This window comes from Prionailurus bengalensis, chromosome D4 (assembly GCF_016509475.1).
Source record: "Prionailurus bengalensis isolate Pbe53 chromosome D4, Fcat_Pben_1.1_paternal_pri, whole genome shotgun sequence".
Lineage (NCBI taxonomy): Eukaryota > Metazoa > Chordata > Mammalia > Carnivora > Felidae > Prionailurus > Prionailurus bengalensis.
Genome location: NC_057359.1, coordinates 8,650,819 through 8,722,534, shown reverse-complemented (window position 1 = coordinate 8,722,534; position 71,716 = coordinate 8,650,819). Strand labels below are relative to the sequence as shown.

General features: G+C 46.2%; 1 protein-coding gene across 6 annotated transcripts; it reads left to right on the top strand.

Moving 5' to 3' along the window:
- Positions 1–36,322: 36,322 nt before the first annotated feature.
- VLDLR (very low density lipoprotein receptor) lies at positions 36,323–70,251 on the top strand. 6 transcript variants are annotated; one of them, XM_043566203.1, is made up of 20 exons: positions 36,323–39,569; positions 39,731–39,864; positions 51,631–51,750; positions 55,961–56,083; positions 57,691–57,813; positions 59,515–59,886; positions 60,000–60,122; positions 60,210–60,332; positions 60,794–60,913; positions 61,045–61,170; positions 62,163–62,334; positions 62,928–63,146; positions 64,078–64,196; positions 64,730–64,869; positions 65,171–65,312; positions 66,145–66,291; positions 67,160–67,243; positions 67,619–67,699; positions 68,553–68,722; positions 69,600–70,251. In XM_043566203.1, the coding sequence occupies exons 1-20, from the start codon at positions 38,863–38,865 to the stop codon at positions 69,633–69,635; spliced, it is 3,381 nt and encodes a 1,126-aa protein (XP_043422138.1). In that variant the 5' UTR covers positions 36,323–38,862; the 3' UTR covers positions 69,636–70,251. The 6 variants fall into 6 exon arrangements, with proteins under 6 accessions (XP_043422138.1, XP_043422140.1, XP_043422139.1 ...); XM_043566205.1 differs by lacking the exon at positions 57,691–57,813; XM_043566204.1 differs by lacking the exon at positions 67,160–67,243.
- Positions 70,252–71,716: the final 1,465 nt, after the last annotated feature.

Sequence of the window (71,716 nt, the reverse complement as noted above, 5' to 3'; positions counted from 1 at the left end):
CAATAAAGAGGCCAGGAATAAACCCATGCTCATTTGGTCAATTAATCTACAACAAAGGAGGCAAGAATATATAATGAGGAAAAGACAGTCTCTTCAACAAATGATGTTGGGACAACTGGACAGCAACATATGCAAAAAAATGAAACTGGACCACTTTCTTAGACCATGTACAAAAGCAATCTCAAAGTCAATTTTTGATTCTGTCTCCTCAGGCAAGGGCAACAAAAGCAAATATAAACAAATGGGACTGCATCAAACTAAAAAGCTTTCCCACAGCAAAGGAAACCATCAATGGAATCAAAGGCAGCCTACTGAATGGGAGAAGACGTTTATATATAACATATCCGATACAGGGTTACCATCCAAAATAATAAAGAACTCGTACAACTCAATAAAAAACAATCCAGTTAAAAACTAGGCAGAGGTCCTCAATAGACAATTTTTTCCCCAAAGAGAACATACAGATGGTCAACAGGCACATAAAAAGATACTCAACATTATTCATCATTAGGGAAATGAAAATCAAAACCTCAGTGGGATACCACCTCACATGGGTCGGAATGACTATTACCAAAAAAGACAAGCAATTGCCAGGTCGGTGAGGATGTGGAGAAAAGGGAACCCTTGTGCACTGTTGGTGGGAATGTCAACTGGTGCAGCCACCGTGGAAACCAGTATGGAGGTTCCTTAAAAAGTCAAAAATAAAACTATCATGTGATGCAGCAATTCCACTTCTGGGTATTTATGAAAAGCAAACAAAGAGACTGATTCGTAAAGATACATGCACCCTTATGTTCACTGCAGTATCACTTACAGGAGCCAAGATGTGTAAGTAACCTAAATGCCCATAGATTGATGAATGGATAAATAAGTTGTGTGTATGTGTGCGTGTGTATGTATATACATATATATGTGTATACGTGTATACACACACACACACACACACACACACACACACACACCGTGGAATACTACTAAGCCATAAAAAAAGAATGAAATCTTATCATTTGTAACAACATGGACAGACCTGGAGAGTATTATATTAAGTGACGTGTCAGACAGAGGAAGACACGTACCATAGGATTTCAGTCATATGTGGAATCTAAAAAACAAAACAAATGAACCAACGAAACAAAACAGAGACTCCTAGATACAGAGAACAAATTGATGGTTGCCAGAGGGGAGGTGGCTAGACAAAATAGGTAAAGAGGATTAAGAGGTAGAATCTTCCAGTTAGAAAATACAGAATACATGGGGATGTAATGTACAATACAGAGCATACAGTCAATAATAAATAATGTAAAGACTTGGTATGGTGACAGATGAAAACTAGACGGATAATCATTTCATAATATATAAATATTGAATCACTATGTTATGTATCTGAAGCTAATATAATATGTCAATTATACATCAATAAAAAGCCATTTCACATTAATGGGTATTTCACATGATTGATTGCCACCTGTAGACAAGCCAGTATTTAAAGTATACTGACAAAAATCATTCTAAAATAGAGTACTGTACCTTCTTTCTTCTTAAATAGAACTCTCTGAAGACCCTTCATACTTTTCTTAATGAATCAGACTCACTACTATGAACATTAGCAATCATGATGCCCTCAGGAGCCACTGACCTCCACAAAGTGACATGCTCCATAAATAGTCTCTCTTAAAAATAAAATGTTGTATTAGTTTTTTCTTTGATCACTCCCCATTGAAGGCCTTATTTATACTTTCTTTGGCTGTTGCTTCTCTATGTGACTTTAGAGGGTGCTGTGGAATGAATACTGTCCCCCTACAATACATATGCTGAAATCCTAACCAACAATGTAACGCTATGAGGAAGTGGGGCCCTTGGGAGATAATTAGGTTTAGATAAGGTCATGAGGATGGGGCTCCCATGATGGAATTAGTACTCTTATAAGATACCACAAAGCTTGTGTGCTCTCGCTTGCTCACTCTCTCTTTCTCTCTCCCCTCTCTCCCCTCACACGCACATAGAGAACAAGCCATGTGAGAAGACAGGAGGCTACAAGCCAGGAAGCAGGCTCTTACCAGGAACCAAGTCAACCAACCTTGATCTTGGACTTCCAAGCCTCCAGAACTCTGAGAAATAAATGTCTGCTGTTGAAGCTCCCCAGCCTGTGGCATTTTGTTATGGCGGCTGAGCTGACTGAGCCACGGGGGGACCACATTTCCATTTTGGGTTCATTGCTTCCAATCTGCCGTGAACTGCTTGATCAATTTTTGCTTAAAATAAAAGTTTGAATGTGATCCACGGGTGCTATTTCATTTATTTTGACTGCTCTGGTATCTTCACTATTTACTTTCAAATTCCCAGTTAAATTTGGCATGCAGACGTTCAGTATTTACATTTGTTTCCAAGGCTGCTAATCGCTCAAAGTTGGTTTACCAAATTAAAAGCACAGACCGTGATTTGGTGGGTTTTGTTTCTTCATTTCAGGAAAGAAGAAAGTGCTTAATTGTCCTTCTAACTGTCTGAGCTAAGAGAAGACTTTTAAAGCTCTTGAATTCAAAGAGACAAGAGTTCCTGTGAGAGGCCATGCGATCTTCTGACTTTCAGCAGTGGTGGGGGTGGGGCGGAGAGCCAAGGGAAAATGTGTATGCTAGCATTTGTTTCATCTTCAAGGATACAGTGAAGACGTTATTTTTATATGGTTGGGAGTTGGGGAATCTTGGGGGGGTGGCCAGGGAGAGCTGTTGTCATAAAGCCTCTGAAATAATAAAAATGATTAGTATGCAGTTCATGTCAAACGTATTACTACTATGGTTAGATGACAAGAGAAGCAGAAATTGTAAAAGGCTATTATTATTTTCAGAGGACATAATCTGACCTCGGACCAGTTTTCTGAGTAGTGGGAGCTAGTAGTTTGCAAGGGTCCCTTGAGATGTTTTTTCCTAAGGTTTTTAGCAGACAGCTTACCAATGAGAGGCTAGGGCGCTCAAGAGAATGGGGTCAAGGAATACCCGACGAGGAGCCTGCTGAGGAGATGACATTTTAAGATTATCAGTTGCTAATAAGGCCTTGAAGAGGAAAAAAATGTGCTTTGCAAGTAATGACTTGTTATTTCATGTACATTTTCTGCCATGTGTCTAGGATGAGGGCTCCAGGATGTAAGAGAGAGGAAAGGAAATGGAGCTTAGTTAGAAAGCAAATAAAGAGACCATTTACTTATTTCAACTTCCACCTTTGGAGCAGAGCCAAGTGCGTCATGTGGGCCATATGTAGGATGAATACAAATATTCTGTGGGCCAAGTGCCGGAATTTTAGGAGTGGCAATTGAAAAATGAAAATTAAGACAAGCAAGAAAGAAAATGATGGGATTCTCTCGTCTCTGTCATAAGCACAAGATCACATGTGGAAGCGTCTACTGTGTCCCTCAGCAAATTGTATAACCTGGTCGAGCACAGTAGCTCACACAGTAGGGCAGCTGACAGATACTCGGGCGTGAAATAGCTACATTTGTGAAACGGTTTGCTGTGCACTTTCCCCTAATTTATTCCAGCAGCCTCTTAACACGTGGCATTCTTCTTCCTAATTTACAGATGTGGAAGGCAAAACTCACCAAGTTGAATTTTTTTTTTTACCTAAGATCAAATAGCCAAAGAGGATCAAAGAGAGGCTTCTAACTCAGACTTGACTCCAAATTAAACACTCCTCCCTACTCCTATGTTTTGACAATAGACACCAGAGAGGCACGGGGATCCCCAGCACTGGCTTCCAGCATGGTGTGGCAGCACAGGAAAATCAGCCACAGAGTTAACAACCCACATCCAGGTCACTGGTTTCCCAGAATACCTTCAATTTCCTACCTTATTCCAGATACCTCAGTCTAGCCAAAAGGACAGTGACATCCTCCCTTGGGAAGAGCATCTAATCACGCATCCATCATGAACCATCACTGTAAGACATGCATGTAATTGCTCAAAAGCTTTCTGGCTATCATTTATTGCTCAGTTTTCAACTGTTTGTCTGGTGGTAGCATCTGAAATAACACAGCTTGTTTGCAGGGAATGACGGGGTCATTTCTAGGGAAGCTCAAGTTTATGGACCAGCAAGACCAAATATGTAAAGTGAGGTTGAAAATGCCATCACATCATACAGTTCTGAAGGCGTTCCAATATTTAAAGATTTTTCAAAGGATGCCTAAGAATCACCCAATCACTCATACGTGACTTTAGCGTGAGTGGAAAATAATTTCAAAAGCTACTTTTCCATGACGACTTTGAACAGGATTTTTTCCCCCAGAATTTCTTATTTAAGTTCTTTGATCTGATCCGCCACCTGCAGCATTTTCTATCCTATTCCATCACACATCCTGTAGAGCCCAGCTCACCCTCCATGGAAAGGTCATGAGGGTTCCAGGGGTTTCTCCTTTCCCTGAGCTCCCGTGGCCTTCTCATGTAAGTCATTAAGGCCGACACATAACTCAAGGTCATCTGTTGTTTCTTCCTATAGAGATGTCTTTTGTTCCTTGTCAAGATTATACCTTCCCTGAGGGCAAGGACTGCATTGTATATACATCATACTATAGCAACATCCACAGACAGATAAAGTAACTGAACTGGGTCTTTAAAATAGTGGGGGTCAAGACATGGTAGGAGCTTAGAGGGTTATAGAAGGGTTGAGAAGCCAAGTAGAAGAAGGCACAAGTTAGCAACCCCACTCTCTTTGGGGTCAGGGAGACCATGGGACAGTGGTGTTACCACAGCCCAGAAGCCAGGGCCTTCCGGTAAGAGCTGGAACCACACAGGAGGCACAGCTACTGTCACAGACACCAAAGGAACAAAAAGACAGGTGAGGAGACCCTGATTCCTCTGTGATCCCTAGTCTTGCCCTCCTGTTTTTCACCAGTGGCTCCTTTGGGTCCCACCTCCTTGGAAGCCAAAGAGTGAGAGAGCCTCTGCCTGTGATATAAACCAAAGAGGCAAAGGAGCAAGGAGTGAATCTGATGGTAAACAAGCATTTTGCAGAAACAGTGATCCATAAATTCCTCCTGGTAGACACAGACATCAATTAAATCCTATGTAATCATCATACATTACAATTCAATTTCCTTCAATTCTTCCTCTCTCCCTTTTCTTTCTTCCTTCCCTTCTTCCTTCCTCCCTTCCCTTCTTTTTCCTTCTCTTTCTTTGAGAGAGCATGCATGCAAGTGGGGAAAGGGCAGATGTGGGGGGAGGGGGGGAGGGAAAGGGAGGAGAGAGAAAGCTGAGAAATATTTTTTTTAATGTTTGTTTATTTTTTTGAAGGAGACAGAGACAGAGTGTGGGGGAGGGGCGGGCAGAAAGAGAGGGAGACACAGAATCCGAAGCAGACTCAAGGGTCCGAGCTGTCAGCACAGAGCCCGACGTGAGGCTCGAACCCACAAACCATGAGATCATGACCTGAGCCGAAGTCAGACGCTCAACTGACTGAGCCACTCAGGTGCCCCAAGAAATATTTTTTTAAGATGGTAAGATGGTAGAAAACATAGAAGTTTTAACATTCTTCTGGAATCCTGGAAGGAAAGGAGAGAAAAAAAAATGAGGCCAAAGGAACTTTGAAGAAACAGTATCTTGAGAATTTTCCAAATTGATGAGAACCAACAAATTGTGTATTCCAGAAGCCCTCTGAATTCCAAATAGGATAAAATAAAGAAATTCCCATGTACAGGCAAATCATAGTAAAACTGCTAAAAGGCAAACAAAAAGAATATTTTTTAAGGCAGCTGTTGGAAAGCAAGCAAGCAAGAAAAAGAAAACAAATGCTTTCAAAGAAGCGATGAAACCAACATAAAACATAAAAATGAGAGCCAAGTGTCAAAGGAATGATTTCTTCAAAGCCATTGCCTTTTGGGGGAGAAACAGTTCCATGCGTCTCAGGTATGTAACTAAACCTCACCTAACTTCATCTTTCTCATTTCTGATCCCAAAGGAAGCCTGGCTGCAATGAGCAAATAAATCTACTCATCGCAAACGTTCCTATCAATAGTATATGAAAGATGCTTCCAGAGCTTATTCTTAAAAGCCATTGTTGTTCTCAGGGCCCACTGCTTTTAATTATTTGTCAAATTTTAAGTAACAAATTCAATAAACAAAGGGGAAAAGCTAGGTCTTGTAAAATTAAGCCATCGTTAGTTGTACGATCTCAGATCCCTGACGTTTCTAATGTCTGCCTGCTATCAGGATGACCGGAATGGAAACGAACTTCATTCTAGTGGTGGCTGGACCGCATCCCTACCGCTGTCACACGTGCCCCCACCTCCCACCCAGGGGCTGTCACCAAAGCATGAAGAAAGCTAATTGCACAGAGTAAGAGTTTTAATTGGGGAGTACCTGACCATTATAGCAAGTTCTACTTCCAGAAGCATCCCAGCTGACATGGTTATAGAGTAGCATCACTGAAAAGAGAGGGGCTAATTGGAACAATTAATTAAAAACCCATAATTAGCTTCCATAGTAACTTTTTTTGTTGTTGTTGTTCTTATCCTCCTAGCTTGAGGCCTGTGTGGATTTTATTGAGTCTTCCCACACTGGAGGTTGTCAGGGCTGAGAATTAACAAGGAGAAACTCAGAAAAAGAGGGTAGAGCTCTAAGTCCAACCAAGTGATGGAGTTCGGCCGGTTTTCCTCCGTGGCAAGCCAGAAACAAAGACCAAGAGCCTGAATGAGAACTCCAAGTGGGGTCTGAATGAGAGCCACCACAAAGGAGAGATTTCATTCTCTTGGCCCTCTGTCTGTAAAGGCGTAAGATTCCCTCTACTTCCTAAGAATATGGAGAAGCCTCATTAGTGGCTACAGTGTTAGCAGCAAGAACACCACCCCTTTGCAGTTGAACACTGTCACCCCCCAGCCTGACCTTTGGGGATTTCAAGGTTTGACAGCTGATTTCTAGAATAAAGTCCACCTTGGAATGATAAGGAGTCGGAACATCTCTCCAAGGACATGAAGAGTCAAAAAGGGATATATTCTCCTCCACCCACTTCCTGATTGTACAGACAACTGAGCCCGCTATCACCTGGAAATAGGTAGACATTATACCAGTAACCCCAGCATGCAGGGTAGACCAGAGAAATCCCTTCTATAAATTTAAAATCAAGATGTCAGGTGGCTGAAGCTTACACCCAGGTGTCTGGCCACAAAGGAAGCTGAAAGTGAATGACTGAACTCAAAGGAAAGATTCTCATTAATCAGAGCCTTCTCTCTGGAAAAGGTCGCTACACGATCTCATACATCAGTGTGCAAAGGACCTGCCTGGGTTTTCCTCCACAACCTTTTCCCGGGCACTCTGCTAGTAAATAACATTCCACAGAGGCTTCCTTCTGCCCATGAGCAATCTCTTCCAATCAGATGGAGCTGGATCGCGATGACCAGGCTCTGTGAAGGAGATGCTCCAGTGAGTAAGTAATATGAATTAGGCTCTTTTTCATAGCTGCTTTCAGGGTCTAGTCATGTTATATTTGAACAAGAAGATCAATTTGATAATTCCTGGTTACAAATAAGCCAGTGCCTTTGTTTCTTAATTTCAGTTCAAGCCCAGAACTTGAAATACCTAATTTCTTTTAATGTTTACTTATTTTTCAGAGAGAGAGAGAGAGAGAGAGAGAGAGAGAGAGAGAGAGAGAACGAACACAAGTGGGGGAGGGGCAGAGAGAGAGGGAGACAGAGTCTGAAGCAGGCTCCAGGCTCCGAGCTGTCAGCACACAGCCCGACACAAGGCTCGGACTCAGGAACTGTGAGATCATGACCAGAGCCAAAGTCAGGTGCTCAACAGACTCAGCCACCTAGGTGCCCCAGTACCTAACTTTTTAATTATACTTTTATAGCCTTCTGACAATCTAGGTGCAGAGGCAAAATACTGACCAGTTCTATAAATGCCTACACATTTAATAGGAACAAATAGTGAACAGATAGAAAACAGTGCAAAACCTATCCAAAAATCACCTGGCCAGAAATTTGAAATCAGTAAAGCTTGTAACAATGACTCAGAGGCAAGAGGTTCAATGTACCTTTATTCAGCTCTCCCACTTAATTCAGCTCTTAGCTCTTGTAGCAACGACTGAACATCTGATAGATTTCTCTTTAACCTCACACATCCTTGCATTTTCTTGGCCAACCCCCAGCTGAATACACATAAATCCTATCTACTTACGTTCGGTAAATATGTACCTCACATAGCCAATCAAGAATTTATGATGCTTCAGTGATTAATGCAAAATGCCGAAAGATTTTAATTGCTTTATAGACCCCAGGCTTCCAGCTCACTCTAACAAAACCAATTAAGGCACCGGCATAACATTTGGCAGAATAGAATGAATAGACGTAACCTCAAATTGCATTCATTACCAAAACTGTTTCAATCAATCAGGGTGAGAGAAACTGTGTCAAAATGAGAGTATTACAGAGGATATTTAGAACCGTAGGTACTGATATTCTGCCTTAGATATCAGCCTCCTCACTCTACCAGGATTGCAGAAGATGAGAATCCACAAGAAACAATAGCATATAGGGGGCAAGGCACTATCACGTGTGTTTATGGGCCTGATATCAAAGGGGAAAGCTTGGAGAAGTTAGTACACATAATAACTCCCCATGTTGTTCTCTTTGAATTAGCCTAAATAGCTTTAGCCTGAAGCAAGCTGACCTACCAGCACAGGCAAAAACACAATCAGAAACAGACGACAAAGCAGAGACTTTCCTTGGATCTTAGTCCAAGAACTGGCCCAAATTTCACCATTACCCAAGGGAGAAGAGAATAAAAAGGAGGTAATGAGATCGCTCATCCTTCCCTAGTTTAGGAATGGTCTTGACCTTTATAATTCAGCTGTTATGTGGACAAAATGGAAACAGCAAGCTATGGTCTGTGGCTAAATGTGATCTTGACTAACATTCGAGAAGCAATAGTCATCAGGAACGCTTTCCGCAGACAGTAAGAGAAAGCCCATCTAACACTGACTCAACTAGAGTATGTTTTCTTCCCAAAGGAAGGCTGGAGGCAGGCCATGATTAGTACGAGTTCACCAGCTCAAATACAGCACAACCTGTGTTCTGCTCTTCTCTTGGTCTTTCTCTTAGGTCTGGTACCTCACGGTTGCAAGATGGCCGCCCAAACCCAGGCATCACATCAGAATTCAAGGCTGGCAGTAAGGGAAAGGGTTCCACTATCACTGTGCCCTCATTCAGAAAATGAGACTCTTGCCCCAAACCGTCAGCAAAGTTTTTTTCGTATGCAATTGGACAAAGTTGTGTCACATGGCCACTTTTTGCTGCAAGTATATGGGGAAGTAGAAAAGGAAACTGTCCTGGAGAAGAGTGAAGGGTGACACCAGGAGCAAGACAGAAACAAGAAATCAGAGCCCTGACAGAGATTATCAGACTTTGAGGTAAGATCACTAGAGGTGGCAAAGAAACACTGCCTTCCCGGATTTCGGTCACACAGGAGAATATTTCACATCAGCTGACCCTAACAGGGAGAGCATAAAGGGTTTCCCTGCACGAATACAATCAAAAGCAGGATCCAGAAATGCCAGAAGCTTCATCAAACTTGGCAGGCCAAACTCTTTATAGGGCTTTTTTTTAGTATTTTTATTGGGCTATTTATAGTCTTTAGTATTTTTATCTTCCAAACAACAAACAAGATGGGAAAATAAATGTGGCAGTAAGACACAGTAAAAGCCCTCGCACTGACAATGCATGGCCTGGTATCGAAAATGTGAAAATAAATAGAACATGTGAATACGGATGAGAAAGGCAAGATAACTGAAACTTACTACTTCTAAAAGCACCTGAGAGATAGAAAGTTTAGAAGTGAAATGGGAAAAAGGGGAAAAACAACCTAGAAAACTTTTCTAAAAATTAATTGGTGAGATGGTCAGGTCAGATCAAGCAGAAGTGGCTTATTTTTTTCCAAGTATATAGAAATCCACTTGGAGCAAAATACTTTGGCCAGGACCGTAATTTCACAGTATGTTTTTCAAGGCAAACATACACTACTTAGAGTTTAATGTGCTTTGATGTAAAAGGGCTTGGAAGTAGTTTTCATTTACACAATTAGCCAAGTTTGGGGGTTTTTTTTTGTTGTTGTTTTTTTTTGAGAGAGAGAGATGGAAAGAGACAGAGACAGAGAGAGATAGCATGAGCCAGGAGAGGGGCAGAGAATCTGAAGCATGTTCCACACTCAACACAGAGCCCGCTGCGGGGCTCGATCCCATGATCCTGGGATCATGACCTGAATCAAAATGAAAAGTCAGACACTCAACAAACTGAGCCACCCAGGTGCCACAGCCTATTAACTAGACTCATTTTAGGGCTTTGAAATTTTCAGATGTCTTGGCCCCCAACTCCTCAGAAATTGATTTAACTGGTCTAGGGTAGAGCTCAGGAATAGGCCCATTTTGTTTCGTTTATTTAAGCCTCCTGCGTCCATTCCAAAGCGAAGTTATAGTTAAGAAAAATTGGATCCGGGCCCCTGGGTGGCTCAGTTGGTTAAGCTTCTGACTCTGGATTTTGTCTCAGGTCATGATTTCATGGTTTATGAGCTCGAGCCCCACATCTTGCTCAGCGCTAACAGCACAGAGCCTGCTTGGGATTTTCTCTTTCCCTCTCTCTCTGCCCTCCCCTGCGTGCACGCACATTTTCTCTCTCTCAAAAACTAACTAAATAAATATTAAAAACATTTAAAAAGAAAACGTTAAAAAAGAAAATGAAAAATTGGATCAAAAAATAATACTCAATGGCATTGAGGATATAGTTAAGTCAGAGCACACATGAACACTGATGAGTGAAAATTAGTATCATCTGCCTAAAATACAATTTGGCAAGATGTCAGATGCCTAAACGAGTTGATTCCCTTTCTTTTTTTTTTTTTTTTTAATTTTTTTTTCAACGTTTATTTATTTTTGGGACAGAGAGAGACAGAGCATGAACAGGGGAGGGGCAGAGAGAGAGGGAGACACAGAATCGGAAACAGGCTCCAGGCTCTGAGCCATCAGCCCAGAGCCTGACGCGGGGCTCGAACTCACCACCGTGAGATCGTGACCTGGCTGAAGTCGGACGCTTAACCGACTGCGCCACCCAGGCGCCCCGAGTTGATTCCCTTTCTAAAATCAGATCCCAAGGAAATGGGCAGAGAATCAAAGATTAATCTACTGAAATGTTCACTGCAGCATTAGTTGTTGTTGACAAGATCCAATAATGGGTGTAATTAAACAGTCTGACACATTTGTGTTAAAACATCTTCAGTGAAAATCTTCACAAGTAAGCAGCCACCAATGACATGTATCTAAAGTTAGGATGAAAGTGTATATATGGGACTGGTTATGTGAAAAATACACACACACACACACACACACACACACACACACACACACACACAACACAGGAAAGCAAACACACTAACGTATTAACATCAGAGTATTAACAATAGTCTCATGATGGGATTACCTTAGCAGTACTTACGTTTTTATACTTTCCAATATTTTTTCAAACATGTACACATAGTGATTTTACAACCTGGAGGGAAAAGCGCTTCTTTTCAAAGCCTTTGGTTGTAGTATTTGTGGGATCCTTATTTGGTTAGAAACCCCTAGATTACTGCTACATTCCCTAAGTAGAGGGGCTTCTGGTTTGAAGAAGAAACGATCGTGTTTTTTCATCATGAAATGATCAAGTCAAGTAAGTGGGAAAGGAAGTACTCAAAATACTTTGTAAGAAAGTTTCCACAGCTCCTTTACAAAATTAGCTCTTCTATTTTATAACAAGTATAATTTAATCTTCAAAAATATAATTTTAAAGGAATGGAACTCTCTACAGTATGTCTGATGAGCTCAGGCCAATTTTCTATTATGCTGTTGCCAAACATATTAACCTCTTGGGAGAAATTTAACCATAACTGATTCTTAACATGTTAAATATGTTTAGGTAATCCATAATACAATAAATAGTAACAGGAAGGCTGTGGATAGTCATTTATTTTTATTTTTTTAATTTAATTTTTTAATGGTTTATTTTTTGAGAGAGAGACAGAGACACAGCAGGAGGTGGGGGGGGGCAGAGAGAGAGGGAGACACAGAATCCGAAGCAGGCTCCAGGCTCTGAGCTGTCAGTGCAGAGCCCAATGCAGGGCTCAAACCCACAAACTGGGAGATCATGACCTGAGCTGAAGTCGGACGCTCAACTGACTGAGCCACCCAGGCGCCCCTGTGGATATGCATTTATAAAGGTGTTCTCCCAGACCTGGATACTCTTTTTGCTTCCCTTCTTGTGTTCCCATGACTGTTTCCCCAAAAAAGAGGGGGAAAAAAGCCCCCTCTGAACTGAATTATTTATGATACTTGCAATATTTGGAATGTTTAGTTTTGTCTCACGGAAGCTCAGGGCTGAGGCAAGCACATTGCAGCAGTGGCCTCCAACTGCACATTTCCCCAGGGAACCAGCTGGCCTAATGTCATGGTTACTGAGTTAATTGCTGTTTTGATGACTTGGGGTAATGACTTCTATAACCCCCTAATTTAAATCACTTCAGAAAATATGCACAAGCTCTGTAGGGTGTGGACAAGAGTCCAGTCTGAGTCATGACGTTACAGAGGAAGATGGCTGGTGCCATGTTGGCTGAAATGGTAGAAAAGGAAGCTGGCTACGTTGCTGGCATTATAGGGTGGGGACCCCTTGCTACTTGCTTATCAACCTTCCCAAAAAAGGCTGCTTCTCAGTGGTTTGGGAGAACCAGACTTGAGCTACTGTTGAAGCCAGGAGACTTCAATATGCTCGAGGGGGGGGGGGGTGGGGGGAGTGTGTAGTTATCACTGGACACACAGAGGAACATTAGTTTACATGGATTCAGTTCAGCCAAATTAGTGCATAGAAGAGGCCAATCTAAAGGCCAGGGATGGTTAAAGAGTCTGCAATTGTTAAGGGTGAAGACAGTGGGCTCTAGATAGTATCCTAGGCAGTCTCAGCAAAGAAGCTGAGTGTAAATGAGCTCAGTAAATCCTATAAAACAGGCTGTTGGTCTTTGGGTATCACCTGCTCTACACTCTGGCACCAACGCTGCTCCCCAGGACCCACCTCAGGTCCCTTCTTTGCTTTCAAACAATTGTCAGTTAACTCCCACTAACTCTAAAACAGTAAACGGATGGGCTGATGGGCCACGCCGCAAGGGGTGACCCTCCTCATGTCTATTTACATGTTGGAGGGAGAAGTGAAGGGATGTGCAGAAGTCCAGGAAAAAAAGACCTTACTTGCTGCCTTGCAGGACCAGCGGCTCCCGTCCTCCCAACCCCTCAGCAGCAGCTTCTGTGAAGGGGACATAAGGCATCTCTATTTCTCTGTCATCATCCTAGTGGTTGGGGGTGAAGTGGGGGCTGTACTAGATAGAATTAAAGGGACCCTAGCGATCGCTTGAGACTCACTTAAATTTAAATGAACAAATCAAGACAGTAGGTCTTGTGTGAAACGTCACTGACTGCTCATCTAAACCTTATAAGCAGTTTACCCTATGCCCACCTCAAGTCTGCTCACACCCCCAGAAATTCAGCAGGGATCTAAGACTTTGATCACTGAGAGAATATTAATCATGTTATACCAACAGTTATTGGACATTCACTATGCTCTAGACTCAACTTCATTAAAAAAAACATGAAATGAACTTGGGTTAGACTATCACCATTACTGTCATCCTCCTCCTCCTCTTCCTCTTCCTCCTCCTTCTCATCATCATCATCATCATCACCACCACCACCCTTTCCAGATACAGAAATAACCTCAGCAAAGTGGAAGGTTTTGTCCCAGGTGACATAATCACAGTTGGATCCAAGGTCAACCCCAGGCAGTCCCATCACAGAGCCATGTTTTGAACCACTGACTAGACAAGGAGGAGAGAAGGAGAGGACGTAGAGGAAGAACAGTAATCGTGAGGCAATCACACCAGAGTGCTGATTCTATGCCACCCTCTCTGCTAAGCACATTTTACACACTACATCTGCTTATTCCAGCATCCAAAGATAGGCTTGTTTCATCTACTCCTATTTTACACATGAGAAAATTGATGTTCAAAGGGGTTACCTGATCTGTCTCTGTTCCCCAGGCTGGTAAATGCCAGAGCCAGCTAGTGTCGCTGGACCCAGTATTCCTTCCGCTCTCAGGAAGAGGGGCTCCCTGAGAGGTCTGGCTGGTACTTTGATTTCTGAGCATGTTCTAATTTCTAGGAGGATGAAGAAAGTTTTGTTTTGCGTTGATGTTTTATGTTGTTCAGTTTGTTTCCCTTAAAAAAGTATGGGGCGCGGGGACGGGGAGAGGGTCCTCGAACACTGTATCTTAACCTTGAAAAGAGATGCCATTACAGCACAGAGAAAAAGTGGTTTAAGTACTCTTCCTCAAGGACCGCAAGTTTCATCACTGGGGAGATACAGAATCCAAAAAAAAAAAAAAAAAAAAAAAAACCACTAAAAATGGTACATGCAAAAACAGGGTTGTTCTTTAGTAACATTATCTAATCAGAGACTCTAAATAGAATCCCCCCCACCCCCACCCCCGCAAACCAAATACAATTGACAGCCTGAGTCCTGAATCTCAGATGCCTGTTGGGGAGCCTATTACCCACCATATTATTTCCCTGGTTTTTGAGAAAAGTGTGAAGGGATGATGAAAATTTTGGCAGGCTTTATACAGGGCTGATCAATATTTTCTATTTCCCCGTTTTATGTGCGTCTACAATTCACCAGCTGAGAGGACACGGTAACCGGATGGAGCAGGAGAAAGCCAAAGGGACCCATAAGTCAAGGCAAAAGGAGAAAAAAATTAATGGAAAAAAGCTGGAAGAAGAAGGGTTAAGAGGAGCACAGCCTCAAGAAAGTCACAAAACGGCTTGTGAATTGACCACTACATGCAGACAAAGGTGGCCAAGCTAGCGAGAAAGTCCCCTACCTACACCCAGCACTGGCCCAGCATGACCAGTCTCGGGCTCCACGGTGTTGCCAACAGTTCTGGGAAGCCCAGGTGTCAGGTGCCAGGCTTAACACCGCAGGGAGACCCAGAAGAGAACCTTGGGACCATGGCCAATCTCAACACCCACTCCCTCTCTCCCAGATCGGCACTGGTAGGCTGCAGGTGCCTGTTAAAAGGGATGTTGAAGCTTAGGCTCTAGGCTCCAGAGCCACTGACAGTGCTGAATTTTGGTGCCTTGCTTCCTGGGTACCCCCTTACTCCCGAGGACTTGAGAATTGGCAGTAATGAAACAAAGCCGTGCAGATCCTGGGCAAAGTCACATCTTAGCCAGATGGATTACCAGCCCCTCCCTCCCTCCAAGCCCTCTAGGGGGTGTGAGGTAAAGAGAGTGAATCAAGCCCACTGCTGGGTTTCTTCAACTAAATCAAGCAGAGCCTGGGGACGGTGTACATTTAAGAATATCAAAGTCAAACCATCACACGACCAGGGGATCAGGAGACAGCCAGGAGTCCAGGGTTAGAAATGTGGATATCTGAATCCCAAAGAAGACAAGACAACAATAAAGAGTGGCATCAGGAATGCTGAAGGCCCAAGCTAGGGCTTCTGGGATGGAAAGGAGACTAGCAGAGGTCATTAAGGATCTAGCTGCTTACATAGATGGGAGGCTGGGGAGACAGAGCTCCAGAAACAGGCCCTGCGGCCTCCAGGGGCCAGCTGCACCTGCTACAGTCTCCTACATCGGATTCTTCCTCATGAGTTTGCCATTCCATCTGCTTATTTTCCCACCCAGTTTGGGTAAAAGTGGACATTTATTCGATTTGCTTCTGAAATAGAGTCCCGTCTAGCATGCAGGACCTAATGATCATGTCAACCAGACCTTCACAGAAGCAAGAGGACAGCCTTCTGCTAAGCTCCAGCTGACATGACTGTGCAAAGAAGGGCCATCGGATGAGTCTTTGAATTAGTGAAACACACACTTGGTAAGGGTTACCTCTAGGACAGGCAGGGAAGGATACGGGACCAAGCATCAAACAGAACTTTATTTCTATCTGTAATTTTTTGTTTTATCTAAAAGGTGACATTTGGAGCTTAAAATGTTGACTATAAATGCTGCATGGTGGAAATAAATTGTTATTCCCAGTGCTTTTCTATTTTTTTTAATGTATCAAAATAAGAAGAAGAAACCGGGGGGCCTGGGTAGCTCACTTGGTTGAGCTTCCCCCTTTTGATTTTGGCTCAGGTAGTGATCTGATACCAGGGTCGTGGTATTGATCCCCACGTCAAGCTCTGTGCTGAGTGTAGAGCTTGCTTGAGATATTTATTCTCTCAAATAAAAAAAATTAAAAAAAAAAAGAAGAAAACACCACACTCCCCCACCCACAAAAAAAAAAGATGACAGGGAGGGAAGAAGGGCAGGGGATAAAGAAGAGGGGGTAGAACTAGAATGAGGCAATAGGAGGTGAGGGCTCCATGGGAACAGAAGAGGGAGGGAAGAAACAGTCATGGTGAAGGGCTCTGTGAAGGCTAATGAACCCAGTGATTAGCGGGCACTGAGACCCAACTCCATCTAACTGCTCACAAGTACCCAAACTAAAGGAAGAATGGAGATGTTCTCAAAGTCCTGAATACAGAGGGACATGCTTAGAATCCAGGGACAGACCCAGACAAGTCCTTCTAGAAACAGTGCTACCTGAGGCCCCAAAGGAGAAAAGAGAATTACAGGCCACAAGTAAATTCCATGGATGGTCACAGAATCGCAGGGACCTGGTAACCACGTGAACCTCCCATCAGACGTTTCGAACTGGTTCCTGTAATGTAGCATCACAGCGTCCCTCCGGATTTAGAGTAGAAGCCAGTAAGAAAATTCACTTGACCGTTACACTCTGAGTCCATGTGTCAGGAAATTGGCCTTTCCCGTGACGGAGCACCTCTCCTGCCTTTACGTTTCTGAAATACAAGCATGGGCGGTAAACATTCGACCTGGTGACATCCTACGCGTGCCAGATGCACAACAATCGGTTCCTTTTTGGAATAAGAAAAAAAGCTGGGTGTTAGGTCACTGTAGTTTTTTTGTATACATAAGACTTTGACATCCACTGGTAAAACAAGCAGCTTAAAAAATTTTCAATGTTGGAGGGAAGAAACCATTGCAAACGTGTATTGATTGTTTCCTTTCATTAACTGAATACTGGTAACGGAGGAGAATTCGTAGGAGATTCGTAGGAGAGACAAAATCTACTCTCTCACCCATCCTAGCTGCTTAATTAAATCAACAGAAAGGTTCTAATTTTATTGTGTCTTTTCAAATACTCGCCTTCGTGGATTGGGAAAGGAAGATTTTCGATGGCCCAAGTCACATTTGGTTGAATTTCCTCAGAAGAAACAGTCATGTACTACAAAAGGGATTGTCTGAGACAATCTACTGACAGATTCCCTCCCGGTACTTTTTAAGGCTGTCAGAGAACAAAGCAATCATTCACAGTGGGACTGATTTCTATGAGCCACAGATGATAAAAAGAAAAAAGGTTAGCCTCTTGGCTTCATAGTCGCACTTCAGTCCCTGGAGACAGTAGAATTGTATCGCAGCATCTGGCCTGCACAAAACTACCACAATTTCAGAAAATGCACTTAGGTCTCCCTTCCGGGAACGGAAGGTAATTCAAAAAGAAACGCAATAAGAAATCTACAGTAAAGGAATGTCAGAACCTAGAGGTCATTCAAGACAGGACTTCAGTGAATTTGTGATTGTATTTAAGCATCAGCAATGTTGTATTTCTGGGAGGAAGAAATGCAAAACTGAACAAGGTGAGTGAGCGATTGCTGGGATGTGTTTGCATATGAGGACGAGTTTCAATGTAGACGCCAGGGTCTCCTTCTATAATCAACAGGTGACTTTTGGCCCCTTTCTCCCCAGGAAAAAAAAGAAAAATCTTGACCATGAAACAAAAGGGACACCTGGAAAACCTAATTTAAAAGAGAACAACTTAAAAAAAAAAAAAAAAAACGGGGCGCCTGGGTGGCTCAGTCGGTTAAGCGTCCGACTTTGGCTCAGGTCACGATCTCGCGGTCCGTGAGTTCGAGCCCCGCGTCGGGCTCTGGGCTGACAGCTCAGAGCCTGGAGCCTGCTTCCGATTCTGTGTCTCCCTGTCTCTCTGCCCCTCCCCCATTCATGCTCTGTCTCTCTCTGTCTCAAAAATAATAAAATAAACATTAAAAAAATTAAAAAAATAAAAGAGAAAAACTTGGGGTGCCTCGGTGGCTCAGTCAATTAAGTATCTGACTCTCGACATCAGCTCAGATCATGATCTCATGGTTCGTGGGTTCGAGCCCTGCGATGAGCTCTGTGCTCACAGTGCAGAGCCTGCTTGGGATTCTCTCTCTCTCTCTCTCTCTCTCTCTCTCTCTGCCCCTGTCCCGCTGGCACATACACTCTCTTTCTCTCTCAAAATAAATAAATAAACTTGAAAAAAAAAAGATGGTCTTTTAAATAAATAGAAAGGAAAGAAAGAAGAAACACTTGCCCAAGAGTACCACTCTATCACATTATTTGACCCATTCAATGTTTTATCTCCTTTTATGAAAAAGCACGCGTATATTTTATAAAGTGCTATAGGAGATGCACTTGTTCCATTGCGAGATACATATGAAATTGAACCTCCAATCCCTCTCTCAGCGGGGGGGGGGGGGGTGTCTCAGAAGGTCATAAATCCTTAGGGGGCTTCTGATTTCACAGTCAGACCTCCCTCTGATTCTCAGTTTCTGCTGGGTTCCTCCCCTCCACTCATCTCACACTCCCACCCCACACACCCCACCACCGCTAGTTGCTTTACTCATTGCCAATCCATCTGAACAGCTTCTTCTCATTTCCCCCAAGGCACCGCTGACTCATGGCATATCACATTTTACGGAAGGTCTGAAAACCATGGAGGAGAGTATATCACAGCACGACATATGCCCCAATAATATCAACCATGATAGCTTATTCTACGCTGCTTAAATGAAAAGTGATACAAAATTGTACGTAAATTCTGATTTTGTTGCCATTACCCATGACGAAAACAAAAAAGGGAAGGAACCATAGCAAAGTGTTAACAGTAATCATCTTAAGGTAATACGATTATTTTTTTTTCTTCCCCAAACATTCTCCCTCTTCTTTGATGCACTTGCACCCTTACATTCAGCCTTATCTTCTGGCCCCCATACCTTTGCTTTTCCTTCTTCTATCTGTAAAGGAATGTCATCTCTGCCCCAGCTTATCGACCAAGTTCAAGCCTGTGGCTCTGCATCTATGGTCTGCAGAGAACTGCATTCCAGGAACTTACGAGAGATGACCTCCAACTCTTCACTGCTCAATATTTTGCAAAAGTTCGGTTGAAAATGAATAGTATAAATGGAGAATTGCCTGGAGGTTCTTTCTTTTCCTTTGTAGAATTAAACTTTGGCAAAATGCCAACAATGAGGGCTGTTCAATAAAGCAGTCCTATATAATTCAGTGGCAGTCACTGTGGGGCATTTGAGGAAATTCATCATCAGAGCTCAGAATAGCCTCTTTATGCATACCTTCGAGAACACATACTTCTGTTTCCAGTGGCAGGGACAAGCGAGCTCCTCCTAAGAAAACTCATTTTTAAAAATCACGTAACCCAAAGAGATTTTTCCTCTTTGCCCTGGTCTCTGGGAAGCCCAGAGCTAAATTTCCTTTCTGCGAGCACACATTTTCTATATGTAACTTTCACTATTTTTCTTTCCCCTTAGTCCTTCTATTTTGTACTCTTATTGTTTACATTGTGCTAACATCTTTATGAAACAAGGCAATTGTAAGAAAAGTGCTTGTCTTAATGTTATAAAGGAAAACAAACTTGAAAAAGTGCCCAGGAAGTGATGGAAGCAGAAAAAGCCAGCATCTTCTTTGGCAAAACAACGCCAACAGAAGAAAACAGAAACTTCCTCAACCTTTAGGATTGTCTCAAAGAATCCTGGGCTGCTTTCCGTATGAAAGCTGGATCTCTTTAAGAAGTTTCTGAGCTAGCAAAATGTTTTCACTGAATACATTCCAACAACTTTTCTCGGTGGTTTGTCCCTGGAAAATGTGTGTGCATGAGAGTGCCTGGTTGCTTCTTTTCCATCCAGATAACCACACATTAATATGTGCTTTTTAGGAAAAGAGTGTGGGTCAGGGAGAATCACATGAATTTTTGCCCCAGGTCCCTTTCACGCAGAGCAGTGATAGATTCTAACTCGGCCTAGTTAAGGATAAGATAACGAACCCGTGAAACCATGGTAGCCATCGCATTCACCTCCAGCTGTATCAAGATTATTGTGTGGCTGTCATAATGCCTTACTCAGAGGTCCCTTGGGACCCAGTATGAAGTGAGAAGAATCAATACCCTTACATATTCAGGGTTAAATAAAGATATCTGCTTTCATGTTTCAAACACTCCATGCAAGACAAACCAGAGTTTGCACGTTTTCCTAAATTACTTTCTAGAAAAACTCCCACCCATCCCTTTTTGCTGAAATATAACTGTACCTTGTCACAAGGCTGTTCTAGGTTGCCTCCACTGTGACTATGCCATTCCCCACAAAAATAAGCCCTCAAAGGATGCCCGTATCACATAAGAAACAGTAGTTCAATGGATTATCTTCTTACCATATGCCTGAAATCCTACAAAGCTCTTTACTAAAGATGTCACAATTCCTTATCATCAAGGAAGGAGGAGGTCTTTCCTATTTTGATGTTGAGGTTGACACCACGAGTAACTTGTCCAGGGTCACACACCTACCAGAAGACAGAAATAGGTTTCAAACCCAGATCTAACTTCCAGTATACCCCCTTAAACATAACCTGATTGGATTCTGCTTGTCCAGAAGAGCCCCAAGTCTAAATTCTCTTTCCAGGGCCTGCCCACCTCAATAGATCTAAGGACTCCCCAGGCACTTACCCAGGGACAAAGGGCCTATAGTCCTTCTTGCTCCCAGTTATCCCCTAAAGCCAGGACTTACACATCCTTCTTTGATATCAGAAGACCATAATAGCTTCCAACAGACGATGGTTGCTTTAGAAAATAAAGTTAGGCTAGAAACTTGGTTTGGTTATGGACTGAATGTTTGTGTCCCTCCTCCTCCCCAAAATTCCTGTGTTGAAGCCCTGGAGGGGAGTTCTTTGGGAATAATTATGTTTAGATGAGATCATGAGGGTGGGGTCTCCAGGATGGTATTAGTGTTCTTATTCAATGAGGAAGAGACCAGAGTGTGCTCAATTGCTCTCTGTCTCTCACTTACTCTCTCTCTCTGCCTTTAAGGATGCAGAAAGAAGTTGGTCATCTATAAGCCAGGAGGAGAGTTTTCATCAGGAACCAAATCAGTCACTCTGTCTTAAAATTCCCAGCTTCCAGAACTGGAGAAATAAATTCTTGGTGTTTAAGCCACCAAGTTTATGGTATTTTTAGTACGGCGGCCCCAGTTGGTTAATACACCTGGTGTCCCATTAAGTACAAAAAGTCTTCCACTGCGGTGCCTGAGTGGCTCAGTTGGTTGAGTGGCCGACTTCGGCTCAGGTCATGATCTCGTGGTCCATGAGTTCGAGCCCTGCGCCGGGCTCTGTACTGGCAGCTCAGAGCCTGGAGCCTGCTTTGGATTCTGTGTCTCCCTCTCTCTCTCTGCTCCTCTCCTGCTTGTGCTCTATCTCTCTGTCTCTCAAAAATAAATAAATGTTAAAAAAAACTTAAAAAAAAAGTCTTCCAATGATATATAAAGAACTTATACAACTCAACACAAAAACAACAAATAATCTGATTAAAAATGGGTAGAGGATCTGAATGGAAATTTCTCCAAAGAAGATCTACAGATGGCCAACAGACACATGAAAAGATGCTCAACATCACTCATCATCAGGAAAATTCAAGTCAAAACCATAATGAGACATCACCTTACAGCTGTCAGAATGGCTAGAATCAAAACAAGAAATAACAAATACTGGCGAGGATGTGAAGAAAATGGAACCCCTTATAAGTAATATATAGATTCAGTGCAATCCCTATCAAAATACCAACAGCATTTTTTCACAGAATTAGAATAAATAATACTAAGATTTGTCTGGAACCACAAAAGACACCAAATAGCCAAAGCAATCTTGAGAAAGAACAAACCTAGAGGTACCACAATTTCAGATTTCAAGATATACTACAAAGCTCTAATAACCAAAACAGTATGGTACTGGCACAAATATAGACACACAGATGAATAGAACAGAGAGTCCAGACATAAATCCACAGTTATGTGGTCACTTAATCTACAACAAAGGAGGCAAGAATATACAACATGGGAAAGACATGTTCTTCCATCAGTGGTGCTGGTAAAACTGGACAACTACATGCTCAAGAATAAAACTGGACCACCTTCTTACATCGTTAAAAAAAATACCCTCAAAGACCTAAATGTGAGACTTGAGACCATAAAACTCCTAGCAGAAAACATAGGTAGTGATAACTTGGACACTGGCCTTGGGAACATTCTTCTAGATCTGTCTCCTCAGGCAAGGGAAACAAAAACAAAAATAAACTACTGGGACTACTTCAAAATACAAATATTTTGCATAGCAAGGGAAACTATCAGCACAACAGAAAGGTAAATCACTGAATGTGAAAAAATATTTGCAAATGACATATCTGATAAGGGTTAATATCCAAAATAGAAAAGGAACTCAAGTAACTCAACACCGAAAGAAAGAAAGAAAGAAAGAAAGAAAGAAAGAGAAAGAAAGAAAGAAAGAAAGAAAGAAAGAAAGAAAAGAAAAGAAAAGAAAAAAAAAAAAGAAAAGAAAAACTGATTAAAAAATGGGCAGATGATGTTAAGAGACAGGTTTCCACAGAAGACCTACAGATGGCCAACAGACACATGAAAAGATGCTCAACATCACTCATCATCAGGAAAATTCAAGTCAAAACCACAATGAGACATGACCTTACAGCTGTCAGAATGGCTAGAATCAAGACAAGAGATAACAACTACTGGCGAGGATAGGTTGAAAAACTCTTGTGCACTGTTGGTGGGAACGTAAATTGGGGCAGCCACTGTGGAAACCAGGATGGAGGTTTCTCAAAAAATTACCAATAGAAATACCCTATGGTCTAGTAACTCCACTACTGGGTATTTACCCAAAGGAAACAAAAACACTAATTCAAAAAAAAAAAATGTAGACAGCCCTTTGCTTATTGCAGCAATATTTACAATAGAAAATTATGAAAGCAACCTATGTGTCCATTGATAGATGAATGGAGCAAGAAGATGTGGTATATTCACAATGGAATATTACTCAGCCATAAAGAAGAATGAGACCTTGCCATTTGCAACAGCATGGATGGACCGAAACAGTATTTTGTTAAGTGAAATAAGTCAGATGGAGAAAGACAAATATCCTGTGACTTCACTTATGTATGTGGAACCTAAAAACAAAACAAACAAAAAGCAGAAAGAGATTCATAAATACAGAATACAAACTAATATTTGTCAGAGGGAAGGAGTATGGGGGGATGGGCAAAATGGGTGAAGGGGAGTGGAAGATACAGGTTTCCAGTTATGGAATAGTCATAACGATAAAATGTAAAGCATAGGGAATACAGTCGATGGGATTATAATAGCATTGTATGGTGACAGATAGTAACTACATTTAATATGGTAATCACTGAGGAATATACAGAATTGTTGAAACACTAGGCTTTACACCTGAAACTAATGTACCATTGCATGTCAACCATACTTCAATAAAAAAATTTTTATTAAATATAAAGTCTTCCATTGGCTATCTCTGCCGTCACTGGAAAGCGTGGTCACTTCCAGCTACATTCAGAGGAGTGTGGTGAGCTGGGCCTCTACCCTAGTGCCTCTCAGTGACAATGGTCCTACCTCCAGAGGGGGTTGGGGGACCGTAGGAACACATTTTGGTTGTCATGATGACTGGAGGTGTGCTGTTGTCCCTTAGTGGGAAGGACCAGGGATTCTAGACAAAGACAAGCTGGCGACATATAGAACACACCAAGAAAAGTGGCCCACGCGATTCAAACATCCAAAGATATCCCACCAAGTATTAAGTGCTTATCCTCTGCTGATAATGATCTGAGCCTAGATCCCGGTTCTGTTTTCTATGTAAGCACAACATATCTGCGTGGTTTTAACATACGCCCAAATTTCCAGGAATGCAGCTACCAGGTCCGGTACAGGGAAGATGGCTGTTTATTGTGTTTCGAACACGACTAATTATGGCTCACCATTTCAAAAAATCGTGTAACTAATAGCTACGCCCCTTGTGATAGGAGTCTCCAACTCACTACACCCTTGGCATCCATGACCATTGTGCTCACAAATATCGTGCGTGCACAGTATCTGACTACTGGATAGCGTCTTCTCGTGTGGTTGTGTCATATTGCCTTACGACAAATCATTTATCATTCCTTTTTATGTTACGCTTAGGACATTATTCTGATATCTTGTGGACTATATGTATATATGCAATATTATCTATGATTTTCATTTCAGGAGAGGGAAGGGCCATTTCAAGATACTACATAAAGGGAACAAGTGAGTAGTGAGAACCACCCCCATCTCTCACCAAACAGAGTGCAGACTCCTGTCTGAGCAACACGGATCTTCAGTTAGAGGGACAGAGGGCCTCCTATTCAGTGTTATCTCAGCTGAGAGAACTTGGGATGCCATTCAACAAACAACCTGGGATCCCACGTGCCATTTCTTCGGATTCATCCACCCAAGCCATTTGGTCAAGGCCAGATCTCTTGCTTTTTCAAACAAGCCATCTAGCACCACTTTCTTCCAGTACATTTTTCTATCCCTAGTGCTTTGAAAAGAGGCCTTTTTATCCTTCTATGCTATTTGATCACCCACCCCACCCTGAACGTTTCTATAACCTGAAACACAATAGGAGGGCATTGAGATTTTGGACCCTTTTTCTTCACCAGGAGGGTCATTAAAGTCCTTATGTAGATTTACTTACCCCATCCCCTCCTTCCCTCATAATTTTATTTATTTTTAAATGTTTGTTTTTGAGAGACAGAGCATGAGTGGGGAAGGGGCAGAGAGAGAGAGAGAGAGAGGGAGTCACAGAATATGAAGCAGGCTCCAAGCTCTGAGCTGTCAGCACAGAGCCCGATGTGGGGCTCAAACCCACGAACCGTGACTTCACGACCTGAGCTAAAGTCGGGTGCCTGACCGACAGAGCCACCCAGGCGCCATATTCCTTTATAATTTTAAATTCTGACCATCAATACACTGTCACAGTGAAAACTTCACTCGATGCTCCGTGCAAACCACTGGCAATCACTTCTATGTACATTCTCTCTCTGGAGCCAGATGAAATGCTGTAGGAAGTAGGGAAGGAGAAACTGGTCTCCCTACTCCAGCTAACCAAAGTGAGGTTCAGCAGGAGTTAAGGAGCCTCCTCAAGGAAGCAGAGCTCAGGACGAACAGAGCCTAGATGCAAACCCCAGTTTCTGAATCCAAATGCCAGCACGGGTCACATCGCATTAAACTGATAAAATCAAAAATGTTGCAAAGCCATCCCAGAGTGAAGAAAAAAAGTCCCTTCCACAACACTCCTTTGAAAATGTATCCTTTGTTTCTTAAACAAGGCAATGGAGTCACCCTCTAGACAAGCAGAGAGGACATGACTTACATTCTGGGCATTATCTTATCACCAGGAGGGTCCAGAAATCCTTCTCAACACACACGCACTGAACCATCTCCTACCTGTTATTCACTCAGCTGCTTAGTAATGGAACATGTCCAGGCAACTTAAAATTGTTTAATTTTTAAGTTTATTTATTTACTTTGAGAGAGAGTGAAAGTGAGAGCAGGGGACGAGCAGAAGGAGAGGGAGAGAGAGAATCCCAAGCAGGCTCCTCACTGTCAGGGCAGAACCCAATCCAAGGCTGGAACTCAAGAACTGCAAAGTCATGACCTGAGCCTATATCAAGAGTCGGACGCTTAACTGACTGAGCCACCCAGGGGGCCTCCAGGCAACTGAAAATTGTATCCGAGGGCTGCATACTTCATACTGGAATTATCAAACACCACTGATTATTGTCCAGCATGTTCCTGAACTCAAAGGCCCTAGAGAACCCAGGGAAGAGCAAAAACTTTCAAGAGTGTCACTTTTTAGTATGTTCCCCATCATGGCAGGAGGGCTATGTGTTCTGAAATCCCATGTTGCTTTGACAAGGGCCATTCTCTCTTTCCCTTAGCAAACATGGGCACCTGTTTCTCCGCACAGGGCACCTGTGAACTCCCAGAGAGCTCTCCAGGTTCTAATGGAATCGCTCTCCTGCACACGTGTCAGAGCTGACCCAGATCTGTGAGCACCTGCCGCTCTGTGAGAATGGCAATGGGTTTCTGAGACCTTAAACCAGTGCTCACTACCATGAACTGGAGCATCTCCAGGTTGCAGGCATAGGACAGACCCTCCCCCCGCCCCATCTCCAGTGCCTACCCATCAGAGCTCATTCCTTAAGAATGGTGTATGTTCTGGGGCACCTGGATGGCTCAGTCAGTTAAGTGTTGGACTCTTGATTCGTGAGGTCATGATCTCACGGTTTCACAAGTTCGAGCCCTGCGTCGGGCTCTGTGCTGGTAGGACAGAGCCTGCGTGGGAGTCTCTCTCTCTCTTCCTCTCTCTCTCAAAAATAAATGGATAAACATTTTTTAACAAGAATGGTGTATGTTCCATATAATCTAGATCATTGAACAAGTACCACGGATCACATCCAATGGTTAAAATTACACACAGTGGAACTCTACTGGTAACTTCTTTCCATGAACCAATGTTAGTACAAGACAGGTGTCTCTTGTGTCCGGCCCCAGACCCTGTGCTGCCAACTCACACAAGAATTCTAGCATAAAGCATCACATGGAGGAGAGGCCCGTGCTACATGTTCCAAAGGACAGAACTATATGAAAACTTCAAACACGTTAGATCTGAGATCTGATTCCAGTAGGAATTTCAGCAGTTTATAGAAGGTACAGTCACAAGATGCAGATTATCCTCATGAACCACTTAAAGGCCCTTTGCATATGTGTATGTGCTGGAACCTCCTAATTGTTTGGGCTCCATGGTTGTGATCCCCAGAATTATCAGAATGTCAATGCAGTTGAAGAGACTGGACAGAGTCCTCAAAGTTTAAGAACAACAAATGGAAGGCAGAGTTAAGTGGAAAATAGTAACGCTTTGTGATCCCCAATCTTCTTGGGTATGACAACATGTACGTAATGGCAAAATATTCATATACCCCTTTGCACAGGATACTAGCAACCAGGGTCAAAGGTAGAATGTGAGAAAACACAGGACTGTAGCAGGGGTTCCTGAGTAGGAAGAGGGGATGATGAGCTCACAGAGATAGGCGGACGCAGGACACCCCAAGTGTCCAGACTAAGGGGGGTTAGCTTTTGGAAGGAAAGACATTGGAAATTTCTCACCAAGTGTAATGTGTACAAAAAAGGATATCTATGAGGATGAATTTGGTGGTCCAATCATAAATAAATGTCGCAAACAATCTCTTTAATCTCTTTTTAACATTTTTTAATGTTTATTCATTTTTTTGAGAGAAAGAGAGCACAAGTGGGGGAGGGGCAGAGAGAGAGAGAGAGAGAGAGGGAGAGAGGAAGAGAGGGGGAGAGGGAGAGGGAGAGGGAGAGGGAGAGGGAGAGGGAGAGGGAGAGAGAGAATCTGAAGCAGGCTCCAGGCTCTAAGCCTGACATGTGGCTTGAACTCACGAACTCGAAGATCATGACCTGAACCGAAGTTGGACCCCCAACCAACTGAGCCACCCAGGCGCTCCCACAGTCTCCTATTCAATGCAAATAAATCAAAGATTCCTACCATACCCCCAAGAAGATTTTTTTTTTAACTAGGGGAGTATGTGAGGATAAAAACACAAAGAGCCCTCCAAAAATCCAGACAGCCACATGAAAAGGCACAGTCGCCTTGTTACTATGGTGTAAACTCAACGTGCACACTGCCAAGTCTGGATACAGAACAAGTATTTATAGCTGAGCAAGATTTAAATGGCCAGTAACATTTCCTTCCAGAGGTGCTTTGGTGATGAAGAAAATAAAGATTCTCCTCTATCTGACAGGGTACGAGACCTGTTAGCAGAAATAAACGAACTACCACCATTTCACATCAGAGTCCAGGGAAATGGGAAGAGACTTGACCTGATATGTAAATAGTTCCCGCCTTCGCCTTCATTTTCCAAAAAATCCCTGCTGTGATATTTCCAATAATTTTTCCAGCGAATCTTCCCCTGAAGTGGACCTGATTTCAGGAAATATTAGAGCTACAAGACACAGTTTCATTCCTTTTCATATTCTCTGAATTTCCTTCCACGGGCAGAACCTCCTGAGATTTCCTGAGAGAGCCAGTCAGGTGTCAGGACAGAGATTGAAGGGGTACGGAGGTGGGGGGGGGGAGGCAAATAAGCAATTTTATTGGATGGGATTAAAATTTCCTTGCAAAGACAGGCACAGGAATTTAACTGTCACAAATGAGAACTACTGCTCCCCACCCCCCTCAAGTTATCAACAAAATCTCTCACTACTGCTCTCTGCCATGAGATCCTAATCAAAACAACAAAGGGAGATGGGATGTTTTCATTTCTCTCTTCAACGACCCTTCCCTAAGACTCCAGGTTCTGTGTGAGGTAAGCCAACGAAAACATAGATACTACTTGGTATCTCTTGTTTTGTTCTGTCTTTTTACTTTTGTCTTGTTCCAGAAACAAGTGCTAGGTGGAAGCCTACTCTAAGCATGGCCATTTGGGGGGGAAAGAAGAAACTACAAAAATGTTCGGTGTGCCTTTGTAAAGCCTGTGGCATAGGGTGAATCAAGAGACCTCACCTAGACTTCAGCTAGCCGCCTTTAGTGTGGACGCCCATCTTTCCGTGAGATTTACAACCCAAACAATCTGGAAAGACTCGCTTTGACTCAGAAAGGGCACTGATGTGTGTTCCAGCTCCTCCAAACTGCTGAAGGGAGATGATTCCCGAGTGTGGGTCCACTGTCTCCTCCCCGGAATAATGAGGTCATGCGTGCAGAGTGCTTTGAGCCTTCTCAGAAGAAAGGCAGAGTGCCAATGCAAGACATCCTTCTCACCCCATGTAAGACACAGCCTTCATTTTTTTTTTTTTTGGTTTCACCTTTAGAAAACTGCCCCTCTAGACAGATTATACCAGAAAAGAAAGAGACAACCTTCTATCACCTTCACAGATTTTCTATCAGGCATTCTGAATAATCTTTATGCCAACCAGCCCTCTCTCCCTCACCTCTCTGTTCTTCGTTGGAGTCTTTGGAAAAGCAAAGGAAGAAATGAAGAAATGTCAGGTGGTCAACCTCCCTGCAGTCACTTATTCCCAGAAAGGTGCCTCTCAGGAGTTCACCAAGAGAACCAAAGAACCAAGGGGCACCTGGGTGGCTCAGTTGGTTAAGCGTCCAACTCTGGATTCCAGCTCAGGTCATGACCTTGCTGTTCATGAGATTGAGCCACCCATCGGGTTCTGCACTGATGGTGTGGAGCTTGGTTGGGATTCTCTCTTTCTCTCTGTGCCCCTCCCCTGCTCATGCTCTCTCTCTCTCTCTCTCTCAAAATAAAATAAAACATAAAAAAAGAGGGAGAGAGAACCAAAGAACCTGATTAAAAGATCTGCTCATATATTCACTCTAATTCAATTTCACAAACATGGCAGGCCCTCACATATTTAAACCATAACTTTTACCCTCAAGGTGCTTACGTCTGGGGCCAAGAAAGGAGTAAGTTTTGATTGCAAAGAAGGATGTTGGGGATGTTGGTGTGTTAGTGTTAAGGAGGTGAAACGTAAGCATTAGATTTAGTGCAGGTCTCAGGTATGTGTCTTCTCCCAAATCCCCTTATCCCAGTTCCCATACTATCCCCCCTCTCCATCTCTAAAAAGACTTCTGATCTGTGATTCCAAATAGCCTTCCATTACCTTCTTCCCAAGGCAAAGCCAAGCCAACTCAGGAACAAGCTCTGATTGGGGTCATTAACCATCAATCATCCTTTCATATTGGTCAGTAACCGAGAACGATCCTTCACCTCCAGAAGGAAGCCTCTCCCAAAGGTTGAAGCATTCTATTTCCCTCCCACGCAAGAACCATCCATCCAGAAAAACAATCAGACCCAGCCCAGAAAACTGCTGTAATAAACACACCTTCTGAGAGAGTTCCATTTCTCTGGGATGGGGGGAAATAATACTTAAGATTGCAAAATAGAATTCCAGTTTCTAGCAGGTGTTCATTGTATTCCCACCATAGTTATCAAAGCCACAGCCTGCACTTTGTGATCCTATCCGATGATCTGCTGAAATCATTATTCGTTTATGTTCAAAACCATACTTTCTCTCCCACACAATTTATTCCAGGGCTCCTTTAAAGATTTCAGGGGAGGGCTCAGCTCCTGCTAAAAGTACTCCTCCAATTACAATGGAATCCCCTTAAGTCTTTGATCTGTCTATCCATTTATTCCCGACTTCTGACTCCAGGAATCATTAAGTGGCCTTTCCTCTCTTAGATGGCAAACTCTGTCATGCCTCATAATTGAGTGGGCACTCGATAAATGAATGCTACAGTGCTCTGAAGAATAACACACTTCCTATTGGCAGCGAATCCGAGAGAAACTTCCTTAGAAGAAAGGACTGTCAATTACCACTGAACAAGCCTGAATTTTGGCTCCTGCAGAAAAAGCAAACACAACAGTAACAACTCACCCCCAACAGCAGCCACATCGCTATCTGGCCACTGCCCTCCTGTCACCTGGCAAGTGGCTGGCCCCACAGCAGATCCATGTTGGTAGACTGACTCATACAGGCCTGAGACCGGTGATATGTAATCCGTCACTGATAGGTAGACGCCAGCTGGGTGCCTGACCGTCTGGCTCTGCAGAGCTTCTGACCTCCCGTGGTCCTTGGCTCTCTTACAGATGACACATCTAGCTGCCTGAGAGATGTCAGGGCCGGGAGCAGGATGCACAGGGAAGGCTGGGAGAACATTCTGGAACACTGGACTTGCCTTTGTTCCTTCTGCAGCAGGCCGCCACGACTTCCCCGTCTCCCTGAGGATGAAGCCTGTTCCAGCAACTACCCCGCCTTGCTTCTGCGCTGCCCTGGCCCAGCCTACAGCTTCAGGCTCGACACCAAGGCATCCACACGTAGAATGCCAGTCGCCTAGGAAGCTCACACCCGAGCTCCACTTCCAAACTTCATTTCCCAACTGGCCTAGGGTAGAACTTCAGTGTCGATATTCTGACCAGCTCTCCAGGGGATCTGAATGTGCAGGCAAGGGGGCAGGACCACTGCACCCACTTTCTCCCACCCCAGGGCCCACACCTGCAATCGCTTCCGTGTCTTTTACAGAGGGGAGGCTGCTGCTGACAAGAAATGTCATTATCAGTAATAGTAGCTCAGGGTGCCTGGGTGGCTTGGGGTTAAGCACCTGACTCTCGGTTTCGGCTCAGGCCACCATCTCACGGTTCGTGGTTTGGAGCCCCGCATCAGACTCCACGCTGGCAGTTTAGAGCCTGCTTGGGATTCTGTCTTCCTCTCTCTCTTTGCTCCTCCCCCGCTCATGCTGTCTCTCAAAATAAATACATGCAACTTAAAAAACATAGTAGCTAGGGGCACCTGGGTGGCTCAGTCAGGTAAGCGTTCAACTTCGGCTCAGGTCATGATCTTGCTTTTTGTTGGTGAGTTCGAGCCCCGCGTCGGGCTCTGTGCTGACAGCTCGGAGCCTGGAGCCTACTTTGGATTCTGTGTCTCCCTCTCTCTCTGCCCCATCCACCACTCGTGCTCTGGCTCTCTCTTGCTCTCTTTCAAAAATAAACATTTAAAAAATTAAAAAAAAAAAAAGAAAGAAGATTAGATACTTCAACTATCCACTTTCACAAAACTCCTAAAAGCTTAAAAATTGAATTATCGTGATGAAATGGTAGATACTTAAAGACCTTGCTGCATTACTCCTAACTTGCAGATTAAAATTCTTATGCCCTAATGAACATTTAGGCTTAGCTGGCTCCATAGCAGCCACAAAGTCCCCATTTCCTTAGAAACTCCCTGTGTATGTGTGTTTTATTATTTTTTTTAATCTTTATTTTTGAGAGAAGAGAGACAGAATGCTAGCGGGGGAGGAACAGAGAGAGAGGGAGACACAGGATCCAAAGCAGGCTCCAGGCTCCGAGCTGTCAGCACAGGGCCCGACGAGGGGCTTGAACCTACAAACCATGAGATCATGACCTGAACCGAAGTCAGACGCTTAACCAACTGAGCCACCCAGGCGTCCCTCGTGTGTTTTAAATGCTATAGCACTACATTCCAAAACCTCCTATAAACTGCGGTTACGACATATGAGACCAATCAAATTCGAGGCCAGAATCTTAGGAATTAAATATCAAGAGTTTCTGGAAAATAAACTTAAAACTGGCCCAGCGCTTCGTTCCTTGATTGAAGAACAGGCAAAACAAAACCCCGAACCCTGAAAATACAGGACAGCTGTGTCACAATGCAACCAGGCTGTGGATGTCCTATATTAGTCTACTTCAATTTGAAATATAAACTTCGTGTGGTTCACTTTACTTTTCCGAGGTCGGTAAATCCCCCTACGGCCCTCTGATGCTGCATTCACATCTGTTTTTCTACTGAACAACCCCCCAATCATGCTTTCTTTGTTCAGAGAGAGAACGTCTTTCTACTGAGCCATCCAATTTCCAAATAATGTCCCCTGACCCTCCTCATTACATACTGCACATTACAGAATCATCTGACTTCTCTGGGTAGCTCAGGATGTCTCAACCGTGGCACCACTGACATTTTGGACCAGACAGATCATTCTTTGTTGTGGGGGCCTGTTCTGTGCCTTGTAGGCTGTTTGTCGACCAGCAGCCTGGGCTCTATCCACTGTATGTCATTAGTACCTGTCCCGGAGGCATGAAAACTAAAACTCCAGACACTGCCAAATGTTCCGGGGTGGGGGGGGGGGTGCCAAATGTTCTGGGGGGTGGAGGAAAGGTGGGGGGAGCAGGGGACGTGGGGACAAGATGACTGGCAGTTGAGAACCACTGGTCTAACCTCATCCTCAACCTATTTGGAGTTTTATTCCGGCTGTAAACTCTTTACCAAGTTTGGCTACATTTTTACTCTCTGAAATTGTTCAAAAGCAGCCTGCAAAACAGCATTCGGCCTTGGGATTTCTAACGTGGTTTTGTGAGAAGGTAATCCTCAGTAGGGGCATTGAGCATTTGATTTGGGTTGAGGGCGGGGTGGGGAGCTGACTTGACCATGATGCACAAGAAGGTAGCTTTTAGCAGAATCTTTCCTAGTACGCTACCCTCTGAATTCCCTCCAGGATGGGCAAGGTACCTTCACTGGATGGAGTTTTGCCCAGGGCTTTACAGGATGCCTACTATATCCCTTAAGAGGGCACCTCGAGGGGCACCTGGACAGCTCAGTCAGTTAAGCGTCTGACTTCGGCTCAGATCTCACAGTTCGTGGGTGCAAGCCCCGTGTCGGGCTCTGTGCTGACAGCTCAGAGCCTGGAGCCTACTTCGGATTCTGGGTCTCCCTCTCTGCCCCTCCCCCACTCACACTGTGTCTCTCTCACAAAAATAAGCATTAAGAAAATTTAAAAAAGAGAGCACCTCTGTCAGTCAGTTACTTCTTACTAAGTGAAAACTCAATCCAAAAGGCCTAATGCAAACAAAGGGAATTTACGGGCTCAGGGCTCAGGTAAGCGGGAAGTCCTACAGAATCACAATTTGCAGGAGACTGGCCTCAGGCTGGGGGTCAAGTTTGAGGGCCGTCTCTCTGATTTTCTCAGCCTCCTCTTCTCTGTGAGTCAGGCTGGCCTTCAAACCGGCTTCCTTCACGGTGGCACAATGTCTGTACATGTTCCGGCCAAATGTCCATACACCACGTTGCTCTAAAGAGGGTGCCTTTCCAGCCAAGAAAAGTCTTGTATTTCGCTGCAAGGAGACAGGCCTGAGTTAAATGCTTAGGGCTGAAGCATCCCAACAGCGTGGCCAGAAGGCCATGGGCTGACAGGTTGAGGCCCCTGAATCAATCACAGGGGCTGAGGGGGGTAAGTTATGTTGAGGGGTTTAGAACACTGGTTCTCCAAGTGTGTTCCCTGACCTGTGGCATCAGCATGACCTGGGAACTTGCTGCAAATACAAATCTTCAGGCCCCGTCCCAGATCTGCTGAAACAGCAAGTCCGGGGTGGGGCCCAGCAATCCATGTTTTCATACGACCTCCGGGTCATTTCTGACAGAAGCTGGGGTTCATGCCCACGGGTTTAGACCACCAGGCCCTGCTCACAGAGCCTGGAGTGGGGTGAATCCCATGCACGTCATTGGCCTGTCACTCGATCAGAAAAGGATCTGGCGGAGGCCCCAGAAGTTACAAAACCCTTTGAAGGGAGAAAGTTTACGTCACTTCTCCCTATGGCACAGCTTATGGGGGAGAAAACGCAGTAATTAGTGCTTCAAACTATCGGTTCGAGGATGCCTTCTGCTGCCCCTATTTGCTAGTGCACAGGGCTTAAAGAAAAGGAAACGTCCCATGTTCGCACTTGCATTTTCTGGGGCCCCACCCTGCCGGCCCTGGAGACATTGGACAAAGACGTGTACGCATATCTGAGAACAGTGAAGCTGCCCGGCTGTTCAAATTGCAGCGAAGGAGACGTTCTCTAACAAAGTTTCTTAACCACAGTCCATCCTAAGAATCAACTGGACTGAGATAACACACACGGCCCTCTTGGGCCCTCTTGGGATCCACTGAGTCAGGATCTCCAAGGGAGGATCTGGGAACCTGTGCTTTCAGCCGCCATTGCTAGGGAGCCTCATGAATTATGTGTTTTTGGAAAACTCCATTCTAAGAGATACAAGCAAAGGACTGAGGAGAAAAATCTCACAGGGGCGCCTGGGTGGCTCAGTCAGTGAAGCCCCCAACTTCGGCTCAGGTTGTGATCTCTCAGTTCGTGGGTTCGAGCTCCACATCTTGGTTTTGTGCTGAAAGCTCAGAGCCTGGAGCCTGCTTGGCATTCTGTGTCTCCCTCTCTCTCTGCCCCTCCCCCGTGTGCGTGCACGCACTCTCTCTCTCTCTCTCTCTCTCTCTCAAAAATAAACATTTAAAAACATTTTTTAAAAAAGAAAAATCTTGGGGCATGTGGGTGGCTCAGTCGGTTGAGTGTCCGACTTCAGCTCAGGTCATAATCTCACAGCTTGTGAGTTCGAGCCCCGCGTCGGGCTCTGTGCTGACAGCTCAGAGCCTGGAGCCTGTTTCCGATTCTCTGTCTCCCTCTCTCTCTGTCCCAGCCCACTCACATTCTGTCTCTGTCTCTCTCAAAAATAAATAAGCATTAAAAAAAAATTTTTTAAAGAAAAATAAAAGAAAAAATAAAATGAAAAATCTCACAAAGAAATTCTATGAACACGACTGAGCACAAAAACAGTTTCTTCCTCTTGCGTACACATTCCCCTCACTACCGAGGCCCCTAAGTGTTCTTCTTCTCATCTTGCCTGCTTCCCAAATATGTCATTCTTCATACCACTGCCAGTGTGAACGTTCTAGACTGTACCGGATATCAGGGCGCCCATCAAAACTCAAAATAACAGTGGACTAGATGTGTTCACAGGGAATGACCTCCATAGATAGGCGTTATTGTCAATATTCTGTTACTCGGGAGCAGCAGTGGGCCTGTGGATATTTTTTTATATTTACAGAAGTAAATTAGCAAATAAAGAGAGCCATAACTGTACCGATGATAGGAATGTCGATATAATTTGTGCCCTGAGCATAAAGTTAAATATATTTTTAAAAGTTAAGAGATGGAATATGTTAATCTCTCTCAATACTCAGAGTAAGGTTTAAAACACTTTTTTCCTCTGTATTTTATAATTACTCCTTAGTGAATTATATGACTTACTGAATTAAAGTAAAATTATTTTAAATAGTTATTTAAAGTTAAAAAGAAAAAAAAGCCCATAACCTCACCACGGCCTTCAGGATGGAGAGCAAAGTCACCATGATGTACAGGTCTCCATGGAATCCAGTCCTGACCTTTCCTCCGCGGCCTTCTTTCACCCCATTGGCCCACTTGAAACCCACCCTTGAAACATCCTGCATCCCTGGCATGGCCCTGAACACCTGATTCTCTTTTGCCTTTTTCTTAACTTGCTCAACCCCACCTTCCTTCTCCATTCTCCCAGTGAGTCAGCCAGGGTTAATGCTAGTCAATGCTTCTCCCGAGACCCAGGTGGCAAATATTTCAGGCTTTGCGAGCAACATAGGGTTTCTGTTACATATTTTTCTTCTTTGTTTTGTCCGTTTGTTGTTTGGGGGTGGTTGTTTTTGGTATAATCCTTTTTTAAAAATGTAGAAACTGTTCTTAGATCCCTAAGCCCTCCAAAAGCAGGCCGCTGGCCATTTGCTGACCTCTACTCTACGTGACCACCGCCAGACCCATATAGACAGCAGAGAATTACTCACATAGTCATCCACAGATCGGGTTCACGAAGCAGTCCTATCTTGAGCATTTCTGGTCATCAGACGGCAGACAAAAGACGGGGTCTCACTGCAAGCCATGAAATGCTCCAGTCCCCAAGTGGCGCCCTGTGACTTCTCACAAATAATTGGCCAAAATTCGTCTTTCAGTCCCGCCCAACCAACAGGGGAGCCGGAAGGTGGGATCCCAGCACGTGCCCAGCAGTCCTAAGAACTGGAATAAACGTGGAATAAACATGATGCGTCTACTCAGCCCCAAGACACCTGCTCTGGAAAGCCTTGTTGGACACACTCCTTCCCCAGCCAGATTAGCTACTCTTCCCCTGTCATCTTATAGCACCTGGAGCATTCCTTGGGCTGTGTCGAGGATGCCGGAGCTGCTGCTTCTCTGCTTTCCCCAGCAGACCTTGAGTTCCTTGGGGAGGCATCTCCATATGCCCACCGCATAACACAGGGACCACGAGCCAAGGATGCCCGATGTGTGTTGTCTCAACAACAACAAAAATGAATGTGATGGACTGTGGGAGTGAATGGCTGCCTCTGCACTTCCCCGAAGGCTCCTGGAGCTAGCAGTGTTAACCCTTCTGAGACCAGCTAGTTCAACCACACCAGTCTCCACTTGTGATAAACGTCATCATCTTGGTTATCTAGCCCTTTTCTCTCTTCGTCAAACTCCTTTCTTCTTATAGCTGTTTTCTTCTAACCATCAATGCTTTGCAGCAAGCTGGTCCCTGAGACCAGAGAGCGCTCTGACTTTACGTGGACTGGTTTGTTTTCAGTTTACAGGGCAGAAGGCAGGCACAGGGAGGCACCGTGATGTTCCTACACTGCACAGCCAATCAGAGGTAGAGCCAAGAGTTACGCTTCCTTTCGAAGCAACAATAAAGCGCCACGATGGAGCCCAGAGCCTCAGCTAAATTCACCGGCGGTTTATTTATACCCCTTGGAGAGGCAGACATCATAATACGTGTGTGTCAGCCGTGAGCCTACTCCGTCATACCCGTGTTTAGGTCGTGGTACCCAGGCACTGATCTCCGAGCAAACTATTAGAAACAAGCCCCATGACTATTTATTAACGTGGCGCTTTTTCCCTATCGCTTCCACTCATCTCTTCCTCTGGAAAGTGACACAGCTCACTCACAGACGGTCTCTCAGAACCCTGAGGATACCGGAGACGATGTGCCCCGAAGGCTGTATACACCTTCATGCCCACGAGGGGAACGACCCTTGCGTATGTTTTCACTGCTGAACGGCCTACAACAGATTTGGATTCCGTTTCACGTGCCCCATGTGTATGGCTGCTGCAGTTCGTGCGGAATGCGCAAGCAGAGGCTGGGCAAGACAGCATGCAAAAAGCCCTACAGTGCCACACTCCACCAACCCACAGGATGGAACCCTTGAAGGCTGATCAGTCACCACCCTGACATCCTCTGGCCCCAGCAAAGTGTGTCCTGACCTGAAGTTTTCCCCTCTGGCCATCTCCTGGAGACAGGAAGTTCCTAACGAACGTCCCATCTGGTGGCCAGCCTTGACAAATGCCCAGAAGCACTGGGGCAAAGAGAATATAGCTAAGCAGTGCCCACCAGATCACCAAGAGACTCGTGCTAGAATGAGATCCCCTAGAAACCTGTGAATGTGGGGTCATCCCATATAAAAACTTAAAAGCCAAATAGCTTGGTACGCCCTGCAACTCTTATGAAGTGCTTAAAGACCACAGCAGACCTCAACCAGGGGAAAGTGTGCGAGAAAGACGAAGCACCCCAAACAACAAATCATAAGCTCAGGTACCGCCGGGCACCAAACAAGAATCAGTCCTTAAAAGGAATCCCGGCCTTGACTTCCTTTTTCTCTTTCCCTAAGCCTCGTAATTGAATGTTACAAAGTGTATCAGGAACCGCCAACCCTGGTTCCCCCCTTCCCCCAAACAAGAAAAGGTTAAGCTTTTAATTACAGGCCCTCAAACTACCGTTCTGTGCAATTATCAATTAACTATAATCGTGGATGAGCGAAGGCAGGGCTGCGCTAGCAAATTCCGTCCGCCCAGGCTGGGTTATTTCAGTCCCGTTCCATTACCGAGAACAAACCACAAACGCACGCACCCTCGCGCGCGCACACACACACGCTCTCGCTTAAAGGCACATTTCACTTTTGGCGAAAATGGCACCTCAGCGTGCAGTTGAGACCCCCCCCCCCCCCCCCGCGGGCTCCATCACTTTCGGGTGGAGACAGGAGGCCCGAGGAAGACGCTACCTACCAGCCTTAGAGTACCAGCCTCCCTGGGGCGCAGGAGAGGGGGTAGGGGGAGAGAGAGGGAGAGAGAGGAAGAGAGAGGGAGAGAGAGGGAGAGATGCGTGTTGCCCTTGGAAGCCGCAAGTCCCCCCGGGCGGCCAGCCCCGTTAGCGGGAAGGCGATGGCAACAGCAGCAGCAGTTGCATCAGCGCTAACTACTGCCGCCGGCCGCCGGGAGGGTACAGTAACGACCGCAGGGAGCGTGCAGCTGCTGCGGCGGCAGGTTCCCTGGATCAGGAAATTAGGGCAGGCACCGGGGATTGGAGGCGAGGGCGGCGCGCGAGCCAACCAGCGGCCGCCCCGGGCCCCCGTGAGCCCCGGGCGGACGCGCGGAGCCGCCGGGCCCCAGGAGCAGTCCCGGTGGCGGCGGCGGCCACGGCCACGGCCACTCACGCACGCACACGCTCGCACTCAGACTCGCACACCCCCTGCGCAGGCACCTGGCTGCCCGGAGCTTATAAAAGCGGCGCGTCTAGGGGAAAGGAGGGCTGGAGCCGCCGCTCCCCACCCCCTCACACCCCCCTCACCCCTCGCTGACCACTCCCCCTCCTGCCCCCTCCTCGCAGCTCACCCCGCGCTCCGGAGGCAGCCGCCAGTGTGGGTGCTCCGCGGCCGGCTCCGCTCTCCTCTGCCTTGCTCCTCTGCTCTCGGCTCCCCACCCCACCCCCTCCTTCCCCTCCCCTCCTGTACCCTCCCCTCCTCTGCAGCGCCTGCATTATCTTCTGCCCGCCGGCTCGGCTTGCACTGGTGCTGCAGCCCGGGGAGGTGGGTGGGTGGGTGGGTGGCTGGTGGGGAGGAGATTGTGCAAGTTGTAGGGGAGGGGGGGTGCCCTCTTCTTCCCCGCTCCCTTTCCCCCTTGCTAACTCCTTCCCCTCCTCCTCCCCCCTCCCCCCTCCCCGCCCCCACCTCCTTCCTCCTTCGCGAAGGGCTGGTAACTTGTTGTGCGGAGCGAGCGGCGGCACCATCCAGGCGGGCACCATGGGCACGTCCGCGCGCTGGGCGCTCTGGCTGCTGCTCGCGCTGTGCTGGGCGCCCCGGGAGAGCCGCGCCACCGGAGCGGGTGAGTGAGGACGCGCCCCTCCGCTGGCTGCCCGGACCCAGCCTGGGCGCCAGTGGGGGGTGGGGGGGGGCGAGGCCCGGGTCTCCTTTTTCCCACCCCCCTCCTAGGAGGCGCCTCTCCGCTCAGCTCGCCTTCTTTCCCTCCCAACCCTGGTGGCGCCTCTGAGCCGACTGTCATCGCCGCGGCTACGGGGAGCCGCGCTGGGGGGGGGGGGGGGGGGGGGTGGCGGGCGGACAGCGGGATTTGGGGTATCCTAAAGCCTGGCCTGAACTCTTCATTCCCTAACACTGTCTCCCCCAGAGCCACTGCTTTGCCTCGTTTTTCACCCTGCTTGATCGGGGCTGGGGAATGTGGGCTTCTGAGCCACTGAACAATGGTTCTGTCTGCCAGGCGGAGTGTTAGGAAGGAGGCAGAGGGCCGGGTCGGGCCGAGACGCGCTCGGGAGCCGGGGGCGCGCTCCTGGGACTTGAGGTGGGGGGGGGGGGGGTGAGTGGGCGATGGACGCAGGTGGACGTGTGCGGGGACGCGGGGCGCCGGGTGCAGGTCCTGGCAGCGAGACCCTGGCGGCGGCGGGGAGCGGGCGCACGTTCAATGGGCGGCAGCGGGCGGGCTCCCGGGGAGCCACTACAAGTGCACAGCCTGCTCACCCGGACTGCGACTCCCCCGGCGCCCAGTGGTCGCTCTGGAGTACGGGTTCAAATAGGACTCCCCACTGGGTGTTCCTCCCCTGCTCGCTCCCCTTCGCGCAGTGTTTGTAAACCTCTCGGGTCTCGCGTACAGCTGAACGGGGGAGGGGAGCGGAACGAAGACTTAATCAGGTTAGTTTGCTGCTCTTGGTTCCCGGTGAGATTTCCTCGAGAGAAATTGAGCCCTAATCTGGTGACTGTGTAATTAGCCTTCATTCCAAACAATAGATCAAAGGGAGTAGCGCGAGTGGCGGTGGTGACGGCCGTGGAGTCCCCAGGGTCTGCCGCACTGGGCCCGGGAGCCCTGTGCTCAGCCACGCTCCGCTTGGAGCCGCACAACTTTGCTGGGCAGGCGACAGCAAGCCCTTCTAAGGATTCCGTGGGAAGCCTGGCGGGTCCCCGGAGTGATCTTGACAGGACAGCACGGGGCTTGCTGGCCAGCTCTACGGCAGTGGGACAGGAAGGTGCCCCCGTCCCCGAGTACCCATTTCAGAGTCCCTAGCTCCTGCAGCCCGGTGGCCTAGGAGGCCGGCCTGCCTGCAGTCACGTGTCTCCTAAAGTGAGCCAACTTTACAGTGTGCGGTCAAGCAGCCTCTTTCGGGCAGGGCAGTACGTGGGGGCTTCAAGCCTCCGACCGCCCCCCTGCCCTTTGGTCCAGCTGTCCCGGGCGAGCATGTGAAGCAGGGACGGGCTTTTCTGCCCTCCGCGATTGGCTGGCCGCCCAAGCACGTTTGGGTTGGTCACATGTCTCCGCGTACAGCAGCCAGAGGAGTATTATCTTTAAGGGAATGTACAAGACCCGACAGGCTCCCCCGGACTGTTCGCTGAAATGCTTTCCCCTTGAAAAAGGCGAGTCCTGGAGATAGCCTCTAATGTGCCACACACGTTAAGAGCCTGGAAAAGTCCTGCCTACAAGAATTTGCAGACTGGAACATGAATCGTTAATGGATGAGCAATCCCAACTTATTCAACGATTTCTCACAATAGTGCGGTGCATTATACTTTCCGTAACATCTCAAAAGACTGAGGTATGCCAGAAACTATTGCTAACCGGCCAGGAGGTGGGAGAAAGACTCATTTTTGGTGCATGTTCTGTTCCTATTCTTTTAATTTAACATGTGATAGCTTTCCATGTGGGGTTAACTTTATCCTACAGGAAGCTGGGGATGCACTTGAACCGCTGAGATGGGTTAGCTGAAGCTCTATGTTCACCTTGGAAGAGGCAGGTGAGGGTCCCCTTGGCTCCCCTACGTCCACGTGTGAAACACGTGCGGTGCCATGAGTAGTGAAAAGTAGGAGCCCGTGCAAGACTTAAATTCTTCCAAGGAAGAGAGGCACATCATTTTTCACGTGGATAGAATCTGGGGTTGGCCGAAGGAGGAATGGATCCCAAGCCAACCCAGACTGGCTCCTGTCTGAATTTCAGAGTCCCAGGCCATATGGGTCGGCTTTTGGCCGTTTACATCCCTTCTTCCCAAACCCTCCCCACATCCATACAGGCTCACGGTAGCCATATACAATATTCTAGGATGGGGGAGGGGCAGCTGTGCCCTGATATCCTGGCCTGGAACTTAGGCCAACAAGAGAGGCTGAAGTTCAGTAGTGTAGTATGCCTGATGGCAGACACCTGGGAGTTTTAGCACGTGTTCCTCCAGCCCAGGTGCTCAGGATTAGGCTGTGGGGTACCACATTTTCAAGCCAGCGTCTGGAAGAACCAAGGTGTTATGAGGGGTATCCAGATGTGGCCAGCAACCAGGAAAATGAGTAGGCAGAAACTTCTCTAACTTCGGGAGTCGGTCGGGGAAGCCGGCAGTAAGAGGAGACCTGGAGGGCAAGGAGCAAATAAACTTGAGCCAGCCTGTAGCACCGCGGGAAAGTGTCACGGCGATCACGAGCCTCAGGCCAAGGAATGAACATGTGAGTCTGGACTCCTTAAGGAGGATCACCAGGCAAGTGACAGCTTCCTCAAGCCGGAGCACCTCCCTTCCGGGCAGTTGCTACTCCATGTGACGTTTAGCTGTAATGTCTGTCCTGTGTTGTTAGGATTCTTTCCTTTTCCAGCCTGCGGCCCCAGATGCCTGATGCCTGCGTAAAGGCCAAGTGCAGCCAACTGTTGAGACTTTACCACAATAAGCAAAGGTAGTAAGGGCACGGCAGTCCCCTTGCTTTCAAGAAGTCCCGATCGAAGTGTTTCTGCCTTTCGTAAAGTCAAATAATCACCATTTTGATTTCACGGGAGCAGTTTGACTACCACCTACTGCTCGAGACGTGATGAAAAGTAGTTCCAAGCCCCTTCTACTCCACAAGTATCAAGCTGATAAGACCACAAGAACTCCTCAAACATGGCCTTAAGGTCAAGGGAGTAGGTAGCTCTCAGGCACGTGGCTTTGCGTTTTGAGCCAAAGATGGGAAGACTCAGAGCACAGCCTAGGTAAATGGGTACCTCAGATTAAATATCTAGAGCGTTTTCCATTTCTTACAGAACGTGAGTGGAGCTGTCCTTTTTGGTAGAAAGAAGAACGATCAAGGGTAGGCGGTTACCTGTTTTATGTCAAGTCATAATTACGTTTACTGTGGCTACTGACCGTTCTTTGGAAAGCCACCTTCCCCTACTAGCCTAGAAGACAGTAAATGCCTCAAAGGGCCGTGATAAGGTCTGTAATGATGTTTATGATACATGTACCTGCCTTAGGAGAGCTGTTCAGGGTGTGCCTCTCTCTAGATGGTTAGTTGATAGACTCAACATGGTCGAGTGTGTTCCCTTCTACTTTAAGTCAAACTCAAGAGAGTTCTCAGGGCACAGCACGAAGACCACTTCCAAGACAAAGGGCCCAAAAATGCCTTCTGCAGAGGTGACGGAGGAGATGTATCTGTTGAGCAGAAGTGGTCCAGGGACATTTTTCCCCCCCTCTCCCCAGCTGAAGAATTTTTAGCTAGGAAATTGGAGGACTGATCGCTTTTTAGTTTGCAGACTTCACTGTAGCAGAAATCTTGCTGGGTCATTTCACTCTGCCCTTTTCAATATGAATTGGTGTCCCTTGGCTAACCTGTGTTGTTGACTTAGCGGTAAAAGCTCTAAGCATGGCTAATGCCACCTGGTTAGATACACTAGCCCCGCAGCAGCAACGCCCTGAGAGGGCAGGTGATACCTTAAAGTTAGCCTATTTTTTTTCCTTCGCATGATGTGTCCTGGGAAAGCTTAGGCCTGCTGGTTATATGGGGGCCCTAAATTAAGCACAAGGATGCCTGCTGGGTGCTGGGAGACTTAGTTCAGAGATGATGAAAAAAAAAAAAAAAGGAAGGGGGTGCTTAATGTTTGCTTGGAGAGCCTTTGACTTCTTTGTATTTTAAAAATGTTCCATGGGTGGATAGAGTTAGGGCAGGGCATGCACGCTCTTGTTTTTAAAAGGTAACTTTGGGGACAGAAACTAGAAGATGGGGACCACTGGCTGGAGTGGATGATTTTGCCACCAACTCAGGTCTTCTGGGTTGGCCCTCCTGGCTAGGAGCCTTTATGTATATAGCCATTTATGTATATGCTTTTGGCGGTAGGGGGGTGGGGCCGGGCTTGCAACTTGCCCAGCAAAGGAGATGATAAAACCTTGCTGATAGACAACATTTACAAATTGCTTCGCGGGTGCGGATGTTATAACCTCACACTTCCCCCTAAATACGTTTGCAAATTACTTCACGTGTTACCACTTAATTCTTCCCACCAAATACTGTTGAGTTGTAGACAGCCCCTAGTCTTTCGTTTTTCTAAAGACTTCCCAAGACCTGACTTATTAACTTATCTGCAGGTTCCCTGAGTAGGTGGTAGAGTCATACTGGCGTCCCTTGTACTTCTGCTTATAACCACTGGACATCCATCTACTGAGCACCACCAGGCATGGCCAGGGGGTGGGGGTGGGGGGTGGACACAGTAACTACGGACTTGGTCCTTTCTTTCATGGCATTTGGTCTAGTGGGGAAGTCAGATCAGAAGATCAATGCTCCAGGGGCACCTGGGGTGGCTCAGTCAGTAAAGCGTCCGACTTCACCTCAGGTCATGATCTTACAGTTGGTAGGTTCGAGCCCCGCGTCAGGCTCTGTGCTGACAGCTCAGAGCCTGGAGCCTGCTTCGGATTCTGTGTCTCCCTCTCTCTCTGCCCCTCCCCCACTCAGGCTCTGTCTCTCTCTCTCTCTCAAAAATAAAAATAAACGTTAAAAAAAATTTTTTTTAAAAGATAATCAATGCTCCAAAGACAGCCTGGACTACAAGCTCTGGAGAGAAGTGAGCAGATCCGTATTAAGGGCTTAATCATACAACAGGCAGATAGCACCCAAAGGTCACAGGAGTTCTCCCCCGCTACGTGTGTGATAGCCTATGTTTTCCCAATCGTCCCCAAGCACTTAGACCTGAATCTGACCAAGCCAGACACTATTCCACCTCTGCGGATGATCTTACAAAAGTGACGAGATTCGAGCAAGAGTGGGTTGCTACCAACGTGACCAAAGAGCACTAAAACATGTCCAAAGTGAAATCCGGGTCCCCTACGTCAAATTTCTAACTTTACCAGTTAGCTGCTGCTACCGTTTCCCTGGGTCTTGGAAGCTTGCTACTCACAGGGAAATGAGGCTGACGTACCCTCACTGACACACTCCCCCCGGCAGATCAGTGTGGAAAGCGCACAGTTTTTAGGTAATAAACTGGCACAAAGATGAGGTGACGGTACGCCCGCAGGCAGAGGGAAGAGTGGATTTTATAGCATAGAGCCTCTCCACCCAGGAATACTCATCAGTGCCCAAAGAATCTTTAGAGGTCAGGAACCTGGTCCCAAGTTAGAAATTCTAGGCCCTTCCTAACGGGCCTAGAAGATATAGAGATGGAAACAGGCAGGTAGGACAAGTATTCCCAGTACGTGACACCCGTGTGACAGGCACAGGGGACCATGGTGAAGCAGCCAGACCTCACCTGGTTGGTCAAGAGAGGACCTGAGGGCCTCATTCAAGGGCAGACCTCTGTGCACACTTATCCAGTGGATAAGTGGACCGGAGTACCATGAGTAACAGTGAAGACACAGGCCTGGGGAAGGGGGTGGGTCCCTGGGTGTACTCGCAGCAGGTGGCTGGTGGGAACCAAGAGGGAAAAGTTGGGTGAAGTAGGGAGGGAGCAAGGCTCAGCCCTAGAGTGGTGAGAAGCCTAGAGGCGATACGACCCTTGGCTTTTCAGGCCGCTCTAGGCTGCTTGAATCGCCGTGTCGATTTGGATGGAGACTGTGGCAACCCGGAGGCAGAGAAACTGGAGAGGAATTCACATCAAGTAAGGGATGAGAGCCTGGACAGGGCCAGGGCCTGATGGAGAAACATCAGGGGACAAGAACCAGGGCTCCCTACCGGACCACTGGTTTCGAGCAAGGGAAGGAGCCCCTCAAGAATAGGGCTCCTGGGGAAGAAAAGAGAGACTTTAGAACTTATATATGGTGCATGGCTGTTAAGGCATCTTGACTGAGTTTGACCTGCCTCAGGTTGTCACCATACTGTCAGCCTTAAGACCAGCATTTGTCACCTGTGTCCATCCAGTGATGGGCGGGACAGCTTATGGGGGCAAGAGATGTGCAGTCCAATCCCTAAAATGACATAGTCCCTTCTGCTGTAGTGGAATCTTAGCCTCCTAACCTTGAGGGAATGATTTCCGAGTGTGATCAGGGCCCAGCAACACCAGTTCTGTCTGGAAACTCAGAAATGCAAGTGGGGGCCCCACTCTGCTCCCAGTGCATTTGAAACTCTTGTGCTGACTTAGCCGTCCACCCGCCACAGAAACTAGTAGCTCCCCAATATGCCGCGACTTGGCCAATGTGCCCTAGACAAGAACCAAGCTCTGTAGTCCTTGTAGAAACCCCCCTCCCACCTCGCTGAAGATACTCCAGCAGCTTTTTCTTTTTAAATGAAAATGGGGGAGGGATGGAACACCATCCCTCAACAATAAGACTGTGTTAGGATAGCGTCATCCAGACAGGTGAGACTGCCTAATTCTGGATTGCTTTCAACTGACTCCACTACCTGAGTCGCCAAAAATCAACAAATATTCTAGCAGGAGGTAGTCCTGAGTTAGGTGTTTTAGATTGTGGGCATGCTCAGTGTCTGGAGACAGAATGCCCGGGTTCAAATTCTCATACCACCCAAGGGCTGTACCTCCCCCCCTTCTGTGGACAGGTTTCCTGATACATAGATGGGGCATCGTAACGTTCAAAGTATACGATTCAGAATCTACCTGAATTAAAAGACTAAAGTCTTAGAGCTGCGTTTAGCAAACGATCTTTAAAAAATTATTTACCCACAGTTCCTGAGATTATGTGAATCTAATGTCAATGGAAACACAGTCAGTGGGACTGTAAGATTCACTTGTTTCAGTGAATGAGGAGGATTAACCTACGTATTTAACAGTTTTTCGCTGGTTATGGCAAGTGCTTTAGAGGCTGACTCGAGGGCAGGGACACAACATTTGTGCCTGACACTCAGGCTGTTTTCCTGACTTCCTGTCACTAACTAGCCTCCTCTCCCAAGAGAGAAAACTGCTTTGCTGACTCAGAAGTCAGCTTGTCCTGAGAGGAGTTTTAGCCTGTAAATAGAAAGATTGGCATTAAAGTAGCAGCGAAAGTGAGCGGGACTAAAAATAAATGCCCTCGGTGGCCCCAGAAGTAGCAAAACAAATGGACTCAAGAAATTCCTGTGGATAACACCCGTGTGCTCCAGCGATGAGAGAGAGAGAGAGACATCTGAATGCTTGGCCCTGCTGGTCCCAGCACAGTGACAGCCTGAGCCCCTTGGTGCAGGTTCAAATTCATACCTGAGCCCGATACTCAGAAACCCCTCTGCACTCAGGGCCGCCCGGAGCCCTCTTGGGAACTGCATAGCCCACGTTGAAGGGCTTGTATTTACTGTGAGATCCGTACAGTTCAATGAAGCTTCCATACTGTTCTTCCCTGTTAACCTTTGCGGGGAAAGACAGACAACAGCAGATCGACTTCTATAGGCATTTAAAACTCTGAATTTCTTGGAGCCAGTCAATTGCCAACCTGTCTGGGAAGCAGCATTCACTCTTTAGGTAAACGAGGTTCCTGGGACAAGGGTGCCTTGAACTAAGTTTGCAGGGTCTGATTCCACATGTGCGAGTGACAGAATTAGGCAGCTGGCCTTTGACAGACACTCCTGGGCCTTCGTTCATGCACGATAATGCAAACAGCTGTGACTAGGTCCATAGGTGGCTACGTACAAGCGACTTCCTACCCACTGACCCAAAAGGGGAGGGATATTCATTCTTAAGTAGCAGAGCTAAAAGAAAACCCAGATCTAGGCCAACAGTTTGAGGTCTTAAAGCAACAGAAAGAGCCCTTTTTAAATCCTTAAACACAAAACTCCTGTGTTGAAAAGAAAGCCTTCCCGGTGGAAACAGGTGGATTCCCCTGGTTCGTGACCAGGTTCCCCACGGTCATGGCCTTTCTCCCTGGTTCAACCACCCTTTTGGTGCTAAGGCATTCCCATGAAACCTCATGGCTCTGAGGAACCTGCCAAAAAACACATTTACTCCAACTGTTCTCCTTTCTGAGCTAAGAGACGCTGGGATACAGATGTCTAGAGCCTCTACTTACAGGGTTATTTTTTGAGGCATCGGCGGCCTTAGCTTAGCCTAAGAATTAACAGCACCTTGGGTATAGATGATTGCAAGCTCACCCCGTTTGCTTTATGCAAGACTAATGCTGAACCTGAGACTTAACTGTCATGGATGAAAATAGACTACAGGTCCACAATCCTGTAATCCCCCAAAAGCTTTGGAAACCAAAAGCTTCTTAACTTGTTTGGTGCTTTCGGTTCTCCCGGAGCTGTGTTCGGCCACATTGCCAGCTGAGCACCAAAACGGGTGAGGGAGAATCTTTCTGAAACCTGGAAAGAAGACCCACAGCCCTGCAGCCTGGCTGAGGTCACAGCAGTCGAGATTCTGGCGTCAAAGCCCTGGTTGCTGTGCACGAGGCAGGGGATTAAACTGAATCGGGAGGACTTCCTGCCCAGGAGGCATCTCTCACAACTGAGTGCTTAGATAACAAGAAACTGAGGCAGGGCCAAAAAGACTTAAGGTCTTTACTCACCTCTCTTTAAAGAAGGCATCCTTTATAAGGCAGCCAGCCAGCCTTACCCACCCCCACCCCGACCCTGCTCCCGTTTTAAACAAGCAGCAACAGTCAATAGCTTGTCTCCACATCTAACCCCCATGGTAATGGAGAATCTTGTGTGTGTCCCGGCAAAACATACTTTTATGACAGTCGGGCAGAAGCTTGGGTGAAGTAGAAATATCTGAGATCACAAAAGGTAGAAAGTAAACTTCTGTTTGTCTTACGGCCTTGGAATACACACGAAGAAAACAGTTATGACTCCTGGTGTCAGCTCAGGTCATGGTATCACAGTTCGTGAGTTCGAGCCCCGCTTGGGGGCTCTGCACAGGCAGCGTGGATCCTGCTTGGGATTCTGTCTCCCTCTCTCCCTGCCCCTCCCCGTGCACTCACGCACGCTCTCTCTCTCTCAAAATAAACAAACAAACAAACAAACAAACTTAAAAAAGAAAAGGCTAATGTCTGTCCAGAGTCTGCTCAGGATCTGCCCTTAAAGCAGCGTTGCTGAAATTTTAGTGTCACTTAGGACTGACTGTTGGCTACAGCTGTGTTCAGAGACCCTCCTTAAAGGTGCCGGTGAACCCAACGCCAGCCTTACTGTACTGCGTGCCTGTCCCGCATCCCTGGCCAGCTTGGATGTCCATGTACTCTGCGGCTTCCAAACTCACTGTCACGATCTTTCGGTACCTCGCCCTCGGAAAAGCGACATTTGACACCTACTTTCTTCTCCCCGTCCAAGCCTGATTGTGCGGTTACCTTTTGGGCGCTGTAGATATCCATATCTGAGTTTGTGGCTCATTTTGACTCAACAACCTTTGGCACTAAAACCTTGAGAAACAAATTCAGAGCCTTCCCGTCTCCACAGCGTCCTCATGGCAACCTGACTGGTCTTCCCAACCATATTTCTATCGATGTTCTCTGATGACTGACTGTTCTTTGTCTGCTTTTCACATAGAGTACTCTAAGTAGATCCTGACCAGTCCTATAGCCCTCAGAAGTCGTGGGGACAGAGAACTGAAGCCAGTGGCCCCTAGAGCAGCACTGGGAACAGTCACAATCTGTCGAGACTATATGCCTGGTGTGGGAAGGGAGGCAGCCACTCCAAATCGGTTAGGAGTATAAAAATCAGCAGGTACCACTTCCTGGCAACAACATCTACCCTTCTTTTTTTAACTTTTTAAAAAATATATATTTATTTATTTTTGAGAGAGAGAGAGACAGACAGACAGACCAGGAGCAGGGGAGGGGCAGGGAGAGAGGGAAACACAGAATCCAAAGCAGGCTCCAGGCTCCGAGCTGTCAGCACGGAGCCCGACGCGGGGCTCGAACCCACGAATCCTGAGACTGTGACCTGAGCCAAAGTCGGGTGCTTAACAGACTGAGCCACCCAGGCACCCCAACACCTACCGTTCTGGATCCCTGACACCTTACCCCCAATAACCTACTTGTGGAATGAACACATAGTATGAAACACAGGTAGGGAATGCCATCAAACCACACTGCTTTGTAGCTGGGGCCCCGCTTAGCTAGACCCTTGACAACAGAATGGCCCATACAGCTACCGATACATTTAGTAGCTAAGAATGTACATTCATAGGGCAAAGCTGACTTGGACCAAAATTCGTGTCCGCTAGGGAATTAGCCACACGGGTCTAGAATGCCCCCGGACAGTGGGGAGGAGCTGAACGCAGGGAGGCCAAGGAGAGTATTGTGTACTCAGCACAAGAGTTCTAGTCTGTGCTTGGCACTGTCCCATCTGCTCTCAGGCCAGCAACGCCACAGCTGCAGATACTGAAAGGTGGCAGGGCATCGGAGGGCTTTCTGCCTGGAAGGCCTCCCTAAGTAATCTGTACGAGCCACAGGGAACCTCTCGTCTTCTCGCCTCTTTGCAGTATATACTTGCATTAAGCAACCAGATCCTTGCCTTTGAGCTCGAAGAAATCGCATCCTCCAGAAGGACAGACATGATAATGGTAGGAAACACCTGAATGCTAGCTGTCCCATGCCAGGCAAAAAAAAAAAAAAAAGACGCTCTACTTACAAGTATGAGTGTATACCACTGTGTGAAGTAAATACCCATCAGAAAATGGAGATTCAGAGAAATAGACCCCAGGTCTGTGGTTCTACCCGCCCTTCCCCACCCCCATCACTAAAAAGGATCTCTTCACCTCTCAACTGTACCTTCTTGATCTTTGTCCTTGAGCCATTTTGTAAGCTTGTCTTTTTCTAATTAGACCTCAAATCCTAAGATGAAGAGCCATGTAGTAAACCTCTATTCTGTCCCCTCCGTGCTACCCCTTCTAAATCTCCCTTAGTCTGCTTGTAATAAGGGGCATCCTCTGTGAATCACAGTATAGAATATGGCCAAGAAATGCTATTAATGGATTAGGATTTGGCTGTGTGATTATAGCTACATGAATGAATTAAAGGAGGGAAAACAAAGCTAGAGGCAGGTGAAGCCCAACCCCACTCCCCGTGTTTTCTGGACAACCCAGGTTCCTTCTTTCTTGGTCTGGCTCCATTAGCCCAGGATCACTACTGCAGACACCGGGGCAACTTTTCACGAGCCAGAAAGGAAAAATGGGCAGGAAAATGGGATCCCTGTCCCTTCGAGGACAGTTCCCAAAAGTCCTATTTACTATTTCTGTTGATATTCCAGTAGCCAGACCTTAGCCCCATCCATGGCTATGCCTCACTGCAAGACAGGCTGGGAAATCTAGTCTTCCCCAGATGGCATGTGCCCAGCTAAGAACTCAGTCGCAGTCAGTCGTTGCTCCAGTGCCCACCCCACCCTGGCCCCTAGAATGTTCTACCTGCCGAGTCTGCAGCTGCCCCTCCAAGAAGGACCCTATCCACAGGTTTTGGGGTAACTTGCATGTCTGAATTACCACACTTGTATCCCAGCTTAGCTAAGCGCTCCCTCCTGATTTTAGGAAGAAAAGCCAAATGTGAACCATCCCAATTCCAGTGCACAAATGGCCGCTGTATCACGTTGTTGTGGAAATGTGATGGGGACGAAGACTGTGCTGACGGCAGCGATGAAAAGAACTGTGGTAAGTAAAGAGCCTGACGGCATCACTGGCCTCCCCACGAGGACACATGCATTTACCGTGACACTCTTTCTAAATGTATTGAGGTTCGGAAACTATGATCCATGGCTAAGAATTGCCCTGAAATAGATTGATTGAGTGATAAATAAATAGATAAATAAATAAATAAATAGGGTGCCTGAGGGGCTCAGTTAAGAATCCAGCTCTTAGCCAAAGCATAAGAGACTGTTAAAAACTGAGAACAAACTGAGGGTTGATGGGGGGTGGGAGGGAGGGGAGGGTGGGTGATGGGTATTGAGGAGGGCACCTGTTGGGATGAGCACTGGGTGTTGTATGGAAACCAATTTGACAATAAATTTCATATATTGAAAAATAAATAAATAAATAAATAAATAAATAAATAAATCAATCAATCACTAAAAAAAAAAAAAAAAAGAATCCGGCTCTTAATCTCAACTCAGGTCATCATCTTGAGGTTCATGAGTTCGAGCCCCGCATCAGGCTCTGCGCTGACAGCACGGAGCTTGCTTGGAATTCTCTCTGCACCTCTCCTGCTCATGCACTCTCTCTCCCTCTCAAAATAAATTAACATTTTAAAAGATATATTAAAAATTATATATTTTAATACATTTTTTTATTTTTAGTTAATAAATATAAATATATTCAATATATATTTCATATATATCATATATGTTAAATACTTAAATATATAATATCAAATATAATAAAAGTATTTAAGTATATTTAATATATTTTATATATTAAAAATATATAAAAACTCCAAAGAGTCTATACGTCCTGGTCTAGAGGAATATAGTTGAATGTTTGACATGGGGCTATCAACCTGAGTGTGGGACGTGGAAGATCAAGTGGAGGTGCTTTCAAATGACAGGACCTGTTTGTAGATCAGGCAAACATGTGGTAGAGGAAGCAAGGAGAGGGGACCCCAGGACCTGAAGCAGAGACAGACAGAAGCTTGCTTGGAACAGACTTCCTTTTATTTAATTCTCAAATGGCTCTGATCCCCACCCCTGAAAATAAAGCAAGCCACGAGCAGGAAGAAATCCCCTAAGGTTTTATAAGGTTAATAAACTCCTGGCATAGAAAATACAGGCCAGTGAAGATCATAGATCAGATAAGGATTTTTTTTTTTTAATTCTCTGCCTACCACAGCTGGTAATTCTAAAGCGTTAAGCAGAGTGGAAGACCGTCTTTCCCCAGGAAAGAGGGGATATACCATCATAGGCATTGATCAGCATCTATCCAAAGATCATTGTGAGAAATGCCCCTATGCAATCTGTGTACCCTCGTGTTGAGCCACCACAGCTGAGAAATACATATCAAGGTGGCACGGAGGTACCCTGAATATATGCCCCAGTTTGCTTTTTGATCCCTTTGTTCTGTGGTGTAAAAATCCTGAAACGATGTTGTGTACGAATGCCGGGGACAACACTGTCATTTGCCTCTTAAAAGATGTTATATACACATGTCCGCTGTACAAATTAGAAACACACAAGAAAAATAGAAGCCAAATGTAGATTGCATCAATTGCCATCTCGTTATGCCTTTCTCTGCTTTTTCATGCATCATTACAAAAATGGCACAGCCTAAGCATCATGGCAGACGATCTTATGCTTGAGCTCGCCGAGCAATAGCAGAGGTGTTTGTACATCGAAATAGGGACTAGCAGCTCATTTGGAAACAACAGAAAGTCCTTTCTAGTCTCAGGGAAGAAACTCATCTCCATACTCAGGACCAAGAGTCTTCCTGGCATCAATATGCCCCTATTTACACCCTAAAACTGGGATTTTAGTCTATCCTACAAGACATGGAGTTCTTGCCACTGCTAGGTTACGTAGGTGATATAAATCCTTCACGAAGTATCTCCCTGCAAGGACTCACTCTTGGCAACTCTTCTTTTGGAAAGTAACAATTCTTCCTGCATTCCCAAATGTATATTTGGCAAGACCCATTGTTCTTTGTCTTTCATTGTTCTTTCCAGAAGCCTCCTTTTACCATCTAACTTGGTGGCACCTAACCTGGGGCCTCTTAGGGGTCACCACTGGCTTTTCCTAAAAATAGTCTCCACCTCAGTAACTTCCAGACACACAGCAGGAAGATTGAGAAGATCTGAGGAGGTAGATGTAGTTATCACTCACAATCACATGAGGTGGTAAAAATTAAATATATCCTTGGCCAGAATTGGTCTCTGCCTCGTGGTTCTGAAGGTAGAGAAGGAACATGGGAGCCCTGCCCAGGGAAGCTCTGAATGCTTGTTTTGAGATCTTCCTCCCTGGAAGAAAAAGGCAGCAGAAATGCTTCAAACTCAGAAAGCCTTGTAGTATTCTTCCTATCCAGCCTCTTGATGCTGAACTTGGTTGCAATTTCAGCAGGGCTGTTTCTTTCCAGCGTGTCGACCAGCATTTTCAGTCAGTTGAAGGGGAGACTCCAGAAGCCAGGTGCTTCCGTGGGTCTCAGTAACTCATTGTTTTATGAGTGTTGGGCTGATCTGATTAATCAGTAACTTTAGCTCTCCGAGGAGGAAACAGGTAGCCCTCCTTCCCGGTGGCACACCTGAATCTCTATCCACCTCTTCAGGTCCCATTCCAACAGCCTTTCTTGACCCTCCCAGACTGTGTTCAGAATGGAGAGAGACAAACTCAAGCAATTTGTCTGTCCCTGTTTATATTTTGCCGTCACACTTTGCAAGAGTCTCTCCTCTTGCCCATCCCTATACCATTTTAATCTGTCTTCAAACCAGTGTGGTCTCCTTCAAGCCATTTCCTGCCTCCTCTTCCTGAGGACCATCACAGGTTGAATTGCAGCAAGCAGCTCTATGGATGTTCTAGCACCTTCCTACATGCGCGGGAGCACACGGGCCCTGGATATGGCCTTCACCATTAATACTGGGGTTTGAGTATTTCAGGGATTTCACAAACAGGTGCGAATCCAAGAGCCAATGTGGCTTTTCTTGTTTCCTTGGCTACACAATTCAAGGAGATGAATAATCCTTTTCAGATCATCATGATTCATCACCACAATGTGAGTTCTCGGAACTGACCGTAGTCACGGTTTCCCCTGCCGCCCGGCGTCTGAGGCGAAACGAGAGCGGCCCTGTACTTTAGCGTCCCCTACACCCTGCAAGTTGTATGTAGCTCAAACCCTGGACCTGAAGCAGTCCCTTTCAAGTTTTAAGCAAATTAATGGGGTTTATGCTGATTTACCAGTACAGAATATTCGTTCGAGAAGATCTTAAACTGGAAATTTAGGTAGAGAGTACAGGCACGTGAGAGAACAACAACATAGCCTGGGAAGGATGAGCCTAGAACACCCTGTGCGGCTGCTTACTGAGATTCCTCTTTCTGACTCCCTTGTGGAGAAGGTGACCAAGCCACCCGGCTGGTTTAAGAGAGTCCAGGTTTATGCTTACCTTCCTGGTATTTAACAGTGTCCCCTTCCTCCTGAGATTTTCCTTATTTGGACAACAACCTGAGTCACCAAAATTCTAGGAGAAAAGTCCTGCCCTAGTAGGAATTCACAGACACGTGATACCTTGTTATAGGCGACTTTCACTGTAGGCCTCAGAGAGACTGGTAGCTTCCACAGCGGCTTCGGTGACTTTCAGTCAGTCGATGTTAGTCTGTCTCTAGGACTCTAAATGTGACTTCTTTTGTCCTCGTGTTTAAGCTTTTTCTGTTTCTTACTGGGCGGGTTCCTCCACCCCAACAGACCTGTAGGAGTGACAGTATTCAGTCCTGAAGCGTGTCCCAGCTCTACACTAAACCCGTGGGCTGTTTAGAGAAGCCCCTAGAACAAGTGTACTGTGATCCAGTCATAGGATGGAATGTTTGGCTTTTAAACCTTAGGAGGTTATTTGAATGGCTTGGAAGAAATGCATAAAAGCATGAAACTATGACTTACACTCAACAATATGAAACTTGCAAGAAGTTCATTAGGAGGTATCCCTGAGCTGTCAGGGAATGAGCAACCTTACCATGACTTCTGTCCCCCCCAGCTCTCTCAAGTGGGCCCCTTTCTCCTCTGGAAAAGTAAAAATAGGTTTTTCTAGTGTTCTCCTGGATACTGTCAGTTGAGAGCCAATTGACTCAGCCTTATTGTTAGAAGCCAGCGTACCAGCATTCATTTTTACCCCCCATGGGAATATAAGCTCTTGGGTGACTTCGACTTTAACCCTGCAAATACACTTTTGTAGTGAAGAAGACATGTGCCGAGTCGGACTTTGTTTGCAACAATGGCCAATGTGTCCCCAGCCGGTGGCAGTGTGACGGAGATCCAGATTGTGAAGACGGCTCTGACGAAAGCCCCGAACAGTGCCGTGAGTGACTGCTTTGGACCTTAACGTTTCCAGGCTGGTTTGTGTCTCAGAGCTCCAAGTATGGTTTCATCTGAAACTTGGTTGTAGTTTCCCTTTGCCGACCGTGATGTGTAGGCCCTTTGACTCCAAGGTCAGTCGAGTCACGAACAGTCGATCCGTGTCCTTTAAAGAATGTTCTCCCTAGTCTAACAAGACTCACGTCCTCTTGGGTAGCTTCACTATTGAATATTTACGACGGAAGCCAGCAGATTTGATGAAGAACTCCTTGACTAGGTGCATAGATTGCAAATGTTTGGTAATCAGGACTCCAAGCAGATTGTACTGTGGTCCTGGAAGCTGAGCTATATGAGGGACCACTTGCGCCAAGGATAAGCTTTTAGATGCGCAGCTTAGGCGATTGGGAAAAAAAAAAATCAATTACTGATGGGGTAAGGTGGCTAAATATAGGGGGACATCGTGATTTTTTTTTTTTTTTCAACGTTTATTTATTTTTGGGACAGAGAGAGACAGAGCATGAACGGGGGAGGGGCAGAGAGAGAGGGAGACACAGAATCGGAAACAGGCTCCAGGCTCTGAGCCATCAGCCCAGAGCCCGACGCGGGGCTCGAACTCGCGGACCGCGAGATCGCGACCTGGCTGAAGTCGGACGCTTAACCGACTGCGCCACCCAGGCGCCCCTAGGGGGACATCGTGATTTTTAACAAACGTGTTACCTAAGGTTATTGAAGTAGGGTAAAGCTTACAGCTTGTTCTTAAATAAGAGAAACCTCATAGGTATTCAAAGGTCTGTGTCCTTAGGCTGATATTCAGGAAATGGTCTGTGACGTCACAGAAGAGGAGGATTTGGGACAGATAAATTGGGATCCTTTGACTGTCGTGGTGAAGCATGTCTTGGCGTTCATTTCAAAGCAGGAGAGACCTGTGAAAGCACTGAACACTCAGTCCCAATAGGAGCGAAGTTTAGGTCTGGAATAGGATTTACAAAACACAGTGAAGCAGAAAGGAAGCTAAATGTGTCCATCTCAGTTTTCTAGGCAAGAAATAAGGGGAGGGATCAGAACATTGGTCAAGGCAGGTAAGTCCCCACAGGTCAAGACAGGTTCCACAAAGACGTGGCCCTGAGGATGGCCCGCTGAGGTCAACCTTCAGGAGCCGTCCCGTTTTGCCAGTCTAAAGTAGGTTGTGAAGAAGCCTATAAAGGAATCTAGTCAAAGGAAGACTTCACAGGTGTTAGACCTTCCAGCCTTTAATGAAGTTGGCATCGGGTGACCTTATCTGATATCCGATATAAAAAAAAAAAAAAAAAAAAAAAAGGTCAAGGAGCAGGCCGGCCAGTAAGCCTAACCATGCCAAGTGAAACAAAAGCCAGGACTGAGCGCGCCATGGAACCTTGAAGGAGTAACACGGTCCAGGCTCTCAGGTGCACTGCCAGGTGGCACAGGTTGGCAGGGCTCCCGAGCCGCCCCGGGCTTCCGCCACGGTAGGTCCGATCGCATCCGCCGGCCAGGCCGCTGAGGTGCAGGTGTGACCACTCACAGGCAGCACAGGAACAGCAGCTTTGCCCTGATGAGTTTGGAGGCTCTTTTGAGACTGTATATCGTCAACAGATATGAGAACGTGCCGCATTAATGAAATCAGCTGTGGCGCCCGCTCCACTCAGTGTATCCCCGTGTCCTGGAGATGTGATGGTGAACACGATTGTGACAGTGGAGAAGATGAAGAGAACTGTGGTAAGAAGACCAGTGTGGAGTGGCTTGTATCCCAGAGACCCCTTTTCTCAAGGGTGGGCAGGGAAGCTCCCCGGAGCGTGAAGAGAACAGCTCCGTTGACGCGCTTTTCCGTGATCTCACTCTCTGCTCGACTCCTTGGCTTTCCTCACTGCCCTGAAACTCGGCCACACGTTCCCATGGTAACTGACCACGGCTTGCTTCGGGGTTTCTTCTAGGCAGATAGCGAGAAGCAGGTAAGTCATTCAGGGCACTAGCGTTTAGAAGCAGCTCAGTGAAGCCACAGAATCGTGCGGCGGGCTCCAGTCTCCGTCAGGACAGGAAGTCGTGGGCCTTCCTCACTGGGGCTCGATGAAACGAGGAGGGGACTAGGGCCAGAAAGCTTATTCCTCGGTCTCCGGTGGGTCTGCTGATTGGAATAAATTACGTGAACATCACACAAGCCTTTCATAGCCCCCCACGCCCACGCTAGATTCTAGCTCGACCTTTCCCAAGGGTAACTTGGTGTACAAACGTTCGTTCACATCTTGCCAGCACGTGCCCAAAGAAAACTCCATCCCACCGATGGTACTTTTGTCTCTTCTCACAGTCCCTGCCTGTAAAAACGAGCTCGGTTTCCTATGCTTTCACGTGTCTGTTCCTGGAAAATGTGTAATAAAGTGCCGCATGTCTCAGGCCAGGCCCTGGGAAAATACCTAGGTTGAACAAACACTGCTCTGAGCACTCTTTCAAGCTACCGCCCTTTTATAGGGCCCAGAAAGCTGCACCTCCCAGGTCTGACGGGCACGGGCCTCCTGATGCAGCAGACTAAGTGAGCTGAGGGTGTTTGCAGTCGAAACGTCCATCTTGCGTGTGTACAAGTCGACTTCCAAGGTCAATATCACCGCACCTAGTCCAGTGAGTTTTGGTGTTCAATCTTAGAATGGAGCTTTTATGGCTTGGTAAGCCCGGGAGCTGCCCAGAGTTTCCCTCTTTAATCTAGACTTTGCTTCCCAAGAGAGTCGTGGTTTCTACCCTAATTACCACCAAACTGTGACCTTGATTCATTCGGCAGGAATCTGAATCCAAACACAAACTGGCTAGTCTGCCTGGCTTATCGTTATCAGCCTAGCGGGCTGCTAGGTTGAGATTCTAGCCCTAGCAATGACTTTCTAACACTTGAAAATATTTAAGACCCGTGATTCCGGATCCTCATTTGAAGGACCAGCAGAGAAGGCACCATGCATGGTAGTGTAACATGATGACTTCTTTTTGGTGACAGTGTCCTAATGCTTATTACGAGTGTCTTGCCTGTTACCTGGTACACAATAGTTTTAGCTAACCATCCAATCCTTGGTCTATTCAGTGAGAGATAACTGAGTCTTTGCCTTTCAAAGTGAACTGCCCCTTTCTCGTTCAAGTTATCCGTCGCTTTAAGTTACCGATAGATTGTGGTTCTCCTCTCCAGTTGACTTAAGAGTCTTCAACTCTTTTCTTGGTCCTTTATTTCTGTTCTTATTCAAGAGTCCCTGCCTCTTGTACATACCCGGACGGCTTGCTAGATACTCCACGAATTTGGATATTGATAGAGATCCACGTTAGCTTTTTAGTGACGCTGGAAAGCTAGGGCTCGTGATCTGAGATCCCACATGCTACACTGTGGGACCAGAGTCTGGAAAGCACGCGCGGGACACGTGCTCAGCGGAGCCCGCGGTCTCTCCGCAGGCAACATCACGTGTGGCCCCGATGAGTTCACGTGCTCCAGCGGCCGCTGCGTCTCCAGGAATTTCGTGTGCAACGGCCAGGACGACTGCAGCGACGGCAGCGACGAGCTGGACTGCGCGCCCCCGACGTGCGGCGCCCACGAGTTCCAGTGCAGCACGTCCTCGTGCATCCCCCTCAGCTGGGTGTGTGACGACGACGCCGACTGCTCCGACCAGTCCGACGAGTCCCTGGAGCAGTGCGGCCGCCAGCCGCGGATGCACACCAAGTGCCCCGCCAGCGAGACCCAGTGCGGCTCGGGCGAGTGCATCCACAAGAAGTGGCGGTGTGACGGGGACCCCGACTGCAAAGACGGCAGCGACGAGGTCAACTGTCGTACGTAGGCTTCTTATCAGTAGGGCCTAGTCCCTCCTCCCCCTCCCCCTCCATGCCGCGGCTGGGACGGCTTGGCTGACCATCCCGTGGTCTTGCCTCCCCCCGCCCTGCAGCTTCGCGAACCTGCCGCCCTGACCAGTTTGAGTGTGAGGACGGAAGCTGCATCCACGGCAGCAGGCAGTGCAATGGTATCCGAGACTGCGTGGACGGCTCTGATGAAGTCAACTGCAAAAACGGTAAGGGTCTCGCGTCCTGGGGGTGAGTCGCAGGATTGCTCTGAGCGGCCCCACCATGGAATCTCACTTTTGTGTTTCTCTCTGTAGTCAATCAGTGCTTGGGCCCTGGCAAGTTCAAGTGCAGAAGCGGGGAATGCATAGATATCGGTAAAGTATGTAACCAGGAGCAGGACTGCAGGGACTGGAGTGACGAGCCCCTCAAAGAATGTCGTAAGTGGACCCCGGCGGCCTGAGTACAGGGTGGGGAAGGTCAGTGACCTGGCCCACAGTTAATGATGCCACACAGACCCGTACAGTGCCTGCTTGAGCCACTTGTGGTGAACCGACTTCAGTTGTTGGGCTCCAGAGTGGCATTTTTATGCCTTAGAAGTCGAAGCAGTGACAAACTGGTACACAGTCTTACCTCCTTATAAATGACAGATCAACAATGGGGCAATTGACTAATTATACTTAGCCAACTAGTAACTTGCCAAGGAGACGGGTTTTCTATCCCCCCCGAAACCCTCCGAGATGCATACCTTGAAGACAGATTAGATCTGAGGAGGAAAATCTTGCGTTGGGCCCGACTAACCAGATACCTTATCACAAAAAGCCCCAAGGTTGAATATTCATCAGGGCAGACACCAATTTGGAGTAAGGTGCTGAGTAACTCTAGTCCCTTTTTATTTCAGATGTCAACGAATGCCTGGTTAATAACGGTGGCTGTTCTCACATCTGCAAGGACCTTGTTATAGGGTACGCGTGTGACTGTGCAGCTGGGTTTGAACTGATAGATAAGAAAATCTGTGGAGGTGAGTCAGGGAGGGAGCCTGAGCCCTGGCCGGGGTCGGGGGGGTGGCGGTGGGGCGGGGGGGGCTTGGAAAAGACTGTGTATCTCTGTATCATCTAGGCACAGCAAGACTGATTCTAATTTCCCTCCTAGACATTGATGAATGCCAAAACCCGGGAATCTGCAGCCAAATTTGTATCAACCTAAAAGGCGGTTACAAGTGTGAATGTAGTCGAGGATATCAGATGGATCTTGCCACTGGCGTGTGCAAGGCAGTAGGTAAATGGACTTGGGTTCGTGTTGCTCTGGTACCTTAGGAGTAAGTGCTTACGAAAGCTACAGCCAGTGACTCCAAGAGTCAACTCAATATGGAATTAAAACAGTGCAGCTCTTCCTTGACTTACGATGACGTCACAATCCAATAAACCCATTGTAGGCTGAAAATATCCCAAGTCGAAAATGCATTTAACATACCTAACCTGCCACGTCGCGTGGCTTCGCCAAGCCCACCGTAAATGTGCTCAGAACGCTTACATTAGCTTATTGTTAGGCAACATCATCTAACACAAAGCCTGTATTATCATCAAGTGTCGAGTAGCTCCTGTCACGTATTGAGTACTGTACTCAAAGTGAGAAGCAGAATGGTTTTATGGGTACAGATGGGCATTGGTGGATCAGTTGGTCACTCGTGTGTAATCGCGGGGCTGACCCGGAGCTCCTGCGCAGTATCATGAGAAAACATCCCAAGAGAGGTTGGTGGCACCTATCCCTGGCCCCGAGAAAAGATCCAAACTCTGAATTCAAAGTGTGGTTTCTACAGAATGCAAACCCCTTTTGTACCATCGTAAGGTTAAAAAGTCCTAAGTTGGGGACTATCTGTACTTGGGAACCATGCTACTGACTCACAATGCAGTATCATAGGTTAAACAGACTATCGTTTCCCCAGACACCTGCCTTAGTCAGTTTCTTTTGCGTCCGACACCATGAACACCTCCCAGGTTTGCTTACTCTCTGCTTCCCAGACTTGAGCGCAATCCCAGTAAGTAACTTACCCATCAGCCACCCTGCCATTGAGTGCTGTGACCCAGGATGACCGTTTTCGATGGTGGGAAGTACTTGCAGTCCCAGGGAACACGGAGTGCAGCAAGAATATTCCTCAGGTGTTTAGCATTGCCCTTACTTTACAAGTGCTCCTCCTCCAGGAGGAGCTGACTCAGAAGGACCTTGCCTTCTTACAGCAAAACCAAATAAACCTGACTCCTCTCTCGCAGGCAAAGAACCAAGTCTGATCTTCACTAATCGAAGAGACATCCGGAAGATTGGCTTGGAGAGGAAAGAATATATCCAACTAGTTGAACAGCTAAGAAACACAGTGGCTCTGGATGTGGATATCGCTGCTCAGAAGCTGTTCTGGGCTGATCTAAGCCAAAAGGCCATCTTCAGGTAACTTCAGTTCTGTGCATGGTGTCTCGACATCAAGTCCTTGTCACTTGGTCTTTGGGAAGGTTTGGAGGAATTTGTAGCTCCAATCTGGTATCTAATGAGCTGGGACTCTTAAATCTGAACGCTGATTGATTCTCCAACTATTATATGACTATCAGTTCCTCCTTAGAAACTAAATCATCTGTCAAGTACAAGGTGGCTATAGCTATAGGATTGTCACAAAGCACATCTTAACTTTTCCTATTTTCACCCCTTTCTCTCTGACAAGCGTTCATAGCTGCTATAAGCTAGAAATGGTAGTGACAGCTTTTTCTTAACCGCAACTATGGAAACGCAGACGATGGTTCCTGAAACAAATAGCTTCACTTAGAAATGGGTCATTCTTGCATATCGAATACGTAACAGCAACTAAATAATGGACAGTATTGTGTAGGACCAGTAAGAGGCATAGTGAAATAATCTGAGTGGTGAGCTGTGGTGTTACTAGAGTTTCTTCTGAACAAAGCTGTTGACCATTTTGTAAACAGAAAGTCCATTCTCCAGGCTCTGATGGTGTCAAACTCTTAAATTTCTTGTGACCTATTCTGTTTCAGTGCCTCAATTGATGACAAGGTTGGTAGACATGTTAAAATGATCGACAATGTCTATAATCCTGCAGCCATTGCTGTTGATTGGGTGTACAAGACCATCTACTGGACGGATGCGGCTTCTAAGACTATTTCAGTAGCTACCCTAGATGGAGCCAAGAGGAAGTTCCTGTTTAACTCTGACTTGCGGGAGCCTGCCTCCATAGCTGTGGACCCACTGTCTGGGTTTGTAGTCTGCTTTTCATCTTACAGCCTTTTGGATGCTATCGGTGTATGCCAGGAGCTATCCCCGTGGCTGAAATAGTACTGAAATCCCAAGACTTATCAGCTCTCCACAACAGACGAGGTGGGGCACGTTCAGGGTGGTGTGGCCGTAGACTCAGCTCCCCACAACAAACAATTATCCAGTTCAAGATGTCGGCGATGCCATGGTGGACTGTACCACAGGCCCTCCCTGGCTGTATGACCGCTGCTTGACATGAATGAAACAACAGGTCTGCTGTGACATGCACCAAAAGCTGTACCTGAGCCCTTGTGGCCACCCACCTTCTTTCCGAGTGATTTTTAATTTTTGTCTGAATTCTTTGTTACGTTAGCTCCCAATGAGCAAACCCAAGTACCAGCACGAGTCGGGGGATTGTGGTAACCACAATACCTCAAAGCTTTCATCTACATGTCCAAGTTGTCTGAGAGTCCGGGGGAAATAAATGGACCTGTCTAGCAACACTTCACGGAGACATCTCCCTAAATTGCCACTAAATAATATAGGGAAGCAGCTGGGGAAGTTGACTGAGCCTGTAGTACCCACTGTTGACCCCCATGAATCCTCACTAGAACATAATCAGCCAGCCCCTACCCTAAAACTTAGCATGTATTTGTTTTTGGGTCCTCTGAAAGAATTGGCCTTTTGGAAAAGAAAGACCTAACCTGTGACTTGGGGTTGAAATATAAGTGCCACACTTATATAGATTAATATAGTCCATAATGAGCTTGTAGATTTCTCAGTGTTCACTTTTGTTTCCCCAGAACATAATTTAGATCCTGAATTGTCACTGATCGTCTCTCGAGTTTCCTATTCATTCTTTAAATGTGTGTTGCAAACTACGAGTTTATGCCTTCCACACCGCTGAGGCTTATCTCATTTAACTCTTGCCAGCTTTGTTTACTGGTCAGACTGGGGAGAACCCGCTAAAATAGAAAAAGCGGGCATGAATGGATTTGATAGACGGCCTCTGGTGACAGTGGACATCCAATGGCCTAATGGAATTACCCTTGGTACGTATGTTCTTCCTTCCTTGACCGCCAATTCTGCAGTTTTCGCTTCTCTCTACAGTTTATTCTGCACTATGGCAGACACTTCTCTATGGTTCCCTTCGTAGCAGGACTTTTGGAAGAGAGTAACTGAGCAATTCAAGTGGGACAGTGGACTTAGCAAATTACTTGCTGCACCACCGCTAGCTTTTATGTCCATTTGGACCCAACAGGTGACAGGAATTCAGGGAAGCCTGACCTTGGGCCTTGGAAACTCTCATCCTGTAGGGGCAGAACAACACGCTAGCTTAATACTTCTATATAATGTAACATTTCTCAAGGCAGCTCCCCGGAGAACCTCAGGCACTCCCTTAGTCTCCCAGAATGAATATGTGTACAGATTCTGCCAGCTGCTTCACAAGGTTTGTGGGACCCCCTTATGAAACTGGGCTGGAGAAGGAACCCATGAGTGTAGAATGTTGGACTTTTTGGATATTTTCAATGGAAGCCAGAGCCGTGACAGCTTATCATGCCTTGACAATTCTTTTCTTCCCCAGACCTTATAAAGAGCCGTCTCTATTGGCTCGACTCCAAGCTGCACATGTTGTCCAGCGTGGACTTGAATGGCCAAGATCGTAGGATTGTCCTCAAGTCTCTGGAGTTCCTAGCTCATCCTCTCGCACTAACGATATTTGAGGTGAGATGTGTGCCTCGTGTCTAAGTGTGTACCTCTGAGTTACTGTAGCGTCCTAGGGGAGAAAGAACAGGCACGCGGGAAGAGGGGGTTGGACACTTACAACATGGGACAAATTCTATGCTGATTTCTTACGGCACTTTAAGAAACCTCAACTTGCATCTTTTATAGTCTGGGACATCCAGTGTCCCAGACCAGTGTTCAATAAATTTGGTCCATTAAATTGCAAGTAAATGATGATGACTTCAGATAATGACTTGTGTTAATCCCAGGTACACATGCTTGTTTGGGTGTTCTGTTTTAGGATCGTGTCTACTGGATCGATGGGGAAAATGAAGCAGTCTATGGGGCCAATAAATTCACTGGATCAGAGCTGGCCACTCTCGTTAACAACCTTAATGATGCCCAAGACATCATTGTCTATCACGAACTTGTACAGCCATCAGGTAATGTGGATGAGCACGGCCCGGCAAGGCCACTGTAAGGACAGCAGCATGACGTAGTACCTGCTTGGGTAGCGGTAACTCTTTAGCAACTCAACTTGGTCTACAATGGAAAATTTCCCTTCCTTCCCCTCACTTCAAACACTTCAAAGCTGATGTTTTTTTTAAAACTTCTGACTTCCTCGAGAGCTGTAGAACTTCAACTCATGTGTTCCCTTCCAACCCTCAGCGTTCAGTCTTTTATTTCAGGCTTTCCATAACTTTTGGCCGTCAATCTCTTACACTAAGATGATTGTACTGTCATCAAAAGTAGCTTTATTCCAGAAGCTTTCTCTGCCTCCCCATCATGACACATCTTCTATGTAGATCCTCAACCACATCTGTTCATACTATCTCCTGCTCAAAATACTTGACTGGTTCTATGTAACAGAAAGCCTTAAACCTCCCTGTAGCTGGGCTCCTTCCACTTTGTGGGAGCAAGGCAAAGCAAAGACAAAGGAGAACATGCTAATCTCCTTCCCTTGAGTCTTCACTATAAGCTTTGGACCAGTAGTGGGTACCTCCTTCCCCTGCCTGCTCCCTCACCACCCACCTGTTCAAGGCATAATCCTTATGGGACTTCCAACAAGTTTCTTTGGATCTGTGGTATCCTTAGAGCATGCTTCGTGTACCCTTATATTTTTTCTTCACTGTACTGGTTGAGCTCCAAGGCTTGACAGATAGACAAGTTTCATCTCCTTGGGGACAAGGGCTCATGTCTTCAGCATCTAGAACAGGGCTCCCTGTATAGTAGGCACCAGAATACCTGTTTTAAAGGACTTTTATTTCTCAATAGGTAAAAATTGGTGTGAAGAAGACATGGAGAACGGAGGATGTGAATACCTGTGCCTGCCAGCACCACAAATTAACGATCACTCTCCAAAGTACACCTGTTCCTGTCCCAATGGGTACAATCTAGAGGAAAACGGCCGGGAGTGCCACAGTAAGGCTTTTTCCTTTACAACCACCAACGGGATGCAACAGTAGGCAACAGAATAAGACACTAGCCATAAAATCAGCCTGGGTTTTCAAAGAATTCTGTTCTAACTGATTCTTGGAATAGATTTGGGTATGTATCTGCTACTTGCACGCCAGGGTTTCATGTCTGTACTTCAGAACTGACTTCTAACTCACGTCAGCATCAGGCGAGTCTGTAGCTGACTCAAGAGTAATTGTGACTATACTGATTTGTACCAGTGAGGCCCGTAACAGCACTGAGCTAGCCAACTTGCAGATAACTAAACCGAGTCTTAATATTTTCCTCCCAAGGGGCCATCATTACAGGAACCCTTACGGCCACAGTGGGCGATGCCATCTCCTACTCACATTTAAACTTGACTTTCATCTTTTGTCCTTAGCTTTTCATTGCGTGGCAAATTAAAGTCACTTCTTGTGAGCCAGGAATTCGCAGTGTGAGGCTTTTATTAGCTTACTAAGGAGTCCCTGCAGAGATTAGGTCAGTTTACTAAGAAAGTCATTGCAAGGCAATCTGACAGTAAGAATAGTACGTTTGCTAATCTGGTTTTGAGAGCGTTTCTTGTAACTTCCAGGACGGTGCTGACAGGGGTAAGTGTGGCTGTGCATCTTCTTGAATTGTCAAATTCCAAATGCTGACTGTTCCGTCCCAAGTCTTACGTGTCTTTGGTTTTGCATGAAGACTTTCTTTCAGCCTTGGCTGTGCAACTTTAGCTCAGCAGTGATTTGTCTGTCTCCCGTGGCGTTAAGTAACCATTCTCATGATTTATCTGGACGAAACAGCTAGCCACTCTGGAACCTTGGCATTAACCAGGTTCTTGGTCTTTGTAATTCAGGTACTGCAACTACTGTGACTTACAGAGAGACAAAGGGTCTCAACACAATAGAAAGTTCGCCAACTAGTGGACTAGCTCCTGGAGGTACTGGGCCAGTACTGCCAACTGTGAATCTCAACTAACAGCCACACTCCCTGTATTTATTGCTTATGTAATTAATGCAGCCTGTAACTACTCATTCTGCCCTGATTGGTAACATGCGTTTGAACTCCAAAGACTTAGAGCCTGCAATTCTTAGCCTGTTCTGACTTATTAAGATTTCTATTAGCAAACTGTTAGTGAAATAGCTGTTCTAGCACGTGCCTCTCAAATACTTGTAGACCAGTTGCTCCTGGTATACACAGCAGTAGATACTAAACATCAGTAATGAGCACCGGGTATGAGATGCTCCGCCAGATGGATACATTTCTAAGTCTGAATTCAGGTCCATCTAAACCGATTCCTTTTATTCTCCTGTAGGGATCAATGTGACCACAGCGGTAACGGAGGTCACTGTTCCTCCAAAAGGCACTTCTGCCGCCTGGGCCATCCTTCCTCTCTGTAAGTACAATCCCTACGTATCTGGGTCTGATGAATTTGTTCACCACCCACCAGATGGACATTTCTCATCCATCTAGAGACCCCTCTCCCATGGTCACAGTACTCGTGACATTGACCACATTCACTCTGTCCCCAGCACGGCACACGGAGTCCGTACCTTTCTCTTTGATGGTATACTTAGCACAGTGACTCGCAGTGGTAAATTCTCAGCTATTCCATGAATGGTGCTGATTGCTCTCTCCTCCACAGTTGTTAGTCTGGCTCTTCCCCTTTCAAAACCCGTCCCTTTAGGTAAAGAACACAGGTCTATTCCCCTCTGTGAAATGTAGATGATGCGTCACACAGGGGTGACATACAGATACTTTATTGCCTTCCTGAGGAGTTGGAGGACTTGTACAGGGTAAATTAAAAATGGTTAAGAATCATTAAACTCCGGGGAAAGAACTTCTAGAGCAATTTTTGGGCATGAGGATTCTAAAGCAGTGGGCTAAAAGGGTCACTTTATCCTCAAATACTGGATTCCAAGCCTAGCTAACACGCCTGGGGGAACACTTGGAAAGCCCTCCAGAAACTTGTGCAATTTTAATTCACTTGGCCCAGGAAGGGGCCCAGGACTCCACACTCGCCCACATGGCTGTGTGGAGCTTAGCACCAGTCCAGGGAGTGACACTTAACCGCTGGTCTGAACTTGTCTCAAGCTCCTGACCCATTTATCTTCCAAGATTTAGCCATGCCAACTTCCTAAAACCTAAAATTTGTATTCATGTCACCTATCACCGATCCCTGAACATGACCCTTTTTTTTGGACGTTTTGAGACTAGAGGCTGCCTAGTCACCTTCTCACTTTTTTCAGTGCTCTTGGCAATGGCAGCGGTGGGTGGCTATTTGATGTGGCGGAATTGGCAGCACAAGAACATGAAAAGCATGAACTTTGACAATCCTGTGTACTTGAAGACTACCGAAGAGGACTTGTCAATAGACATTGGCAGACACAGTGCTTCTGTTGGACACACGTACCCAGCAGTAAGTCAGCTTTGTGTCTTCATACACCATGGCTTGCTGTAGGACTTTCTGGAAAGGAGACGGCTGACTCAAGCTATGGCTGCTTGGGCTGGAAAGAGCCATTGGGATCACAGAGCCACCAAATACATCTACCACCCAGAGAGTAGACAGTCTAGCCTGTTAGAACACATGCCAGTCAGTTGCTAAGCATCTGCCCCATATAGAGCAAGTAAGTCGATCTAAGGTCATCACTGTACTATTGGAGATATTTCTTGGTTATGGAAAATGTATGTACCAACTTATATGAACCAAGTGGCTCCTATTTGAACTGTTAAGGCCGCTGTCTACTGGACACTTAAAAATTAGCACGTCCTATAAAGGGGAGTTGGCTTAAAGTCAGTCTATTAAGCGAGATTCGTTTAGCCACCAATACCAAATGCTTGGAAGTGGCCTATCCCACCTACTATAGCTAGCTTCCTTTCAGCAGTAGAGTCAGCTGCTTGTTCTTCAGTTGAAATGCAACTGGAGTATTTGGCCTTCACTTAAGGAAGAGTGTGAACCAAACAAGTACTCAGCACTCCCTCTCTCAAGCTCTTGGGCAAAACAAAGAATGGTGGTCAATTGATGGCACACATGTGTCTTTTCCCTATTCTACTTAAGATCATTAAGTAGAATGGCAGCATCAGTTCCACTGTTTTCTCTGTCTACCAAGTAGATACCAATGGATTCAAGTTAAAATGCATCAAGGACACAACTCAATACTTTTTTGAGATCTGACTTCCTTGGATGCCCCTTTGGTCTCTGAAAGACCAGCCCAAAAGCAAGGTCCATTTCAGAGACTGGAGTTACTACCAGTGAGTGACCACCAAGCTCATTCTGTACTCTTTCTCTTCCACAGATATCAGTTGTAAGCACAGATGATGATCTAGCTTGACTTCTGAGACGAGTCTTGACCTTTGAGGTCTAGACCAATACCCTCCCCCCACTTCGGAATGGTAACCGAGCCAACACCTGAAGTCTTTCTTCCTCCAGTCTGGAAGAACATCAAGATATCTTTACATGGATCAAGCTTGTCTACTTGACCGTTTTTATATGACTTTTGTAAATATCCCTGCCCACATTCTACTTCAGCTTTGGATGTGGTTACCAAGTATCTAACCCTTGAACTTCTAGACAGTATTGCCACATCTGGCCAAATATGCACTTTCCCTAGAAAGCCATATTCCAGCAATGACACTTGTGCTATAGTGTAGACCACCTGTACATACATTGTATAGGCCATCTGTAAATATCCCAGAAAACAATCACTATTCTTAAGCACTTTGAAAATATTTCTATGTAAATTATTGTAAACTTTTTCAACGGTTGGGACAATGGCAATAGGATAAAACGGGTTACTAAGATGAAATTGCCAAAAAATTTGTAAACTAATTTTGTACGTATGAATGAAACCTTGGACCTCAGTGGAGGCTTGCAAAGACTGAGTGTTCAAACTACTGTACATTTTTTTTTTCAAGTGCTAAAACAATTAAACCAAGCAGCTTACCCACGGTTTGTGCCTATTCCTCTAGGATAAACTTCTATAAACAGCCTGAGTAGAATCAAGCGTTCTAATGAACTATAGGAGCTACGTGATACAGACCTTGATGTTGCATAACTAAGCCTGTAATTTGGCTACTTTCTCTTACAACCAAGTACCAAGAGAACAAGGTACCACTTAATATTTGTTCCCCAATTATTTATTTTGTAAAAGAAGCTGACTTAGCCTATACCTAGAATTCCTCTTGTTCAGGGGAAAGTTCCTTTTCTCATTCATTTGTTCCCTGATCTAGAAACCTGTGCTAAGATTTCTGCCAATTCTGCTTCTTCATGCTTAAGTCTCTGTTTTCCGTGTCCTATCATTATATGGAGCTCCAGGATGAGTGCTTCTTGTCCTTGAGCTAAGTATGTTCTGCTTTTATACGTGTACACAGTCTTCCATGAAGAGGGCTGGAGAGGTAACATTCAGTGCCATTCTTGAACTCTAAGGTAGTGGTTCTCAGTGGGGTTAACATCTCCATCCTCTGAGAACTTGTTAAAAATGCAAATTCTCAGGTCCCTTCCCAGACCTGCCGAATGAGAAACTCTGGGGGTGGGGTCCAGGAATATGTTTCCGCAAGCCCTTCAGGTGATGCTGATGTAAGCTAACATTTGAAAAACCACTGTTCCAATGTGACTTCATGGATAACCTGCAGTACCTTCTAATTTTTCAATCTGGCTGGCATGGATTCCTTCTATGGAAAATGTCTGACATTTTTAGTATGAAGGGCAGATAAGGAATTTGGGTAGAAGAAAAAGTAGCACTGGGCTTTAATAAGTTTTCCATCAGGTTGGCCATTGCCTCGTTTCTCTCAAGTCTCAGAGTGTGGGCAAGCAAGGGAAGATAGGAGGCGTGAATTCCTGGGAAGATGCTCTAATTCCAAAATGAGGTGCGGAGTCTGCTGCAGAAGGCAGGATTCCTTTTGGGATTAAATGACCAATGCGGGAGCAAGAGGATGAAGAGGTATTTTGAGATAAGTGGATGACAGATCAGTGGGTGACTCCCATTCCATTTGCACGTGGAATATAAGTAAGGCAGTTGACACCTCGGTTGTGGCTTAGGCAGAGATCAACAATCCAAGATGAAGTTGCTTCTGCCATATTGTTTAATAGATACCTGTTGTGATTTTGGTCAGATGGATCAAGGTGAAAGGCATGGGCTTTTGTTGGGGGGTGTGCAATTCCGGAATATAGAAGGAAGAGGCTGTAGCCGTGAAGGCAGGATTCTTCAACTGTCCACCTGTTACTTCCTCTTCAAATAGTCACTACACTAAACAGGATGTGGCCTGCCGACATAGGGTATCTGAAGTGCCCGTGTGATAAGTAGGTTAGCATTCATCATATCTGAACTCTGAAGGCCCTTTGGTTGCCTGGTACTTTGACCCTATGCTACAAAACCCACTGATTTATTTTTTTTAATTGGAGCAACACAAAGTT

Coding starts and splice junctions, on each gene's coding strand:
- VLDLR (XM_043566203.1), top strand. CDS start 38,863: ATGCGTGTTGCCCTTGGAAGCCGCAAGTCCCCCCGGGCGGCCAGCCCC. Junction 57,814..59,514: donor AGAAGATGAAGAGAACTGTG/GTAAGAAGACCA, acceptor GTCTCTCCGCAG/GCAACATCACGTGTGGCCCC. Junction 61,171..62,162: donor TGGCGTGTGCAAGGCAGTAG/GTAAATGGACTT, acceptor CCTCTCTCGCAG/GCAAAGAACCAAGTCTGATC.